Genomic DNA, 72,089 nt, shown 5'->3' with positions numbered 1-72,089 from the left:
AATAATGAGGGGGAACTAGTTTTACATGGTTAAAATCTCATTAAAGTCCAAAATATGACGAGTCTAGTTATTTTCCATCCACAAGCTCTAAACACAAGCTGTATCTCTGATTTAAACCTCTCTTCAGACTAATGTCATCTTTTTCTGACCAAAGTGCACCTGGGTGTGTGCTGTTGGAAGAGTCTATGGAAAATCAGCTCATGTAGACTAAAATGTAACAATAAATACTGAATTACACGCCGATTCTCTGGAAAACCCTCTTTATTCCTCTCAGCTGTTTTGAACATTAGTTTTGGAAATCTTCTGCTGTTTTTGTGAAAGAGGACACAGAGAAATGGGTGGGACGTCCCTGAAGAGTTTGTGTCTGGTTTCGACAAAAGGGAAAATGGTTTAGCTAAAACATCTGGGATTGTGATTATATTTTGATAAATACTGAGCAAAAGGACCACCCTAAATGATTTACATTAAACCAGGGCTAAACTAGGTCTAACCCAGGACTAAAACAAGGTCCAATCCCGAACTAAACCAGGTTTTATCCAGGACTAAAACAAGGTCTAACTCAGGACTAAAAACTATATCCGGTCTTATCCCGTCTTGCTATAGAGGTTTCTAAACAAGAACTACTTCAAAAGAGGAGATAAATGTGGATAGAGTTGAGTTAACACAAGAACTGAGTTTGAGTCTGCTTACCACCATTTGAGAAACACTGGTTTAGACGTCACAATTTGTCACACACAGTTTATCTCTGCCCAAATACAGATTTATGTACAGGACAAGTTGTCATTTGATGGGCCAGATTTGTGATCCATGAACCAGGAAGGAAAAATTTAATGAAATTTGTTTACCGAAGCATAAAGTATTGATCGGGTAATTACAAAAACGTCACCTTCAACAAGAAGTAAGACCATTGTAAAAGAAAACCATTATGGACTGGGACGGAGCACACGTAAGGACAGAGGACAATAAACATCATCGCTGGATTAAGGAGGCAAGCGAAATACGGAAACGTGCCCATAGGACAATAGACGGGGACGAGGGGGCTTTTTTACTCTCACACACCTTGGATACTGTCCTTAAGGAGTCGGGCTGTAGATGCCGCTGTCATCCTGCCTCCACTGGTAGAAAAACAGCACTAAAACCTGTTTAAATCAGCTGACCGGACATCACATGATCACTCAGGAAAATCGTTAGTGAGCTTAACAAAGAATCTATTAAAATGAAAAAAGTATGTTTCAAGATAATATAACCTTCATTTGTCACTCAATCAGGAAATAAGGGAAACATTCAATAAACAATGAGTATAAGATATTAAGATATGTTATGGGAAAGGGTGTTGAAAATACTGAAATGGAACCACTGCACTTTTCTAGATTTACACATCAGCAAAATGCAAAATATCTGCTGCCTCTGCAACTGAATATAAACACACCCACATAGACATCATACAGAGGAGGAGGGGGGATGTTCAATTATCTACAGGTCTAAACCAGGACAGAACCAGGTCTGAAACAGGTCTTAATCAGGACTAGAACCAGGACTAAATCAAGACACACCCAGACTAAATCCATTCTGTTAGGGGTGATCAAACTAAGGGTGATCCAGGAATAAAAAAAGGCGTAAATAAACCAGGTCTGAACCAGGTCTGAACTCAGGACTATTTTAAAGATGAACCAGGACTAAATTAAGACTTGACTAGACCTAAATCCATTCTATTCAAAACCAGGAATAAGCTAGACCTAAATAAAGACTAAACCAGGTCAAGAGCTGGACTGCACAGTACAGTGAGATTATAACTACACTAAAATAATATAGTGTGTACTTCAAACTATTCTAAGTATTCTGAATACTCTGACTGGACCATGTTACAAAATATTGTCACTGAAGGCTGAAAAAGTGCTTATAAACTCATCACCGTGAATATCTAGGATGCTCAGAACGCATAAGGTAAGTAAGGAATAACTTTGAACCACTGTAAACCATCTATTCTAAAATGAACTAGTTTTGTTTCTCACATTTTTTTTTAGACAGTAAAAATTGGGTACAGTGTGTTTTTTGTAACAATTTTCCAGATACTCTTTCCAACGCTGACTAAAATTAAACCACAGTAACCTATGACCAAATCAAGTCTGAAACATGACCAAATCCGGCGTAATCCAGCACTAAACCAGGTCTAGTCCAGATGTAGTCCAACAAACCCAGTCTGAAGTCACTGTGGTAAAGGCTTCATAAAGACCACAGAACCAGCTCTGCACTTTTCACTTTCACACATTTGTGGTTATATTTTATTTTTCCATACTACACTCAGAGTCCAGAACGAAGACGTGGCCTTAAATGAACTGCTAACAAATATCTACGGAAATATCTATGGAAATAACTTAACTTAAAGGTGCACTATGTAACTTTTCTGGTGACACATTTGCCATCAGTCTCCATGGAGATGTAACGATACTACTTATTGATAGTAAAAACCAAAAGTAAAATCTGTCAACTGGACAAAAAGCTGTAGAAGTGAAGACGTTTGGCTGCTCATCCAAGCTGCTTCTTCAGTTCTGGAGAAGCTTCAGTTCTCCAGCGGGTTGGATGAGCAGGGAAACGTCTTCACTCCTACAGCTTTTTGTCCAGTTGACAGATTTTACTTGTGGCTTTTACTATGGATCAGACCTGGACGACTGAGGGATTACACAGATAGTAAGCAAGTAAGAATTTCCTTCCTAGTCTAACCTGCCGTTTTTACTGTGTACGTGGCCATAAATCTGTTTGAATTTCTGAATGTTTTTGCCTTTCCTGGGAAGTTCCACAGTATGACATTAATCCACCTTGCACTTACTAAATATATTTTTTCTGGAAAATCATGTGTGTGCCTCTTTACAGATTTTACTTGTAAGTTGTAACTGGGCCTGGTTGTCTATAGATATCATTTCAATGCCATACTGTTGATCATTCTGGGTACAAGCAGGTGGCAGACCCTCCAGCAGAAGGTTTAGTCCACCTTTGAAGCTGCAAGGTTAACTGATTTTCAAACCTTTTAAAACAGGAAGTAGGTATTAAATCTATTGAACTTGTTCCTAGCTTCCACAAACATGTTAGCACACTAGTATTCACATGCATGAAGAGCTTTAGCAAAGGTCGACTGCCATCACACAACTAGCAGGGCGGGTGGGGTTAGACATGATCATGACGACAGCAGAGGTGGGTGGGGTAAAATATGGTTATTATTACAGAAGAGACGGGTGGGTATAGATATATTCAGAGGACAGCAGAAGCCATTGGAGTTAGATATGTTCATGAAGACAGCAGAGGTGATCATAAGGGCAGCACAGATGGGCGGGGTTAGAAATGGTCGTGAGGACAGCAGAGGTGAGTGAGGTTAGACATGGTCGTGAGGATAGCGGAGGCGGGTGGGGTTAGAATTGGTCGTGAGGACAGCAGAGGCGGGTGGGGTTACAGAGAGTGTCCCTGCAGTAACATTGGCTTTGGCAGCTGCAGCTTGTTCTTCTATTGTCTGCGGCGCTGGAGCCTGTAGTCATCTGTCTCACCTGTCCAGAGCGTCTGCCCCGTCCTCTGCTCTCATCCCTCACTGTCCCAACGATACCAACTGAGGAGGGCCTAGTTTGGATCAAGTTTAGACCTGGTTTAGACCTGGTTAAGACCTAGGTTTTTCCTAGTTTAGTCCTGGTTTAGACCATGTTTAGACCATGTTTATATAAGACCTGAATTACAGTGCAATTCAGATTAGCATCTATCCAGGAATTCAAAAAGCATGTTTAATCAATTACAGTTTTTACAACCATAAATTATAACCACAAAGTATAAACCAGTCCTGATTTAGTCATGGTCCAGTCTTGGTCCAGTCTTTGTCTGGTTCTAATTTAGTCCTGGTCCAGTCCTGGTCCAGTCCTGTTTTAGTGTTTAAATTGTCCTGTTAGTTGTCTTTATTTGACATGTGTTTGTTGAGAGCAGATCTGTCTTGTCTCTGCTGTTCATCCTTAACTATGAAGAGGTGACCTTGTTCTTTCAGAAAGACACCTCTCCCTCCTCCCTCTCTCTGCAGTCTCCCATCTCCTCTCTCTCTATTTCTTTCCCCCTCCCCCTTTTGCTCTTTCTCTCATCTCCAGTCTCATCCCTCTTTTCTCTGTCTATTTTGCTCCTGCATTCTACCCCCTCTCTTTTCTCCTACCCCCTCTTCCCTCTCCCCTTCTCTCCCCCTTTCTCCCATCTCCTGTGTCATTTCTTTCTTCTAACCTGCTCTCTCCCTAATTCTCCTCTATTTCTTTCTCTCGTCTACTGTCTCTCCTGTCTCACTTCCTTCCCTCTCTTTTCATGTACCCTCTCTCTTTCTCTTCTGCTTCAACCTCCTGTGTGTCTCTCTCCCTTCCCCCTCTCTCTTCTCTCTTCTGTCTTTCATTTACCATCTCATCCCCCATGCCTCCTCCCTCTCTCTTCTCTTTCTCAGTTCCACTCTCCTTCCTCCTCCCTTTTCCCTCTTCTCTTCCCTCACTGTCTATGTTTTTTACCTTAACTCCTCTCTACTCTTGCTCTTTCCACCACCACCACCACCTCTCTCTCTCCTCCTTCTTCTCTTCCTTCCCTCCTTCCCTCTCTCTCCTCCTTCCACTCTTTCCTCTCTGTCTTTGTCTCTTCCTCCATTCCTCTCTACTCTTGCTCTTTCCACCTCCCACTTCCCTTCTTCTCTTCTTCCTTCTTCTCCACACTTCTCTCTTTCCTCTTCCTCTCACCTCCCTCCTCCCACCCCTCCTTCCCCCTTTCTTTCCTCTCTGTCTCTTCCCTCCATTCCCCTCTACTCTTGCTCAATCCACCCTTACCTCTCTCCTCCTCCCCCCTCTCCCTTCCTTTCATCTCCCTCCTCTCCCTCTTCCCCTCCATCCTTCTGTCTCTTTCCTCCCTCCCCCTCTCTTTGCCCCTCCTCTCTTCCCTCCTTCCCTCTATCTTTCCTTCCTCCTCTCTCTCTTCCCTTCATTCCCCTCTACTTTTGCTCAATCCACCCTTACCTCTCTCCTCCCCCCTCCTTCAGTCTTTCTCCTCTCTCCCCCTCTCTTTGCCCCCTCTCTCATCTCCCTCTCTCATTTCTATCTGTTTCTCCTCTCCTTCTCTCCTTTCTCTCTCATTCCCTACTCCTCTCTCTCATCTCCTGACTCATCCCTCTTTTTTCTTTCTCTGTCTTTTACTACCACCTTCTTTCTCTCCTGTCCTCTCTCTCTTCTCTCCATATATCACAGATAGAAGACATTTTGATGTATTACTCCCATCACATTGGTTTATTTTGCCTTGTGTTCACAGCAATCTTTCTGAACACCTAGACATAAATATTTGCCTTTTAAAAAATTATTTCCATCACTTTTGTGTTAGACTCACTTGTGCTAGAACTTTTCTTTCATTTGTAAATTGCTTAGATAATTAAACGTCACAGTGGATATAAGGTTGGTTTTCCCGGCCTCACTGAAAAACAGTCTTAAGATGCACCAGAGCCAGAGTCTGAGCAGATCAATACTGTCTGTTCCTCCCAATGCAGAGACGCCATTACACACCACTATACAGCCCGGGTTAGACCTGGTTTAGTCCAGGTTTAGTTCCGGTGTAGAGTTCAGACATAGTTTAGTTTATCCATTGTTATAGTTGTTATAGTATGTCTGTATTAGTCCTGGTTAAGTCCTGGTTTAGATCTATTGGGTTTATTTGTGCTTTAGTCCTTTTTAGACATGGTATAGTCCTGGTTTATTCCTGGTTTGGTCCCTGCATAGTCCTGGTTCAGTCCTACTTTAGTTCTGGTTCAGCCCATGTTTATTTCTGATTTAATCCTGATTTAGTCCTGATGTAGTGCTGATTTAGTTCGGGTTTAGTCCTGATTTAGTCCTGATTTAGTGCTGATTTAGTTCTGGTTTAGTCCTGATTTAGTTCTGGTTTAGTCCTGATTTAGTCCTGGTTTGGTCCCGATTTAGTTCTGATTTAGTCCTGATTTAGTCCTGATTTAGTCCTAATTTAGTTCTGATTTAGTCCTGATTTAGTTCTGATTTAGTCCTGATTTAGTCCTAATTTAGTTCTGATTTAGTGCTGATTTAGTCCTGGTTTGGTCCTGATTTAGTTCTGATTTAGTCCCAGTTTAGCCCTGGTTTGTGATCCTTCAGTTCTAGTTGAGTTTAGTCCAGCTTTAGCCTTGGTCTCCTTCCCATCTTCCTACACCCCTGCATCAGTGTTTAGTGAATAATTGCTGAGATGGAGTCGAGCCCGATGTCCCCACCGTATCCCAGAATGCAACAGTAATTAGCGGCTTTTAATGTGGCCGCGTGGGGTCGATTAGCATTTGTGTGGATTCGGTCACATACAGCAGAGGTGTGTAATCACGTTATGAAGCTAACACGCGCTAACAGGTTAATTCTGCCACACACCATCATGACAAGTCCAAATATTATTACGAGGGACGAAATGTGGGTGTTTTTAGTCTACTTTTAGTCCACAGATTGAGCAAAAGACAAAGTTTAAATCTGTGAACTGGACAAATCGTTGTAGGAGTGAAGACGTTTCATTGCTCATCCAAGCCGCTTCTTCAGTTCTGGTCAGATTCCTGGTGGACGCTGCCTTATATCCATCTGAAGGGAGGAGCTAACTACACTGAAACTGTAAACAGCGATTGTCTCCAGTTTCAGCCTTAAGAAACTAAACTAAACAGAAACTGGAAAAACTAAACAGCCACTCCATAAGAGAATATACCAACACCGGCCTGAGAGCTCCTCAGGACCCCAGTCTGCTGTACATCTCCATATCAAAGCCACTAACCACTCCTTTGAAGAGGGTGAGGTTCAGATCTTAGCCAGAGAAAAGAAATTGTTTGAGAGCAGAGTTAAAGAAGCTATTTTTGTTAAGAAAGAGAATCCTTCCTTAAACAGTAATGGGGGCCTGAGACATAATCTCTCACAGATCTATGATTTCATCCTCTGACCCAAAGCAAACAAAAAGAACAACAAGAAGGCCATTAACAGTTGAATAGAGTCATTAACTATAGATATTTCAGATATTTCAGATAGATATAAGGCAGTGTTCACCAGCAATTTGACCAGAACTGAAGAAGCGGCTTGGATGAGCAACCTTCACTCCTACAACGATTTGTCCAATGACAAAAAACTATTTTTTTACACTATTTTTGCAAGGTTTTAACAATGCTTCTGAAATGTGCTAGAACGTGCCTGTAAATGTCTTTGTTGGGTTCAAGTATCGGACAATATGTTAATGGACTATAAAATGAACCACAAAACTGCAGAAATATCACTTTTCACACTTGTTAAACTCAAGTAGTAAAACTATCACATGAAAAATCTACTTAAGTAAAAGTATTAAAGCACCCCTTTAAAAATGTGCTTAAACATTAAAAAGTACAAGTATTTCACGCAGATTTTGAAGTTTTATAAAGATTCAAATGTATTGATTTTGATAAAGATTTGGGCTGAATTTTGTTTAACAGAAATAATTGATTTATTTTATTTATTTATTTTTATGGATGATTTTATTTGTTGTTTTTTTTGTTTTGTTTTGTTTTGTTTCAATAAAAAATACTTTCACTTTTCAGTCCAGTTGAATCTAGCAGAGTAGAAAATACAGATACTTGCGCTCAAATATAGTGAAGTAAAAAGTATATACAGTACAGCACTTTACTACATTTACTTTGTTACATTCTACCTCTGTTATCGATAATATATTTAATATTCTAATTTTGCATCATATCAAAACTGTTCATTTGAGAGAAGACTGAAACATGAACTGCTAAACTAATATAACAATCCTAAAGAATCTCAAACTATAGAATTAGCTGTTTCTTTTAAAGGGCCCATGTTACACTATTTTCTATTCTCTGTTATAATCAAAAACAGACCTGGAGTTGTGTTTTGTTTCATTCACCCATGTTTAACACACAAAACTCTGCATATTTAGGCTTCTTGAGTTCTCTTCTCAAACAGAAAACACTGTTGTGATGTCATGTGGTAATACAGGAAGAGTTCCACTGTGTTTTTAAACTCCACACACCTTCACTAGAATCATTTGGATAATTTCAGCCTTAGAACAGGCAATCTCTCCTGAACTAAAGTTAAAAGGAGCTGTGAACCTGAAAACTACCACTACATGACATCACAAGCTGGAACAGAGCATTTTGAGCTTTGGAGATGTAGACAGACTAATGCAGAATTACTCAAAACACAACTCCAGGTCTGTTTTTGAGGAGGTAACAGCATTCTAACATGGCTTAAAGTTCACACGAGTCTATTTTGGGTTATATAGGACTTTTAAACACAAGACATTGCTGTTTGAGGAGGAGCCTTTGTGATGTGATAAGTGTGACTATTCAAACTGTGATTTTGATTTTATTTCAATGTTTTTGCCAGATGCCGTTTCAAAGCGGACTAATCTCACTGTGGTAGGGCCTCATGCACTGGCTCTGTATCAGATTCTGCTGCAGTGGTGTTACTCTGCTACTAACAGCCTGTTTACATTACACCCTGTATATACTGAGGATCATAATGAACAGTACAACATCACTACAACTATTAACAACTGTGTCTCCTCCTCTCAGTAAGGAAGTTATGGGTTAGACTCCTGTGTGCTCTCTTCCTCTACCTTAACCCACCCCTTCATCTCCATCTCTCTCTTTTTTTCTGTATGCTCTTGTACAATTCCCTTCTCTTTATTTTCTTATCATCAACCTCAGTCCTCCCTCGTTCCACACTCTCGCTGCTCTGTGTCTATCCCTTCCCTCTTTTTCTTGCCTCTTTTGCTTTTCTCTCTTATTTGTCTCTCTGTCTCCCCTATCTATCTATCTATCTATCCTCTATTTTTCCCTCTCACTCCTCTGTCAGTTCCACTCTCCCTTCCTCCTTCCTTTTCCCTCCCCTCTCTCTCCCCTCCCTCTTCCTCTCTTCCTTCTCTGTCTCTTCCCTGCATTCCCCTCTTGCTCTTTCCACCTCCATCTCTCCCCCCTTCCTTCTTCCTCTCATCTCCCTCCTCTGCTCACCCTCTTCATCCCCTCTCTCTCTCAACTCGCTCTCACTTTTTCTTGCCTCCCTCTCTTTTCCTTTCTTATTTCTCTCTGTCTCTCCTATCTATCTATCTATCTATCTATCTATCTATCTATCTATCTATCCTCTATTTTTCCCTCTCACCCCTCTGTCAGTTCCACTCTCCCTTCCTCCTCCCTTTTCCCTCCCCTCTCTCTCCCCTCCCCCTTCCTCTCTTCCCTCTCTGTCTCTTCCCTGCGTTCCCCTCTCTTGCTCTTTCCACGTCCATCTCTCTCTCCTCCCTCCTCTCCTCCCCCCTCTCTCTTCCTTCTTCCTCTCATGTCTCTCCTCTGCTCACCCTCTCTTCACCCCATCCCCCCTCTCTCAACTCGCTCTCTCTTTTTCTTGCCTCCCTCTCTTTTCCTCTCTTACTTCTCTCTCCGTCTCCCCTATCTATCCTCTCTCCTCCCTCCTTCTGTCTCACCCCTCTCTGTCAGTTCCCCTCTCCCTTCCTCCTCCCTTTTCCCTCCCCACATTCTCTCCTCCCCTTTCCTCTCTTCCCTCTCTGTCTGTCTCTTCCCGCCAATCATCTTTACCCTCGCTCTTTCCACCCCCACCTCTCAGTCTCTCCTCCCTCCTCTCCTTCCCCTCACCTCCCTTCTCCCTCCTCACCTCTTCACCTCCCATCTCGCTCATCTACCTCTCTCCGCCTCTCCTCCCTGGCCTCTCTTCTCCCTCCCCCTCTCTTCATTTCCTCCCTCCCTCTCCTCTCCCTCTCTCCGTCTCTCTTCTTGCAGTAGTCACAGTGGGCACTTGTTTCCATGGCTGTGGCCTGCTCTTGTTTGTCTCATACATCAGACTCAAAAACAAGCTCCAGATACATTTGTGCTGAGGCTCTTTTCCTCAGAGGCTATAGTTTATCTCGTATCTCTGTTTCACTATTTCTACATCGCCGCACAGTTATTGCCTCGTTATTTATTATTTCACTTAGAAATGACCCTGGTTTAGTCTTGCATGTGGTTAGTTCTGGTTTAGCTCTGGTTTAGCCCTAGTTGGACGTCCTTAACGCAGACCTATTATGCAAAATCGACCTTTTTAGATCTTTTAACCATACTGTAGCTGTTACTCACCCAAAGTTGTATTTGGAGTGATTTGTGCATGTTTTAGCCATCTTTAATCCCTTATTTTTAAAACACCATGTTACAATCCATCCCCATTTTCACCACCACCTGCATATGCTCACTGCTCTGTACTTACTACATTCTCCAATTTTATTTTCTTAATCAATGATACATGCAGAATTTGGGACGTCGCGTAGTCATTTTGGTATAAATGAAAACAATTCTGCTGCTCACTGGAATAATATGCAGCTATCCATATGAGGAAAACTCCACAGCTCTTTGTTATGATGGCATTTATGGTGACACTGGGCACCGCAGTTTTCAGACGTGGAAATCAATGGACTTATTGCTTTTGTAAAGTAGTTTTAGATGAATATTGCGATTTAAAATGTGCAAATTATAACATAACGATCCACAGGTTTCATGCAAACACAAGCACAATATGTCTTCTTTAATTCCATCATAAAATTGCTCGTTTGGTTCAGTGCTTGTTTAAACCTGCTTTCGTCCTGGTTTAATTCTGATATAGACCTAGTGAAATGCTTTTAACTGTGTCATAAAATTGCATGGTCATTTGGTTAGTGGTTAGTGGTGTAGTCTAGCTCTGGTTCAGCCCTGGTTTAGTTCTGGTTCAGTCCTGGTTTAGTTCTGGTTCGGTCCTGGTTTAGTTCTGGTTCAGTCCTGCTTGGATCCTCTTAATTGTGTCATATAACATTGTTTGACCATTTGATTTAATTCTGCATGATTTAAGTTTAGTCATGATACAGTCCTGGTTTAGTCCTGGTGTAGTTCTGCTTTAATCCTTATTTACACCAAGTTGGAAGCTAGTATTCTTGATTTAAAATGGTGTCCTTAATTTCTTGGTTTAGGTAGACTTATAGTTCCTCTATTGTCCCGGTTTATTTTGGTATTAATGTAGCCTAATAATTGTATAAGCAAAAAAATAAATAATAATGTTGAAGTGAATCATTTTTGACCTGTCTGAATGTCTCAATAGCAGATATGGGGCAATTACTTGAATTTAAATGGTTTTGTACATGGCGACTGTCCATGGTGCTGAAGGGTCGTTGCGCATCACTTGACAAGGACGTGCTCTCCTCTATCGCTTCATCCCTCGTTCAAAAACAACCCTTCCCCTCTTCCTCTCCATCCCTCCACCTCTCTGTCTCCCTCTCTCCACCAGACAACCAGCAAAGCGGACAAAAAAACCCAATGACTTTAGCCGCATCTCCCTCTCGTCTGCAAATGGCCTACCCGGGAAACCCCACACTTCACTGTACATGCCTAATTGTGACTTTGGTTTGAAAACTGTTGAACAAAAACCCGTAATTCCCTACACTACGATCACAATGTCCACTTGCAGTTTGGTAGTTTGGGCACTCGTACGCAAGTTTACGCGAAAAAATAAGGAAAAAATAGCGATTAAAATGGGCAAAGGGGGAAAGATAGTTATTTTGGTGGCGCTAATGCAATGCACGAGACTTGTGAGTGAGCCAAACTGACAGAGAAAGCAGCAGACAGCGGCGTGCCATTGGATGCGCATATGTAGACAGTAAATGCGATGCTCTTACCGCGTTTACGTCCAAGTTGTCGCGTTGTAAATTCATAAAAAAAGGTAAATTGGGTAAATATATTCCGTGCGTAAATCCGAGTTGGAGGGTTTCGTGCGCTCTGGTGGCGGAGGTGGCGATGGAAGTGGCAGCGACGAGCCGATGCTGCCTCCGGTGGAAGAGGGAAAGAGAGAGAGAGAGAGAGGAGGAGGAGGAGGGGGGGAGGACGGAATGGATAGAAAGAGGTAGAGAGAGGGGTGGAAGGAAGCTGGAGAGAGAGAGAGAGAGAGAGAGAGAGAAATGCGCGCAATCGACACCAAGGCCAGTGCTCGTTCGTGGGAATGTTCTTTCACCAGGAGGAAAATCTAACCTGGATGATGTGATTAAACAAAACGAGACGAGTATTTGGCAGAGAGGTTTGCAAATAACATAGAACAACTTTATGATTTTGTTACGCAAATGTCTGAATAAATCAATGAAAAGTAGGGTTAATATTTGATAAATGAATTGGAGGGATGAACTGACTTATAATTAGGTGTGTGAGATGTTTCCCATGCAGCCTAAAGAGGTGTGGAAAACACTCTGGTTTATAATGTGTGATTTTTGATATTGGGACCTACTTCAGACAGTGGGTAAACAACAGAAGACTCACTTTCACTCACCCCTCTGATGTGAAATTTCGTAGACATAGAGACAGTTATAGAAACTGGAGAAGACATTTTGAAGTGGGGAAAAATAGGGTTGGATAAAAACAAAAATCATATATAGCTGACTCTGACAATTCACTCTTTAATTCTTACAGCGATTAGATCAGACGACAATTATGGAGATATAAGCAGTTACTTCTTTAATTGTGTAGATTTGTGGAGTATCTTGTATTAAAAGCGTCCCATCAAGTTTATCTGATGGCAAACAGGGCCATCTAGTGGACATAACCAAATGTTGCACCTAAACAGGGACCAAAACTGATTCAGCGCTTTCTTTCTGCTGTGTTTTGAATGTAGTTTCAGTGAGTCTTTACAATTCAAATACAGACCTCTCTCACAGAAGCACAGGAGCCAGTGATCCTGTATCTTTTATGTTTTATATAATGCAAAAGTGAAATTCATGACCGAAGCCGATTGACATTAACTAAAGTCTATAATTGTGACAGCCCATTTATCCAAACAAGTAACTGCAGATTACTCCAATTAAATTACAAAAATAAACAAGTAATGGATAAATACTGGCTTAGTGATCAGAAACAAGAATACACCATTTACACACTTAATGTTACCTAATTGTTTGTCAAAATGTGTAAAATTCACTTAAAGGCTTAAAATAGCACTTTCACGTATTTTACATAGCAAAACAAGAACCATAATATTCATTTTCCATTTTCTTTATTTACAAAACTATCTGTAGCACATGAACACACAGGCTACAGTTCATTCCTTTGTCTCTGAACTTTCGAGTTGTACATTTCATCAGTGTTACACATTGAGGTTCATGCTCCAACAAATGCCCTTTAAAAATAACCCAGTTCTATTATTCAAAAGGTCATTGGACAAGGCCAGAGCAAAGGACAGATCCAACCCAACATAGTGGGTCTACCGTACAAATGCTTTTGGAGATTTCCTGGATTACACATTAAAATGACAAATAATTTAGATTGTTATTTAAATAAACATTTCTAAAATGGCCGGACAGTTTATTTGATAGAGTTGAATAAATATACAGTGACATTAACAGAATGTGTCATCGTCGAACGTCTTTATCCAAGAGGTCTTTCGCTTCATTGATTTTAGCAGCAATGTATGGAGATCCACCTGTGACAAACGGACAGGTTTCATCATCTTATAAAATGTCCATCTTTTCTTCGAAAGGTTATAATGAAACACCAGGTACCAAAATAAATGGTTGAATTAAATATCTGTATAATGTCTACAATAACTGTCTATTGCATAAGAAGTGTGTGCAGGTATTATTTATTTGCATACTAATAAAGTCAAGATTCTTCTATTGTAATAATGGTTTATGCATTAGCGCTTTTCCAGACGTTCAGTTACTTTACAGTTTTTCATACACTACATACTCTGTGGTGGCAAGCTCCTATTGTAACCACAGCTGCTTTGGGTAGAATGAGGGAAGCAAGGCTGCCAATCTGCGCAACTGGCCCTTCCGACCACCACCAACACTCACACGCATGCCACATTCATTCCTGGCAATGTGAGTGAAGTGTCTTGCCTAAGGACACAGTTTTGCCACTAGCACCCCACTGTGGCACCAGCTATTCCCACCAGTCTCCCGTCCAAGTACTAACCAGGCTTTTTTGACTACCAACTTATTGTCTCTACTGTGAACTGTAAATTTCACTGAGCTATTGAATTGTTATTTTGTTTCTGTGTTAGTTTCTAGCAAGGTGCCTCCAAATACCACAAATTAACACTTATCAACATTTGTCCCAGATAAACTGTGAATTGTAACTGTCAAAAAATACATTAAAAACATCTAGTATCCTTTTATGAATCAGAATAAAACTAATGTGATCATTTATCCTGTACCTTTGTCTGGGTGGTTAAGGACCATGATTTTGCGATGTGCTTCTCGGAGTTTGGCTTTGGTGCTGGTTGGGCTGAAGAACAAAACCACATCTCATATAAGCTTATAACAGTTTTAATGTTTACAGTAGAGCTTTAATGATCTTATGTGTTTTACCTTATGCCAAGAATAAGACTGGCCTCACGTTTGGTCATTTTCTGCTCAAATCCACCTTTGTAATATGCAGAGAAAGCCTAGAGACAAAATGGACACACATTTAACAATACATTTTATGATTGTCATAGACAGGATAATACAAGAAATGGCAATACAATTGTAATTGCTTAAAAAAAAAGAATAAAAAAATTGTACAAGCAAAAAAGAATAAAGGAAAAAACAAGTTCCCAAAATGTAAACCTTTATGTTATGTTATGTCAGCTAAACAATAAGTTTAATTTTCTAAAGCTGGTCACAAAGTATAAAAGAAACAATTAATTCAAATCTTTTAAGACCGTGTAAATGAAAATTAATTATAGTTTTACTGTTGTTTGCTCAACAACTGTAATTTCTTCTAATGACACTAAAACTTGATATCATTTTGATAATTTGTACTCACGAGTGACGGCATCTTCTTGACACTCTCAGAAAACACCTGCCCTAGAGGTTTCCACAGCTGGAAAGCATATCGCCCTGTGGAGCAGAAACAACAGAATGAGATTAAGTACGCCTGGGTTTTTACATTTTTATAAATAATCACAGAAACAGAAAATAACATACCAGCAAATCCTGCGGCAGCCACACCAAGACCAACTGCGATCAGAGTGCCTCCCTGTGGAAACAAAAAATTATTTTTTTTGAGAACCCCTCACATTACTTAACACACTAGGTGAAGAATACTTTATAGTATTATTTTGTTTTGGGTTTTTTTTTTATTACAAATACCTGCACATTCTCTTTGCACATTAAGAGCAACATACATCAGATTACCTTTAAAGATACACTATGTAACTTTTTTGGTAGAGGGGTTGCTGCCCGCACGTCTCCATGGAGTTGTTATTGCTTTCCTTGCTTTCCTTGCTTTCCTTGTTCCACAGTTTGACATTAAACTTGCCTCTCTCCATGGAAACAAGCAATTGACGCCACGAGGCCAAGTTACATGTTAGATCTGTGGAGAGGTGACCCTGCCCTCAAGAAGAATACGTGCTTTCAATAAGAAAACATCTCTAACTGAATAAAATCAAGATAGATTTTTCCTATACTGTAGAACATTCCAAGCAAACCAATACCATCTCTGCTTTTCCTAGAACTCCCTCTGATTTTAATGGGAGCTGGGAGAACCAATTTAGAGATAACCAAACACTGTACATAAAATTAACACAAATGTATAATATTTAGTAAGAAAATGCGTATCAGAGTAGACAATATTAGTAAACACGGGTGTATTTAAGCATGTATCTGTGTAACTGGCCTTGAATGAGTCTGATGATGCAAGTGTCATGCTGTCAATGCTGTTACCTAACCTTGATCAGATAAACTCGGTTAAACCTACGAAGGACATTTCATGAAAACACATACTTCGAGGAAAATGCTACTCACCAGTCTTCTGTCTATTTCTGCATCACTTCTGGGGGTTATTTTAGGCGTATATTCCGCATATCGCATCATATCTCCTCCATCTGCGGTCACACCGGAGCTCGCCATGTTGCTTCCCGGTGGTTTCTGTAAAGTCAAGGTACCGGAAATTAATCGGTCCAACTTCCGGTTTCAAAATAATCATAATCAATAAATATCAACATTTTTAAAAATAAAAAAAAACGAAGAATTCACCATCTTTAGTGTTAACAGAGTTGTTATTACAAAAATGTGCATAATTTTTTATAGTTTTGAAAAAATAAATAAATACAATTTTGAGAACATTTCACCATTCAGAAAGATATGATACTATTTTGTTTTGAATTTTCAGTCGCTATCGGTCCTAATTTTTCATGACTCTGAAATATGGATGGATAGCTCCACGCAATATTCATAATAATATTTATCAGTAAATTATTATCCATTTTAAATTGACACATATCTTATTGGGCCACGGGAAAGAAATACCCTAAATTAGATTCAGTTTTTGGTTAAATTCTTCATTTTACTTTGCCGAGGTTGTTGTAGCAATTAAATTTTACAAGATTCCAAAGATGTAGCACGGATTATTTTCACCTGTAGCTATCCATTATTTATCAGCAATTATAGACTTGTCCCACTAGATGGCGAAATTGTTAAGAAAACCATTATATTTGACTTGGGCGCTTGTAAAATGGGCAGAAATTACAAAGTACACATCTGTTGTTGTGTTAGTACATAGGCTACAAACCCCCCTTCTGGTTATAGGCCTATATGATATGAGGTCTGTTTCCTAAATTGCATCGCTCATAATCCTACAGCTGCATACTGTGTCCACAAAATTGACCCTTTTGTTGCTCGGACACTTCATCTCCCGCCTCTCTATGTTTGTTTGAGTGTTTGTTTGTTTTCCATTGTCCCGCTCCATCTCCGCGTGTCTGTCCAGGTGTACACAGCCCCTCGTGGACCCTTGACGAGATTAGGGGGTCCAGTGGGGAGCGGTGAGGACGCGGTGAGGACGCGGTGAGGAGCCCATGTGAACGCAGACAGGGCGCGGTGAGGGAGCGGACGGGGCGCGGATGGGGCTCGAGTTGGAGCAGGTTTCCATTGTGTCTGATAATTGGATTTGGCCCGGAGGACGAGAGACGAGGGCGGCTGAGAGGATCCGTCATTACGCGTCAATGAGACGTGTGTATGGCCAGCATTTGAGGGAGTGCGCTATCAAATGCATTCATATCGACCTGTTGAGAGTAGAGCTATAAAGAAACGGCAAATATGTCATGGCTTAGATGAGGCTTAAGATTTAAAGCCTATGTCATAAAACAGACTATACAGGCCTATAGCCTATTTCAAGTAGTTTCAAGTAAAGGTGCACTATGAAACTTTTCTGCTTGACTATCTAGGCCTACACGAAGACAAGCACGTCACACTACAAATTACGCCCATTACTTATGGGTCAGATCTATGGAGTGACATCCCAGGTGGCCATATCCTCTTGTCAGTGTCTGATCTTGTTAGATCTCTGAAGCTAAAAGCAAAACTGGTTAGGACTTGAACCATGGGGAATATCAGGTGTATCAGGAATATCATACACATTGCCTACTAGTGTCAAATCCTCTCTTACATCACTACCCTAGGGCAGCTGTTGCTACAACAGTAGCTTACCACAGTCTTTTAGCAATTAAACACTGTGGCCTACTTGAATAAATGCCAAATTTACAGGTTCAATACCCTACTGGAACATTCCAGGCAAAAACACACATCCCCTTGTAGCAAGCAGATGGCTGACCCCTCACTAGAAAAGTTATATTGTGCACCTTTAACTTATGAAATGATGGCTTTTAACAAGTCAAATCACAGGACATTTGTAACTATACCCTGCATGATGCTGGAGGGCTCCATCTGTTGCTGTAGAGCTACTGCAGAGTGAAGACATTTGAACGATAGCTGAACTTGATTAACTGTATTCATTGCAGTTAGAGCTCTGAGATGCTCAGAGTGGTGGAGGTGCATGCAACTTTTGAAGTGCAGAGGAGCTTTTGGCACTCAAGTTGGAAACAGGAACCCAGAGGACAGTGAGTGGGTCAAGTTAGATGGTGTGAAAGAACATGCACAACTAAGACTAATATGAGGAAGGTCTTGAAGCTTAGACTGCTGCTACATCTCTTAAATTATAGGACAAACTAAATTAAATGAATACATTGTTTTCTTCTGCAATGGTGCAATTTGGTGTAAAAGCTTCATGTTGCCATCATTAAGTGCTGCTATTTCCCTAATCAGGTCTCGTGCCGGTTTTCCCGTCTGCCTCGGCTCCTCTCCCTGATAGACCCACGTAAACAGGTGCATTAGCAGAAATCAGATACTTTTGTGGTAAAATGAGCCTCTATTTTAATGTGCACCTTCAGATAATTCATTTAGAGCAAGGGATGTTTCCATAACGATAGAAGAGGTGATATCAAAGGCTGAACCAGGACTGTTCTGTTGTACTGCTGTGTCCGGTTCACGTTTGTCTATGTCACGGTACAATAAACCAATAAACACATGCACCGCAGGTTTCAGAGGTCTAGTGTTTTTTAGTGAATGAAACAAATCAGGATTAAAACCAGCATGAACCAGCAATAAACTGGTTCTCCCCATCAACCCAAAATATGCACAATAGGCAGTCCTCCATGTAGTCTGAATCAAGCCTAGCTCAAGATCTGGGGTCTTATTTATAAAACATATGCACAAAAAGGTATATGTGTGACTTTCTATGTTAAGTTTGGAAACAATAAAAGGACAACTTGATGTGATATTTTTGAATTAGATATGTATGATCTGACTCTTTTAGCTATCACAAGTAAATACAAAGCAGTGGGCGGGGATAAGGGGTAGGGGGAAACAGAAATTGCCTCAGTGCATGACAATACAGGATTTCTCGAACATACATGAACCAATTCAAATACAACATTGAGTAAGCTACCGATGAGCCAACAGAGTTTTAACATGAGTTAATAAAAGACAATTTTACATAATATGTTTCTTTAACCTTAAATCAGTGTTAAAACATAAAATAGATCAGGACTAATACAGGACCAACTCTAAACAAAGACAAAATGCCAGGGTTGACTAAAACAGGATTACAAGAATCAACAAGGGACTAAAAGGATTTATAATTAGAAATGAGCTTGGACTAAACTTAGACAAGATCAGGTCAAACTAGACCCATTCACACACATTCATAGACCAGCGTACGCAGACCTAGGGTTGAGGTAGGTTAAGTGTTTTGCTCAAGGACATGACAACATTATTACTCTGAGGGAGCTGGAATTGCTTCGCCAACCTATGGGTCAGTAGATCTGACCACTCAATCAATAATGTTTACATCAAGGGGGATTTGAACCGCCAACCCACAATTGTGTCATCACACATACAGTTTTTCAGTAAACCTAATATTAAACCAATGGAGATTTTAAGATGTTAAACACAATGTTTTTATTTAAAAATACTATAATGTGATTACTGTAATTACCATCAGTTGCAGCTCTTCAGTGCATATCATATTATCATGCATTGTCATTTACTGCATTGTATTGAATTTCATTGTTCAGTTCCTAACTCTATCCCTGTGTGTGTGTATGTGGGTGTGTGTGGGTGTGTGTGTGGGGGGGTGTGTGTGTGTGTGTGCATGTGTGTGTGTGTGCTTCTGTGGATCAGGGTGCACTTGGAGAGTTGCAAGGGGACTGTATTAGACAAGACACACACAGAACAGATGAAAGCCTAGCCTGCGCCCTGTGTTCTTAAAACGCATCATAATTTAGTCATCATCATCGAGGAGGAGCAGCTCTGATCAAAATAAAGGAGCAAAGAGGGAGAGTGGAGCGACCCCAAACCACGAGTCACCAAGGGTCACACATAATAGAGCGTGTTCACAAAGGACATTTCAAGATGTGGCTTCAATACACACTTCTGGCTTTGAGGAAATGTACTGTGAAATTTGAAAAAGAAAGCTGAGAGGAATTAAAGAGGCATATATTTATTTTGGTACCTGCAATTTCATGAATTTGAGAAATTTCTTCTTATTTGTTTGTAAATGGTGTTTATTATTATTATTATTATTATTATTATTATTATTATTATTATTATTATTATTATTATTATTATTATTATTATTATTATTATTATTATTATTATTATTATTATTATTACAACAACGGGTGTGCAGAACAGGCCTGTATAAAACACTTGTTGTACCACAGTGTAATAGTCAAAGGGGGATTCGTCTGGAATGAATTCGTCTGAAATCACAGTATTATAGTAAACATATTTATCTTGCACTGCATTAAACCTCTCTGTGGAGACAAGTAGACAGGTAAAATTTCAGGTCAGATCTGTGGAGAGGTGACTCCACTCACATCAAGATTCAAGAAGGCATGTTTTTCAAGGTTATAAATGCAAAGCTGATAGGCCAAGCCATGCTATGGAACATTCCAGGAAAGGAAATGTTTGTTTGTTTCTCTTTAAATCACAATATCTTCAAAGTCAATAATCAATTGTATGTAGGCTATTTTGGTTTGATATCTCTTATTGCCAACTTCTCCGTACTGCTGGTTTGCCAGTTGTTCTTTTTAATGTATAGAGACAAATTCAAATTCAGAACAAATTTCAAGATCTTAAAATATGGCAAATGGTCACATTTTTAGATATCGCTTGTGCATCTTCAAGGAACTCAAAGCGCTTTACATCAAGGAACCTTCACTCACACATTCACACATACATTTATATACCAGTGTACACAGACACTGGGGCCGATGTGGGTTAAGTGTGTTGCCCAAGGACACATCGACAGAACTCATCTATGGGAGCTGGAATTACACTGCCAACCTGTGGGCCAGTGGACAAACAACTGAGCTACTGTCCCCCATGGTCATATAAAAATGTGACCATGACCACTGACCATCTTAAAATATGACAAATCTGCACATAGCCTATTAGAAAGGGTTTCTATTTATGGCTAATATGCGTTACATTTTATGGCATTGCTGTTGCTGTCTAATGATTCGTAAGCGTATTAAGATATAACTTTAAAGGAATTGTGATAGCCTTTTTAGTTTAATATATTTAGCTGACAGGAGTTTTGTGGCTGTTTTTCCAGTCTATTTAGTTTATTTGTTCACGCGGAACCTTTCTCCGTGTGTCTTGTTTCCGACGGAGGAGTTCTCTGCTGAAGTACGAGCAATGACATAATGGTAAACAGAAAAAAGGTGAGTCTCTTTTATATTTTATTTGTCGATCGCAGAACCTTACCTTCACATCGGGACGGCGGATTTTTCGTCTCCATTATCCGTGTTTAGCTCAGACCAAGTGAAGGCGTTTATTTGTGTTTTGCGGTGACATTGTCCAAGGATGTGCTAAATGCAGATGCTGATGCTAGCCTCCATCACTCCAGCGGCGGAGGAGAGGCCGCCCTGCCCCGCTATCTCTCATCTGACCACACAGCTCATGGACATAACACGTAACCATCAAATTAAAGCGAAATTAACGCGTAACGACAGCTTTTTAAGTTTATCATCATGTTTTTTGATCGTTTATGTGTAACTACAGAGGATTTTGCTGTCACTAGTCTGTCTCATAAAGCTACAGTGTGCGTCCTGTAATTCATGAAACCTATTGAAGATGCATACTGTTATCGATTTAATAATGTAACAAATAAGGTAAAACAATAAGCAACAAATAGTAAGTTATTCCATATTAAAGCAAAATAGCAATTATATATATAAAAAAAGGTATATTATTTAATTTGTATACACGTCTACACTGTGCGTTCATAATTGCTATCTACTCATATTGGATATTGCAAGGGCTCAGTAAAGTCCTACAACTAGGCCTACATGGCTAAAACTTGGACTGAACCTGGGACTAAACCTTTGACAATCAAACTAAGTCTTCATCAGAACAAGTGTAAATGCAGACTCTTAAATAGTACCTGGAAACGTCTGAAATCTCTTCCCAAACAGGAGGCTGCAGCTGATATGAGCTTAATCACACAGCCCAATGCAGCTGTTTTGCAACCGACCATGTTTTGATGTAAATATATTCTGTGTGAAATGTTTACTGCTAGTGTTGTCACGATACTAAATTACAAACTTGATTTTGATAATAAGGAATAAACTAGATACTCAATGCTGATTCTGATATCCATACCATGATAATAAAACACACTCCTTATTTAGACAGTAAAATGTGATTTAAAATTTTCGGTATTACATCATATAGTACTTTATTTTATATTGCCATGTGGCCTTATATCTGTGTTATCCTTCAGTCTTCCAGGTAGGCTTCATAGTGGCCCATGGATGTATATTAGTGTGCGGTCTTATACTATCAATAGTTGCTCAAATGAGTATCTGGTTTTGATACCATCTGTAGCATTGGTTAGTATCAGATTTTCACTACCATAAGCACTTGTAAACTCATTACATTGAATAAATAGCATAGTGAGGAATAACTTTGAACCACTGTGAAACCGCTTAAAATAAACTTACTAAACAATAAAAATCTGGTACAGCACCTTTAAACTATTTTGAATTACTAACTAATTCAATATACTATAACGTAAAATAAATACAACCAGTTGCTGATTCATAGTTCACCAAAAATATTTTGTGTTTGTAATGGGCCAGTATGATTTCACCAGTGTTGTCATCCTCTTTGTCCCCACCTAAACTTATCCATATTAGTCCTGTGTGATGCATCACATTGTTCACATCCAGGAATGAGACAGTAGTGATGTAATGGCCGCTAAATAATTCATTTGTCAAGTCAAAGAGTGAGAGCTCTGCAGAAAATCAATACCAACAGACAGCCCAGAGAGGAGGAAGCAAAATGCATGGAGACTAGAGGGGGAAGAGAGGAAGAGAGGGAAGTGGATGCAGCATAATGCATGATGACAAGAGCAGAAAGACGGTAAAGACGGAGGAGAGAACGGAAGGAGACAAAAAGAGAGAGGTTGGGGCAGAGGTTGCGATAAAAGGAGATATATGGGGAGATAGGGACATTAGAGTGGGAGAAGAAGAGAGGGAGACAAAGGAGAAGATATATAGGGAGGAGAGAGGAAACAGGGGGAAAGGGAGGATAGAATGGAAGAAGGCAGAAAAAGAGAGGGCAGGATGTGAAAAAGTGAGATATGTGGGGGGTAGAGTTGGGAGAGAGGAGAGGGAAACAGGTGGAGAGAGAGGGATAAAGAGGATGAAAGAGGGATAGAGATGAGAGGGGGACAGGGGAGAAGAGTTATAGGCAGGAGAGAGAGCAGACACAGGGGAGAAAGGAGGGAGGGTTCAATAGCAGGAGATATATTGGGAGACAGACAGAGGGGGAGGTAGAGGGAGAGGAGGGAGAGAAGAGGAGAGAGAGGGAGGTGGGGGGTAGTGGAGGTAAGATAGGTAGAGCAAGAAAAGCAGATAAGGGGAGAGAGCGAGGGGTGAGAAGAGACAGACTAAATGAACGGGAACTCCACCCCAGACGGAGACAGGAGCCTGATCAGGAAGTTCTCTGTTATTTCAGTGAGTTGTTCGGGATGGAGAGGAGGAGGAAGTGCGAGAAACGAAGAAGATACGCAAATAAAAAAGCTATAGAGGAGTATAAGGCAGGTCTGTAATATACATAGCTTGTTTCAGTTGTAACTGCATGGACTTTGGTTCGTAAATTATGTTTTGATCCTCATTTAGCCCTTGTCTAGACCTGCTTTAACATGGTTTACATTGTGATAAGTCGTTTGCTAGCCCTAGTTCATTTTATACCCGTGTTCTGTCCCCTGTCTAGATTTACTCCCTATTTTGTAGGTAAGTCTAATTATGCGAATTATGCATCCCTTTTGGAGAAGCGCTATTTCATGGTAAAGTTCACAATTGGACAATTTAAGAACATTTTAGCTCATGACTCATGATTATTTTTTTGTTTACATTATTAATCTTAAAAATGTCTAGAACAGACAGACATAAGGCAACGCTGCTGTTGATCCATTATAATAATGTCATGACAGCATTATTTTACTACTTTAATAATTTACTTTTTTGATTAGGCTAACAAAAAAAATAGTTTCCCCACACTGAGTGTGTGAGGCCTAAAGGCTTGTGCTCAATACAAAATCCAATATCACAATCATAATTAAAACCACTCTTTATTTAGACAATAGAATGTAATTTTCAACATTAAATAATAGTACTTTTATAGTACCATGCGGTGTTATATCTGTGTAATCGCTCAGTCGTCCAGGTACGTTCCGGAGTTGACCATCCGTGTTTACTAGTCTATGTTGTATACTTATACTAGCTCATGCAGCTCAAAATCATTGTAAGGCTATTTAGTAAAGGTTCTTTTCTTTGTGACTATATAGTATCTATACTTGCTGAAATGAGTATCTAGTTTCAGTACTAGTTTTAGTATTAATTAGTATCTGTTTTTTGATATTTTTGACAATCTTACTCTCCTCTCACATTCTAATTCATATTGACAGTGACGTGACCTCTACTTCCGTTTTTGTTCAACTTCTGCATTGTTACTTCCTTCTAACCACTTCCTTGTTCTTATCTTTTCAGAGTTCCCTTCAATGGAAGAAACAAGCCTCATGTCGACAATGGACAGCAAAATAAATCATCGTTTTGGACTTTATCTTCATATAACTTTTACCATTTTTTGACAAATACACAACACAATTTTTTCCATACACGACACGGCTATGCATTTCTGTTTTTCATCTGAATCAGCTGCCCTGGTGGACTTATTTTGACATTAATTTGAAAAGAAAATTGCATCAGATTAAATAGTTCACAGCCAAAGCGTGGCAAGGTTCAGCCAAACCTTGAAGTAGTTTCAGCTTTGATACATTTCAGACATTGTTTAGTCCTGCTTTTCTTGTTTAGACAGACATACAGACTGGCATTACATTATTTTTCCATTATATTAGTCATTAGACTCAGCTAGATCAAGATGGACAAGCTATTAAGCCATTTAAATTACAGTTTTTGCTGACATTTTTGTGAAATTAACTTTTTCCTAATTTACATCCCATATTTGTCAGTAATGTTGGTGCAAATTTATTGTAAGTATTTTGCCATCATTTTGTGAAGTCATTGTTTTTGATGCTCAGGAAAACCTTTCAAAATGGAGGGTTTGGAGAAGTTGGATGTAGTGGGGGACATTAGCCCAGCTTTGGAGGCTACTGAAGACTTCATTCACTGTGTGGACGGTATTCATGCCCAAAATATGAGCCAAGAGGTCAACCGAACCATGTCCCGACCGGCTAAACAGCTCCAAGAAGTGTCCAGCGCTGCAATGGGAAAGCTAAAATCTAGTGGAGTTTGGGGAATTTTGTCTGGGGAGCAAGAAGTTGGACCTTTAGGATTAGCTTGGGCTGATAACTTCACTGTTTTAGGATTAGGAGGTATGGGGTTAAGACATGGCAAAAGAAGTAGAGCCAGATCTACAAATGATTTAGCTGCACATGGCAAAGAAAGTACGAACAATAGCATAAACTCTGCAACAAATTCGGTTTTTAAAAAGGGACATAATCGCTCCAGGTCGGATGTGAACTACAGACCTTCGGCATTCACAGACAATGGGCTCCCAGCAGTTGATGGAAACGCGCTCAAGAATATGATCCTCAATCAGCAACAAGAAGGTAAGCCCCTGTGCAATTTAATTTAAAGAGGCATTGTGCAATTTTTCTGGTGGAGGTTTTGTTATCTGCTTGTCTCCATGGAGGCGTTGTGGCTGTGTCTGGAATGTTCCGCAGTATGGCACGGCACCGATCTCGCATTCCTTTACAGCTACTCTATTGCTAAAAACGCCTTAAAAAAGTACATTCTTACGTGACCTAACATTTCAAGCAAAGTAATAACATCTCCAAGGAAACATGCAGAAAAGTTACACAGTGGACCTTTAACAAGCTGAAATTAAGCTGTAATTATGATGACATGACAATTGTCCAAAACAGAAAAGTATTAAAATATTTCATATAATCTATTTCCACAAAGACAGTCAGGCCACAATTCAAATCTTTTGCAATAATTACACCCATTATGAAATAGACAGCCATACTGTGAAACAATCCTGGCAAAGTATTAGCATCACCATGGAGACAAGCCACCAGAAAAGTCACACAATGCGACTTTAATCAAAACATTATTGGATTATTTGACTAGAAACATCTTGCTTCCTACTTTTTTGTGTGTTTTTGAAGCTCCAGCAGTTCTATATGTTTAATAAATACTGTGGATCAATCTAGACAAATCACAAGCCAACACAAATGTTACATGGTGCAACTTTAATCAAAACATTGTTAGACTGTTTGACTAGAATTTTCCCATTTCCACTTTTGAGTGTCCTTCAGCCTCAAGCTATTTTAATTTTAGTTTTAATTTTACACATGTGACTAATGTTCCCCTCTTCTATCTACTGCCCATCACATACAGTGGAAAAACCATCTGTTTAAGGAGCCGACATTATAGAGTGATCCACTCCACTCTGACAATCCTCTATGGCTAATAATGATAGATGATAACTTATGATCTCTCTCTACCTCTCCCTCTTTCCCTTTCTACCTCTCCTTCTTTCTCTTTCTCTATCTTTATCTCTTCCTCACTTTTCCATTCCTGTCTTTTTTTCTCTGACTCTCTCTCTCTCTGTCCCTCTTGGAAATTTCTCTCACTCTTTCTTTTCTCATACTCCCCCTTCTGTTCTCTGTTTCTCTCCATCACTCTCTTTCTTTCTCTTCTTTCTCCACCTTCTCTCTCTCCCCCTTTACTCACCCCCTTTATCTCTCTTCTTCCTCATACTCCCTGTTTTCCCTCACCCATTTTCTCTCTCCTCCTACCTCTCTCTTTCTTCCTCTCTTACTCTCTCCCTCGCTCTCTCATCTCCCCCCTCCTCCCCCCTCTCCCTCCCTCCTCCCCCCTCTCCCTCCCTCCCTCTCTTTCTCATAGGTACTCTGTTTGTTTGTATGTTTTGTCCATTTTGCACCTCATTTTTAAGCAGATTCAGAGGAGCCTTTGGGCGTAATATCCCATAATCCCGTCTGCAAATGGACCTTAAATGAGGCGAGAGGAGAGGAGACTCAATTACCGCAGCCTCCTGATACCGCACGGGGCTGTTTAGCGTTAGTATTAGCATATGTGAGAAAAGGAATCCGTCCATTTGGTTAGCCTGTGTGCGCTCTGAAAGGGGAGACGTAGGAAGTATAATAAGAGGTGATTCTGATGAGATTTTCCTTTATGGACTGAAAAATGGACTTTGTATCAGGAACAGCTGGAGTGAAGAGAAATGATTATGATTTGGTTTATAATAGATGTCTTATTTATATGGCTTTGGATTGGGTGAATTAACTTAAAGTGCGTGTTACAAGTAATTTCGTCATTTACATAATTATAGTCGTGCAGTGTTTTCCATTAGTAGACGAGACTATCATGGCCCCCTGTAGTCTAATTTTTGCTCCCATAGTCTAAAACAGACAGCTAATGAATACTAAAGCTAGTATCGAAACTAGACACTCATTCAAGAAGGTATCGATAAAAAGTCACATTCACAGGGCAGAAATGAATGTTTCCTGAACAGCTTTAGAATGACCTTGAGCTGTATCAGAACAAGTATAAGGCGACATAGACCTGCATACACCCATGGACCACGATGGAACAAACCAGGACGATTGGGGGATTACACAAATATAAGGCCACATGGGAATAGAAAAGAAAGTACTATTATTCTGATTAATCGTTGCAGCCCTACTCTAGATATTGAAGGTGCACTATGTAAGGCAGGCATGACCAAACTGTGGTCCGGGGGCCAAATACGGCTCTCAGACCAATTTTTCTTGGCCCTCAAGCTTGAATTGGTCCTTATTACCTTGAACAGTACTTTTTACAGTATATTTCTGAAAATCTACTTTAACAAGCCCATATCAAATATTTCATGTCTTCCATTGAGGATGTAAGCATGAATAAAGGTCTAGTGGTTCAGTTTAACTTGTAATAAACACACAGATTTGAAGTATTCTCTATGTTGGTGACCAGTCTGTGGCCCTCAATTGGCCCTCAGCTTTGTTTGTGTTTTTACATGTGGCCCTTAATGAGAAAAGTTTGGACACCCTTGGTGTAAGGTCACTAATGGAGGGTGTGCCACCTGCTTGTCTCCATGGAGATTGTATTGCTTTGCTTGAAATGTCTCGAACAAATGGTGCTACCAGGCCAAATTACAGGTCAGATCTGTGGAATGCATGTTTTTCGAGTGATTTGTGAACAATAAAAATAAAATAAATGCTTGATAAATAGGTTCCAGACAGTTTACATGTTCAAGAAGACAATGGACAGAAAAGCTTCGCAGTGTATCTTTAAGTATACCGAGGAAAATAGGGGAGCTATGTAGTCATAGTGTTCAAACAAACCTTCATGTTTTTCCTTTAGTCAGGTGGTCAGCCCTAACAAAATACATTGGCTTGATATATCACTCTATCTTTATTTTAGACTTTATTTTAGATTTTTTTGGGTTCTTGTCTAAACGTGTCTCACAATATCGTCATCTCTTGTGACCACCTTGCACCTTTTTATCACTAAACAAACTTTGCATTGTATATTTAAAGATGGACCGACTGCAGCTACAAAAACAGACAAACTCCCTCTCTCCGCCTCTTATCTCCTCCTCTCTCTGCTTTCACTTTTCAGGAAACTGCAATGTTTTCCATGACGTTATGCCCTCCGTAATCAATGGGTGCCACAAGGGCGATTTAGGAAAAGTATTTCATTTAGATTTTGCTGACAATCACTGCCATTAGATTTATGTTTTAATAATAAGATTCTGTTCAAAGTTCATATTTTAAACACGTCTAGAAGAATTGACAAAAAGACTGAAATGTAAACTGACAAACTAATATAAAAATCACATTTCAGAACATGTTTGAACATATCTAAACTACAGTGTTAACAATTTTTATGCAGAATAAGACAGGAGAGCAACTTGGCTTGTTCAAGGTCTAGGTGTTTTGCATTCTGTGCTGCCCTAATGAAGTTGGATTTTAATTTAATCCCTTGTGCCAAATCCTAACAGGTGCACGCCACTGCTAATTGAACAGAGCAGGTTGCCAACTATAATTCAGTATAACATAATATCGACTCTCCCAAGTGTAACGCTAAATTTAAATCTTATTTAAACCTATTTGCATATTCATTTAGCGCTTTGTTAACATGCAAAATCGTACACGTAGAGTGACAATACTGCTTGGGTAAGATTGATGAGGGCCTATGCTCGGCTATTAGAATAAGCTCTAATCGTGCTTTTCAGTCAACTGGGTCTGTTTTGGTGGTGGGTTGCAATTGGATGAATTTGCTAAAACAAGTGAAGGTTAGATGCCTCGTATAATTGGGGGTTTTCAGCGTTATGGTGACAGGCTTGACAAAGTTAACTAGATTATAAATGGGTATGTGGGGTATTGCATTCTGCGTAAGTGCATTGCTTTAAGTGGTGTTATTCAGTCAGTCTCAGGGATAAACAGGTGAGGTCATCCTTCATCATTTGTGCTGGTGAAAGTTAATCTTGGCTACCTTATACAGTTTTAATGGTTTGTTTTCAGGCTGCCGGGCTGAATCTTGTAGTTTTTCTGACAATTATTGTTAATTACAATAATTGTCAGATATATTTGCGATATATGTTTGAATATAAGGCTTCTGTTCAGTGTGCACATTGTAAACAACTAACATTTGTGAGAACACTAAAATATGAACTTCTAAACTAATACAAGAATCCCATGAATGACATGACGACATTCTGTTCTTTGCAGAGGACATCATACTATCTAAATAAATGCAGCCTTTAAGATTTAACCATTGCACCAACTAAAAGAGACATTTCTATTTAATTGTCCTAGTTTTGTCCTGTTTAATCTTAAACCTGGTACAGTTTCTCTTTTTTCTTTTTTTTTTTTTATGTCCCTCATGTTCAGAATTTATTTCCCAAAAGTATTTTTGTCCCCTATTGTTTTAGTTTTTGAGTAATGCTGAATATTTATCCTGTCTCCCTCTTCAGTAGCAGGCGATGACTTTTTGTGTGTAATTTTGATTTCAGGATTAAAATTTATGTCACTCTGCTTAGTAACTTTGACAAAAGCAGTCATTGTTTTTAGATTGTTACTAGGGCTGTATTCAGCCAAAGATATTCTTAGTCAACTAAAGACAGGGCCTGTGCATCAATGAGTCGACTAAAGGGGGCTCGACATTGCTCTCAAAATTATAACTACTATAATTGCTATGTGTACAGAGCAGTACTATTATACAGCGTCTTCTTTAGTGGCAGATTAATCTGCCCAGTCAATCTGAAAACGCCAACTCACTCACTCCTTGCCTTCTGATTTTTGTGGTTGTACATTGAAGTCCTTATAATGCGAATAAAATAATTACTCAACTTAATTTGGTTGACCATTGACCGATTGATTGACTAAAAATTACTTCAGCCCTACTTGTTACAAAATACTACTTTCTTTTCTTCTCCAGCAGATGCAAGTCCAGCACCCTCTGCTGGTCTCAACAACTTCCATGACCGTTAAGGCCTTGACATAGAGTAGTTTCATTACACATGCAAGTTTACTATCATTAATACAAATTTTACTACAGGATATGCAATGATTAATGAAAGCAAAAGTACAAAAAGTGAATAATGTATATAACAGAACTTTTTTATGATAAAAAATTGTGCACTGTAAAAATATTCTCTCTCTCTCTGTTTTTCTGCAGCAGAGAAGAGCCTGAGCAGTGGCAGTGTGGTGAAGCAGGGCGCGCTGGAGCACAGAGAGAGCACTAGGGGGCGCTGGATCTCCTGTCACGTTGAGCTAACTCCCTGTGAACTACGCTTCTACACTTTAGACAGCAGTGCCAACCGACAACTGGGCACCGCCTACTCCCTGTCCCACTGCCAAAGCACTGCTACACCTGCACTGGGACAGCCTGCCGACCCACGCACACTCCAAGCCGTATTCTTCAACAGCACCGTTCTGCATTTACGCGCTGCTTGCCAGTGGGAAGCTCTAGAGTGGAGGAGGGCCATTTGGGAGACAGTGCAAGCTGCGAAACCAAGGCAACCGGAAAAAACTAAAGTTGACAAATTTCCCCCGGTTTCGCCATCGTCTTCGCCCTCTCCGTGTGGTTTGGATACAAGGCCCGATCTGGACAGCGACTCTCACTCCCCGGACGCTTCCCTCTCCTCCCAGTCATCCTCTTTGGCACTGAACAGGCCGACGACTCTGCCGCTGTTCACGCAGAGGTGCCCTGATGTGCTGAAGGCAGGGCTGTTGTATCAGTTGGTGGATCAGAGTAATTGGAGGGCGTATACATTTGTGTTGACGCGGACAATGCTCCAGGTGTTTCCTACAGAGGGGAGGGGTCCAGTGTCCAAACCCGTGCATCAGTACACGCTGGCTGCATGTACATCCATTCAACATGGTAAAGCACTTTCATATGCACAATTTAAAGGTCCTATATTACACAAAATTGACTCTTTAACTCTTTAAGCCATGTTAGAATATAGTGTCCTCCTCAAAAACATACCCAGAGCTAACTTTACCTTTTAGTTCAGTAGAGATGAGCAATTCCAAGGGTGAAATCATTCAAATGATTCTAGTGAAGCTGGATAGAATTTAAAAACGGTGAAGGATGTCCTGTATCACCACATGACATCACAAGGTGGAACAGAGTGTTTTCCATTTGAGAAAACACTGTGTACGTGTGAATGAAGCAAAAGATAACTCCAGATATTTTTTTGATAATAACAGCATTATAACATAGATCAGAAAATAGCGTAATATAGTCTATTAAAGATGGGGTGTAGTGAACAAAAAATAAACTCAAAATAACTCAAAACGTAATGTTAATTTTCAATTTATAAAAACTAGCCAGCCTTTGCTTTGATCACTGTTTTGCAGTCTTAGTGCTGACCATTTCAGGAGAGTTTGCAGCACAGTGAACTAAGCAAAGGGTGGCTATTTGAGGAATCTGAGGATAAATAATAAAAAAATATTTAGATGAGTTACTATTTGTTTGTATTGTTTGTATTGATGTTGTCTGTATGCATATAATAAGTAGAAAGCACTACAGGGTGCGTGTAAAAAAGATGCAGTAATTTTACAAACACAAACACAGACACACCCATCCTGTCCCGCTATTGGTCAGCTTCTGTCATGCTGAGGGAGTGGTAGGTGGAATTACCCAATCACAGTGACATGTGCACTCACAATCATTCTGGGTTTGGGTTCAGTTCCCTGCCTGATTTAATTTATTTTAGTTAAAATAGCAGAAGAAAATTCAATTCAGTCAACAAGGCAAAAATTTTAGGGTGAATTTTAGAGCCACTCATCCACGCGGCTTCTTTAGTTCTGTTAAAAATCATCTTCTAAAGTACAATAAAGTATGCTAGGAAAAAAAAAAAAAAAATTATATTATATTGCCATGCTCAGTGAGGGAAATATTCTATAAAAAAAACACCTTTAGGCAAGGCAAGTTTATTTGTATAGCAGAATTCATACACAAGGTAATTCAAAGTGAGTTACAGAATAAGAAAGACATTAAAATCACACAAATCAAAACATAAATAATCACAAATAATCATAATAAAATTACCATTAAAAGTGAAGAGTGCAGAATAAAAACCTTTCAGTCATATGCACAGATAAACAGAACTGTTTTGAGCCTGGATTTAAACATTGTCAAAGTAGAGGCCTGTCTCACATCTTCAGGAAGACTTCCAGGTTTTAGCTGCATAAAACTTAAACGCTGACTCCCCATGTTTAGTCCTGACCAGCAGGAGGCTTCTGAAGTCCTCAGAGTGTGAGATGGTTCATATGGCACTAGCATAGATGTACTTTGGACCTAGGCCATGGAGAGACTTATACACAAGCAGAGCTGCTTTAAAGTCTATTCTTTGAGCTACAGGAAGCCAGTGCAGAGACCTGAGCACAGGACTTACAGTGAGGCAAATAAGTATTTGAACACCCTATAATTTTGCAAGTTCTCCCACTTAGAAATCATGGAGGGGTCTGAAATTTTCATCTTAGGTGCATGTCCACTGTGAGAGACATAATCTTAAAAAAAATCTGGAAATCACATTGTATGATTTTTTAAAATAATTTATTTGTATATTACTGCTGCAAATATGTATTTGAACACCTGAGAAAATCTATGTTAATGTTTGGTACAGTAGCCTTTGTTTGCAATTACAGAGGTCAAACGTTTCCTGTAGTTTTCCACCAGGTTTGCACACACTGCAGGAGGAATTTTGGCCCACTCCTCCACACAGATCTTTTCTAGATCAGTCATGTTTCTGGGCTGTCACTGAGAAACATGGAGTTTGAGCTCCCCCCAAAGATTTTCTATTGGGTTAAGGTCTGGAGACCTGCTACGCCACTCCAGAACCTTGATATGCTTCTTACAGAGTCACTCCTTATTCTGGCTGTGTGCTTCAGGTCATTATCATGTTAGAAGACCCAGTCACGACCCATCTTCAATGCTCTAACTGAGGGAAGGAGGTTGTTCCCCCCCACAATACATGGCCCCGGTCATCCTCTCCTTAATACAGTGCAGTCGTCCTGTCCCATGTGCAGAAAAACACCCCCAAAGCATGATGTTTCCACCCCATGCTTCACAGTAGGGATGGTGTTCTTTGGATGGTACTCATCATTCTTCTTCCTCCAAACACAGCGAGTGGAATTAAGACCAAAAAGTTCTATTTTGGTCTCATGTGACCACATGACTTTCTCCCATGACGCCTCTGGATCATCCAAATGGTCATTGGCAAACTCAAGACGGGCCTGGACATGTGCTGGTTTAAGCAGGGGAACCTTCCGTGCCATGCGTGATTTTAAACCATGACGTCTTAGTGTAATACTAACAGTAACCTTGGAAACGGTGATCCCAGCTCTTTTCAGGTCATTGACCAGCTCCTCCCGTATAGTTCTGGGTTGATTCCTCACCTTTCTTAGGATCATTGAGACCCCACGAGGTGAGATCTTGCATGGAGCCCCAGTCCGAGGGAGATTGACAGTCATGTTTAGCTTCTTCCATTTTCTAATAATTTCTGCAACAGTAGATCTTTTTTCACCAGGCTGCTTGGCAATTGTCCCATAGCCCTTTCCAGCCTTGTGGAGGTCTACAATGTTGTCTCTTGTGCATTTTGACGGTTCTTTGGTCTTGAGCTAACGACCTCAAACAGGTGTTTCTAATTTAGGATAATAAGTGGAGTGGACTAACACGTCTTTGAGGGTCAGAATTCTAGCTGATAGAAAGGTGTTCAAATACTTATTTGCAGCAGTAACATACAAATAAATTATTTAAAAAAATCATACAATGTGATTTCCAGATTTTTTTTTTAGATTATGTCTCTCACAGTGGACATACACTTAAGATGAAAATTTCAGACCCCTGCATAATTTCTAAGTGAGAGAACTTGCAAAATCACAGGGTGTTCAAATACTTATTTGCCTCACTGTATGTGCTCGTGCTTCCTGGTTCTAGTCAGGACCCAAGCAGCAGTGTTCTGGATGTACTGCAGCTGTCTTAAGGCTCGTTTGGAGAGGCCAGTGAGCAGGCCGTTACAGTAGTCTAATCTACTGGAGACAAATGCATGGATAAGTCTCTCTAAGCCTGGCTTTGACAGTATACCTTTGATTTTTGCAATGTTTTTAGATGGTAAAAAGCTGCAGATGTTATTGATTTCATGTGGTTGTTAAAGTTCAAGTCTGAGACCATTATTACCCATAGATTTCTAGCCTGATTTGAAGGTTTTAGAGAGAGACACTGGAGGTGACTTTAAACAAAAAGACACATGTTTTTGTTGTTCTATCTGCTGTGGTTAAAAAAAATGTAAGTCATTTTAGATCAATATTGCAATTTAATATACTAAAATAAACATCCACAGATTTGATACATTGTAACTATATATCAAACAAAAGCATAATATCTCTTCTTTAAATAAATGTTTTGTTTATCTCTCTCCAAAGGTCCAGACTTGTGGACAGAGCGTGCTGACTGCTTCCAGGCTGTCTTCTCTAAAGAGGTGGTTCGTCTCCGAGCAGATGGTCGGACCAAAGCAGAGGAGTGGGTCAGAGCCCTTCATGGGGCAGTAGAGGAGCAGCGTCCCACCCAAAGAACAGCAGGAGGAGGGGCAGAGGAAGAGGAGGCTGAGGTGGTAGAGGCAGCTCCGGGCCTGCAGGGGGTGCTGCTGAGGTCCAGGCCCAGCAGAGACAGGAAGCAGAAGGAGGCACAGCGGGCTAAGCGACAGTCAGTCACCACGAGTTTTCTGAGTCTACTCACCTGTCTGTCTGTGGAGAAGGGCCTCACTGCGCAGAGCTTCAAATGTGCAGGTAAAACACTCACACTGGTCTTATGACTCACGATACTAAAATGTCAAACTTGATTTCGATACTAAGAAATAAACTTGATACTCAATACGATTCCAATACCACGATAATAATAACAAAAACTCTTTCTTTAAACAATAGAATGTGATTTTCAACATGAAATGGTTGTACCTTCTTTTATATTACCATGGGGCCTTATATCTGTGTGATCCCTCCCCTCTCTCACTCCCATCCCCAGTCTCTCTCCTCTCCCTCTTTCTCCCTTTTTCTCCCTCTCTCTTTCTCTCCCCCCTTTCATTCTTCACCTCTTTTGCTTTCTCCTCCTTCTCACTCCCATCCCCGCTCTCTCACCTCTCCCTCTTTCTCCCTTTTTCTCCCTCTCTCTTTCTGTCTCAATTTTCATTCTTCCTCTCTCTGCCCTCACTCACTCCCATCCCCACTCTCTCTCCTCTCCCTCTTTCTCCCTCTCTCTTTCTGTCTCCGCTTTCATTCTTCCTCTCTTCCTCTCTCTCTCCCCTCTCTCACTCTCATCCCCACTCTCCCTCCTCTCCCTCTTTCTCCCTCCTCCCTCTCTCTTTCTGTCTCCCCTTTCATCCTTCCTCTCTTTCTCTCCTCTCTCTCACTCTGATCCCCACTCTCTCTCTTCTCCCTCTTTCTCCCTCCTCCTCTCTCTTTCTGTCTCCCTTTTCATTCTTTCTCTCTCCTCTCTCACTCCCATCCCCACTCTCTCTCCTCTCCCTCTTTCTCCCTCTCGCTTTTTGTCTCTGCTTTCATTTCCTCGCTTTCTCTCTCTCATTCCCATCCCCACTCTCTCTCTCTCCCCCCTCACACACTCTCCTCTTGCTCTATCTCCTCCCCCTCCCTTATTTCTCCCTCTTTTTAACCCCTCTGTCTTTCTCTGTCACCCCTGGATCTCTCTCTCCCCTCTCTCACCTCATCCTCTCTTTCTCTTCTCTCCCTTGCTCTTTCTCAAACCCTCTGTATTTCATTCTTCTTCAACCGCACCTTAACTCTCCCTCCTCTTAACCCCCTACTATTTCTCCCTTTCTTTCTTTCTTTCTTTCTTTCTTTTCTCTCCCTCCTATCCTTTGAACACTCCCCTCTCACCTCGTTTTCATGTGTAACCACTGTTTTTTATGAGCAGCGGGTTCATGGGGCCAACCTGTTTTAATTGTTCAGTCTGGGTGTGAAGAGAGAAGGGGGACAAAATCTCTCTCTCCCTCTCTCTTTTCTCTCTCTTTCCCTCCTCTGTCACCCCTTCATCTCCTCCTCTCCTTTATGCTTTCTCTCTCCCTTTCTCTCTTTATTGGGCCCTTGTCTCTCTCTCAACCCCCTTTTATTTATTCGTCTCTCTGTCTCTCTCATTACCCCTTACCTCCTCCTCTCTCTCTCTCTTTCTCTCTCTCTCTACATCTCCTCTGTCACCTCCATCCTCTGTTTCTCTCCCCCTTGTAGCTTTCTCTCTTGCTTTCTCTCTTTTCCCCACTTTTCCCTCTTTCTCTACCTCTCCCCTCTCTCTCTCCTCTTAACCCCTCTCTCCCTCTCTCTTTCTCTCTCTCTCCCCCTCTCACCTCTTTTTCATGTGCAGAGGGCGTAGGGGCCGACCTGTGTTAATTGTTCCGTGTCTGTCGCTCTCTCTCTTCACACAAAGTGGCTGAATGGTGATGAATAATAGAAACATTTATTTGGATTGGGACACTGGTCAGGCCGGGATTTGGGTTTAATGGTTTTTAGAAGAGTGGTACAGCTGGATACTCGAGCCACTAGAGTATGTAAAAAACAAAAACACTTTCCATGGGTTCAGAATGATGAAATACTAGATCTGTTTCTATAGCAATTAGCAATTTAAAACAAAATATCATATGTTTTTAATGGTATAAAGTCCGTAAATGTTACAAATAACTGAGTGAGTAGGTTGCTTTCACATGCTAGAATTCGATTATGTCATAATTTCAGACAAAGGGCGGGGGCTTATGTGACTCGAGGGGGATTCACTGTTTTTGCCGTGTTAATCTTACTTAGTTCTCAGTTTTGTTTTGTTTTTTTTAATCTGTAATATGCGTAGGATTTGTTTTAGATGAAATAAATGTCCAGATGTCGTAGATTATAACTATATAGCAGACACAAATCATAAACAAAGCAATTCAAAGTGCACTACAGAGCACGGAACAGTGCATTAAAATTACAATACAAATAAAAAACTCAATAATCATGATAAAAAAATAAAACTTTATCAGACAAGTGTGCAGCTAGAACGCTTTCAGTCGCTGTTTTGAACCGGGATTTACTTTAGTAGTTGTCCATCCATTAGGTGAGGGCAATATATAATCAATATTAAAACAAACTTAACAAAATTTTCTTTTATTTAAATATTAAAAAGGCAGATTTGAATTTTTATTAGCCCTAATGTAGCCTTGTTTAATTTTTAAACCAGTAAATTAAGGTTTGCATCATATCATACTATCTTAGCAGCCATTTGCTTGTTTTAAAACTAATTTCTCACCAACCACTGACTTGATCTTGCGATAAAACCACTATATTTCCAGTTATGACAACTTAAAAATGTTGAGTCGACGCTCTCCACAAAACAAAGCCAGCGTGCAGTTAACCTCTGTTTCCTGTTTAAGGATGCACGGTACTCACATAAGATCGAACATACTGTATTTCTAAAGTATTATCCATCCAACAGGAGCCAGACACAATGCATTAAATAAGTAGAGGTTACAATGTGGCACAAAGGCACAGAGAAAGGAAATAAATGCTGAAAAAGCGACATTCTTTGTTTATGCTAGCGTTAATCTCGTCTCACAGCACCACAAACTTGTCATAATACAGATATGATTTAGATTCTATTTAAGAAAACATGAGTTCTGCTTGGGTGACGTCAGTTGCTCACGTAGCAGAGACCTGCCCCTGGACCTGGAGCCGTTCATGGGGCATGGAAACACAACTCTGCTTGGGGCTCCCTTGTAAACAAATAGGTTTGGTAGTTTCAGAGTAAATAGCTCCTCCCTTCAGATAGATAAAAGGCAGTGTCCACCAGCAATCTGACCAGAACTGAAGAAGTTGAAGTATATTGAATTTTTCTTTCATACCTGGATGACTGAAGGATTACACAGACAGTATCACTCACCTCTACTCTATACCCATTCTAATTTAGCATATCTTCAGTACCAAAATTAAACTGAAACTAAATATTAACGTCCATCCCTGTTTTTTATAAAGAAGCATCACATTAGAATATAGCTCCCTTCTGTTTTGATTCACTTTGAGGTCTGCCGCCAAAGAACTGTCCTCCTTCTTTTAACATAAGACAAAAGTGATTTTCTTTGATATTTTGTTCTGATCACCCTATAGCCTCTCTCCAACAAACAAGAACATATTATAGAATTTTATTTAGTTCATATTATTTAGTTCAAAGTTTGTCATGTAGATGTTTTGGTTTTTTTTTGTCTTTGGTCCTCCTCTTTTTACCTAAACCTGATTAAACATAAGTGAACCGTTTCTACTTTTTTATAAACCTTTCTTTGAACTTGTTTTAACTGTTGCATATTCATGGTTAGCAGTGATCACATATTTAACATCAGAATGTGAAATTTATTCTTCTAATTATGAAAGCGACATGGTTGTGCTTTATTGTGTCTTTTGATGGAGGGTCACTGCTCGTTTGAAGATAGCAGGGCTCCAGGCGGCTCTTACCCCACGGATGAGCTTCGAGAGCAGGGAGAGGAGAGGGTTGAGTGGGTTGGTCGTGGAGCAGAGGTGGAGATGGTAGAGCTCTGGGTGGCTCTTACCCATGGGCAGTATAAAAAGAAGTGGACTAAGGGAGTGTGACCTCGCCCATATTGTTTGGCTCCAGATGAAGTTCATCGAGGTTAGCAGTTATAGCAACGAATTTGAAGCTGAGTTTCAAATTTGGAATTCCTACCATGAGTATCATAGCAACCAAAGAGCCAATCCAGAGCAGGGCTGTTGAAGGTAGCGCCTCTTCCCATCCACACCTCCAGTTTAGCAGGGAGTGAGTGCTTAGCAATGCTGTCAATTAAGCCTGTTGCTAATGCTAGCAGGAGTGACCTTGGAAAAGAAAGCACCTGATATGTCTGTTATTAATGTTCGTGTCATGATTTACAGATATAATAGCGAAATAAAAATACCAGGATCATGAAGGAGTGGGTTAATACAAACATTTTGACACCAAAATGACAAGCCTGACAGCAGCAGTTACAGAGAAAGGGGCAACAGTTTTTCCATGTAAAGTGAATTGGAGCCAGAGTCGATGGTACCGTTACCGTGCCCATGCTCACTTCCTGTTTGGAACGTGAAGGCTAGCAGGTTAGCTATGTCCATTCATATACAGTCTATGCTCTTACCCCACAGACGGAGCTTCGAGAGCAGGGAGAGGAGAGGGGTGAGTGGGGTCGGTCCTGGAGCAGAGGTGGATATGTTAGGGCTCTGGGTGGCTCTTAACCCACAGATGGAGCTTTGAGAATGGAGAGAGGAGAGGGGTGAGAGGGGTCGGTCCTGGAGCAGAGGTGCAGTAAGTTCTCAGGCCCTAGTTTGACCAATGGTGAAGGTGAAGGTGAAGTAGTGATCACAATAATGTAATGCAGTCCTACCACATCCCATTTGAAACCATGTATAATCACCTGATACAATTTTAGTAGAACATGTAATGATTTATTTTTGTTGTGCTCTGTATCTCTAAATGCTCTAAATGTTATGGCACCGGTTAGGAGGCAATCCCATTCGACTTTTGCTGCTAAAATATGATATAAAATAGATTGATTTGTGTTAAATGTTCAATGTTCATGTGATCAACAAGTCACAATGCACCAATTCTCTGGAAACCTTTACAACAGCTCTGTAGTCCCGATAGAACTTATTTGCTGTCAAGATCGGCAGCCGCATGCAAAATAATACATATGACTTCTGAAATAAGGTGAATACTTGCATTGCGCTTTACAGGTCTGACTTTGTTATTCAACATGCCACACTGTAGTCATTATTACTAGGTATGACTATTTGCGAATCAGTTAATCTAGCAAATATAAAATAAAAATTAGACTAAATGTTACTACGTGTTTCATGTTTTGTTTTGAAAAGAAAAGAGATAGTTTTCTGTGACCGCAAACAATCTCGGTTTTCTTCTGGAGACTTGTCAGATTTTTGTCTTGGAAAAGTGTTGGTCCTCATAAATGTACAAATATACTGTAGCGTTGTGGCGTAAGGAAACACGCTGAATTTCTTCTGGTTGTTTATTTTCTGAACACAAGGGCTACCGTAGGCCATAACCCACGTCAAAACAAGTGCAAAACAACAGCAGTTTAAAGCTCCTCCTAGAGCCAGTCTCCAAAACCAGAACTGACGAATAGAATTTTCAAATTACCTTGTTGATACAGCAACCAAGTGTCACATACAAAAGCAGTTACATCAACAACAACAACAAATAAACATTTAGAAGATCATAAACATAAGTGTAAGATAACTGGAAGTTTTTTTTTCCCCAAGAAATTTACATATTAAATTGATTCACACAAAAAATACTTACAAAAAATGTGTAGTGTGCATGATTTGTCATTGAAAAAAAAAAGAAAAGATACTTGATTTTACAACACGAGTACAGAATCAGTGTGAGTGTTTAGTTGTGAGCGTTCCTGTATCAGCCTCACACTCTCCTGTAGAGCACATGGAGAGGTCTGAACATCAAAGCTTTGACCTCCTCTTTATTTTATTTTTAATTCACAAACCTCCTCCTCAGTGTCCTCACAGGGTTCAAACACATCTCCCCCCCTCGCTCTCTCTATATTCTCTCCAATTCCTTGTTCTCTTTCTCTCTATCTCTATCACTACCTATATTTTTCTCTTCTCTCTTTTTCTATCACTTTCCTCCCTCTCTCTCCCCCTCTCGCTTCTTTCCATCCTCTGCCCCCATCTCCCCTCTCTCTCCCTCCTTCTCTCTCTCTATATATATCTCCTATGTATCCACCCACCCCCTTCCCTCTCCTTCCCCTTTTCAGACCTTTCCCTCTCCGTTTGAGGTCTTCATTCATGTGTCTCTCTTTGGTTGGTCCCATCACATCAGACGGTTGGACACTGTGGACAATTGTGATGGATGTGAATAGCGCTTAATAGAACTGTATCCAAGGAGAGCCTCATTATGATTTCATTTAAAGGTGAACTAGGTAACATTAAAATACCGTGATCAGCCTCTTCTTGTCATAGTACGGTATAAATAAATGTCCAAGGCGCACTGGTTTACATAGAGGTGCCGTGTTTATAAAGGGCCTATTTTCTCATCTTTGTTATATTATTTCCTCATCAAAAACATACACAGAGTTGTATTTTGTTTCATTCACACTTGTTTAACGCACAAATCCTTTATATTTTTATAAAGGCTGATTTTGAATGTTTTCCTCAATGTATGTACCGTATTTTCCAGAGTATAAGTCGCACCGGAGTATAATTCGCACCGGAGTATAAATTGTACTGGAGTATAATTCGCACCGGAGTATAATTCGCACTGGAGTATAAATCGCACCGGGGTATAAGTCGCCCCAGCCAAAAACTGCATAATAATGAAGAAAAAACACATATTTCACATATAAATCGCATCTGAGTATAAGTCGCACCCCCGGTCAAACTATGAAAAATAAATGCAATTTATAATCTGGAAAATACAGTGATTTAAATTTTTTTTTATCACAAACCTTTAAGAGAGCTAGAGAGAGAGCAAGTATCAGCCAGATATATTTGCCAACCTATATCAGTCTAGCTCTAGTTTGTAGTTTGAGCTAACAAAAATATAATAAAAACAGCTAGAAAAAAAACTATTTATTCAATTGTTTCTGTTGAACAAATTTCAGCACAAATCTTTATCAAAATCATTATATTTGAAGCTTCATTAGATCTAAAAATCTGTGTGAAATACTTTTACTTGGTACTCTTTTTTTGCACATTTTTAAACATTTTTTTTGGTGCTTTTTCATGTGGTTCTTTTACTTGAGTCTCCTTTTCCCATTGAGTATACTTTTACCTGTACTTTTACTTAAAATTGAGTACTTCTTCCCCCACTTACCCTAGTTTTAGCCACACCTCGCAGTCAGAAACTTGGAGTTACTAAACATCTTTTTGTGAATCGCTGAGATCGACCTTGTTATGACTAAAAAGTAAAATTCAAGTATGATTTAGATTTATTTCTTAAGAAAGTATTGGTTTTGTGAGTTTGGGTGACATTAGTTGCTTAGACCAGTGACCCTAGATTTGTCCGGTGCACGGCAACAGATTCAGCAATTAAAAATAAGCGTGCCAGAGCAGTCAGAACGTGCCTTCAGTTGATCCCTCTCTCTTGCGGTCTCCTGTTGTCGTGTCTCTCTTGGGTCAGTGTCAGTTCACCTCCATGTTGTTCGGAGCGGAGTTTTAATGTCTTTTTCATGACAAACTTGTGCTTTTCGAGGCTAGTTTATGGGTCACGTTACAAGTCGTGGTCTGGGCCTCTTTAACCACCAGAGAGGGCAGAACTTTGGGGCGTGTGCTGGTTTGGTCTGCCTGATTTGAAGTTGAGTGTCCCTCCGTGGCCCCTCTACATCTATCCTTTCTCTCTTTCTCTTTCTATTCCCTCCTCTCTCACTGTTATTGCTCTATGTCTTCCCTGTCTTTCTCTTCTGTCCTACTCTATCTTCCCTCTCTTCATATTTCTTTCTCCTTATTACTCTATGTCTCTCCCTCTATCGCTCTCATTCTCTCCTTATTTTACCCTCTCTGTCCTCCTGCCCTCCTCCCCTCCTTCCCTCTTTCTCTTTGACCCCCCTCTCTCTCCCTCTCTCTTTTGTTAGTCTATGCCGTCTCTGCGGTCTGGTCTCTTTACCATTTCCGAGGGCATAATTTCCGGGCGTGTTCTGGTTCGGTTTCGCCTGATTTGAAGCTAAAGTTGAAGCTTGTCATTTGGCTTCTGTCCTGTTTGTCTCTGTCTAAAGCAGAGGTACACTTATCCACATTGGCAGCCTGTATAGTGGTTCAGAATGTTCCATGAAGCGACTTTAAGTGCCCTCTTCTTTTATCCCTGGTAGAGACGGAGGTTTATATGAGGGCATGCATTTCTCAAAAGTCAATAGAGGTACTGCTGGAAATTAGTTTGGCATAATATTTAAAAACAAAAGGTGTGAATATGTCTGATATCATTTTTTAATATTGTCATACTGTCATCTAATTATACCACAACAGATGGTATTATTGCCTGTCAAGCTTTTCCGTAAATAACACATCCACTTGTATAAAATAGCACCTGTCTCCTCCTGCCCACTGCCACCTCTCTCTGCTTTTTGCCTTTCTTACGATTTTAAACAACAAATCGTGAGTAAATGTGAGTAAATCATGAGTAAATCAGCCATGACAGCAAACACACATGTACTCATTAATCAAATACAGCGTGGGCCGGTGACTGGACTCCCCTGACTCCATGACCGCATTAGAACAGAAACTCAGGTGCGTACACGTGTCTCTGCGCGTGGATGTGCAATTTGTTTGAGCAGAGGTAAACATTCCACTTGTCTGTGTATTTGGACAGTTTATGACTTTGGTTCACTCACCTGTTTGTCATGTCCAAGCGACTCCTCTTCTGCCCTTCATGAGCGTAAAGAAAATAACATCCAAACAGTACATCCTAAGCGAGTTTGTATCCGTGACGCACAAGTTCATAAAGTCAGAATATTACAAAAAAATATACATCTTTTGATCTCATCCTCGCTACAGATAACTCAGACGCCTCCTTTAGTCTGGTAGTTTCCTTTCTATTCTTCTGGCTCATCTCTCCATCTTACCCTCTTTCTTTCATCCCACATTTTTTGTGTATTTTTGCAGACTCTCCTTTCCAATTGTCCCTCTCCTCTGCCCTCCTCCACCTGACAGCCATCTCATATTTCTCTTTATCCGGGATGTTTAAGATTAGTAGATAAGGTAGATTGGTGGATAAGGACCACCTGTCTGGAGCCCAAACGCTTCACCGTGCTGCCGTTGTTTGGGTGTTCATCGCAGTTTAAAGGGAGAGCAGACAATAGGACATAGATTTGAATGGAGCGGATGTTTTGAGTGAACAGACAGCATCTATTTGAAGTCCATATTGTGGCTACAGCACGCACAGATACCATATGTTTCGTTTTCAATGAAGAGAGGAAAATAACGTAGTTCTACTTAGGCTTTGTGGCCAGACTAGCTGTTGTATGGATGCTACTTAAAGGTACATTATGCAACATTTATGGCAGGAGGTCCACCACCTGCTTGGCTCCGTGAAGATGTTATAATTTGGGTTGGAAGGTTTCACAGTATGGTATAAATACTCAGAAATACCGTCAAAAAACGTGCCTTCTTGTAGTCAGCTGGGTGTGCCTCTCCACAGATCGGATCACCTGCTTGTCTCCGTGGAGATGGTTAAGTTTAAAGCTATACTGATATTGTCACTTCACCTTTTTGTTTCACGTGAACAGGCCCAGTAATTACAGAGATATTAACCAGGTCGACAAATCTGAAATCTGATAGTTAAACAGCAAATTCCACCATAGAGTTGTGACCTGTCCTCCAGCTCAGTTTTAAATTGGACGAAAATGGCTTGGTGGTTGGAGGACTTGTTGTTGTTGTTGTGTCTTTGGGCCAAAAACTTGCCAAGTATGAATGTGGTGTATGTGTGTGTGTGAGCCTTTTGTTAGCTATTGTGCGACAAGTGTGATCCATAAAAATAGTCTTTCTGCATGCCTTTATCGTAACTTTGCATCACTCCACCTTTGGAGAATCGGCTTTTTCCGTGGAACATGCAGCCTGACGCCATAAAGTCATGTGTCATAATCAAAGGTTTTAACATTGAACTGAAGCTTGAGTTCTAAAACAGGATCCCTCTACCTATGCCATGAACTGTATTCAGAGCGATCCAAAATGCAGGGACAATTTACACACAAGGAAGACATGTTTTTGCAACTTTAGACATTCATTTACCAAAATAAAAATACACAACAGCAACTTTATGTGTCAAGTCATAACTACTGTGTAATGTAGACACGTTTTGGATCTTAATATTATGATTGCTAGGTAACAGTTATGAAATTGCTATACCTATATCATATCTGCTGTCCATGTCTAAACAGGAAGTAAAATTAAACTTCACAAAAATTACAAGACTAGAAAAAAAAACAAAAAAACGCTATATTTATTTATATTTATTAAAAAAAAAATGCCTAATGATGTTATGTTTTTTGAGAAATAAGTAGTCTAACCTGTCATATGCACTAAAATACTGAAGTAAATATGTCCTTTTATCTTTATTGTCCCACACAAACAAAGCACGTGTCTTGTTATTGGGGTCAAAGTTCATCTTAAACTCAGATTTTATTGTCTTTAAATACCAGAGGAATCACAGAGGCAGATAGTGACACATTGTAAACTGCTGCTTATCTTCAGACTCTACACCTGCTTCAGTTGAGCAACACGTTTGGAGTCATTCACAAATAACAAAGATCATAATAAAAGTGAATGAGTTACTCCACTTCACAGCTTGTATTTGTTTATATGACACTATATTGTAAAGCGGCATAGCAAAAATATGGATTCTCTATTGTCTTCTATCTAACTGAGAGGTTATCTTGAAAAATATTGTTTAAGTAGACTTTAGCTATCAGATGCAAGGTGGTTTTCCCTTACAACTCCAAGTAATTTTCAGTGGTAACCATAAGTGTCTCAAACAGCATCAGTCATTTGTATAAAACTGTTAAAGCCACAGTATTTAACTTTGTGCTCAGAAATAGACTAAAATAAAAGTATGCATTTTCATTAATGATGTTTTTATTGCACTGAAAAACATAGGAAAACATGCATCCTTACAGTGAGCGGGCTTGCATCTCCACAAACCTGACTTTTATTTGGCATTTCCATGGCAGTGTTGTTCCTTTGGCTGTAATATTACACAGTATGGCATAACATTGATTTATCACCGTGAAGAAGGTTCCAAAGTATGATTTTAACTTTCTGTTTCCATGAAATCATCCATTTGACTTTTCACCTCCAGAAAGATACATACCATCACTTACCATTCTTACACCATGAGATAAAATGCACTTCCACTTGCATTTGGGAAAATAATTGCAATTTTGGCTATTTCATTTTGATTATAATTCATCTCAAAATATTAAGTTTATTTTGAATAATTTTGACAAGTTAAGATTTAGTTTAGTTTGTAGGACTATATATTCAGATTAGTTTAAATATGTTTGCGTTTCAAGCTGAATTCACTGTCATTATCTGTTTTTTAGTATTTTTCAACCATAAACGTTTTTCATTTGGGAAAGAAATACTGAAACCGGTCAAAAGTACTGAAACTATAATATTCAGTTCTCATTTCAAGTAATTTGAACTACAGGTATTATAATGCTCAGTAGATGTAAATATTATCATCAATCACTTGGTCTCTGTGAGTTAATGACTAATCCATGTGTGTTGTTTTGTGTGTTTTGTGTCATGTAGGATGCCAGCGCCCTGTGGGTCTCTCTCGGGGAAAGGCTAAAGTCTGTCTGTACAGCGGCTGGTACTACTGCTCCAGCTGCCACCAGGACCACACCTTCCTCATCCCAGCAAGACTGCTACACAACTGGGACACCACCCGGCACAAGGTGGGCCTCCACAGATCCACAGGTCCAGAGAGGAGAGCTAATATAGGAAGGTTATTATGTTAAAGAAGATCTGTTGTGCTTGTGTCTGCTGTGTAGTTTTGATCTATGACACCCGCAGATCATTATGTTGTAATTTGCACATTTTAAATTGAAATATTCATCCAAAATTACATGATAAAAAATAGAAAACTGCAGTGCCAAACTGCCCAAAAAATAGCTGCACATCATGTTAAAGAGACCCTTTTTTTTCATTTGTATACCAAAATGCCAAATCCTACATGTATCACAGATTAAAAATTAGAGAACGAAGTAAGTACAAACCAATGGGTGTATGCCTGTGGCGGTGAAAGTGGGAGTTGATCGGCAATATGGCATGTTGGAAAAAAGCAATTAAAGATTGCTCAGACATGCACAAACCACTCCAAATACAACTTCAAGGGGGTAAATGAGAAGAGGAAAACAACTGTAATATGGTTAAAAGCTCTGAAAAGTCAATTTTGCTGAATACATCTGCTTTAAAGGAACAACAGTGAAATCTCCTCTTGACCATTTAACAACGCTGGCTCACGATCTGGAGCTGGTTGCAATAAACATATCCAAAATAAAAGAAAAATGTTTCTGGATTTGTTGTAGTAGTTGTAGGTTTAGTTGCAGTAGTAGTAGCAGTATTAATATTAAACCTCTGCAGAACAGGCAGAGGAGTTCCTGGAGTAGTAGTAGTAGTAGCAGCAGTAGTAGCAGTAGTAGCAGTAGTAGCAGCAAAATTAAATGGTGTATTTTACTCTGCAGGTTTCTAAACAAGCGAAGGAGTTCCTGGAGTTTGTATATGAGGAGCCCCTTCTGGACGTGCAGAGGTTGAACCCTTGTCTGTACGAGCACTCTGAGGCCCTGAGTTCAGTGCTGAGGCTCCGGCAGCAGCTGCAGTCTCTCAGGGCCTATTTGTTCAACTGCAGAGCGGCGGTGGCAGAGGACCTCAGGAGGAGGTACAGACCAGGACCTAAACCACCATTCACACATAGACCCCATCGATCTCGCACTCTTTAGCTGAGCTGAGGGAGTGAATGTAATTGAGGAAACCAAGCTTGTGTATTGACTATTAACAACCATTATTCAGTCACTCCACACTCAGTAGTGGTAAGTTAATATTGTAGCCACAGCTGACCTGGGGCAGACTGACTGAATCGAAGTGAAGTGTCTTGCCTAAGGACACAACCGTTTTCCCACTCCAAGCTTTCCATCACCCCAACTTTTAAGTGCACACAGCTGCTCTGATGTTTTGATGATACAGCTCTTTAGATTTTGATAAACTGCATTTTTTTTCTCTTTCTCATGTTATTTGAAAGCGGGAGGCATCCAGGGAACATTACATGATTTAAACACCTGCAGTCAAAATAATTCTAGTAAACAGAGTAGAATAAATAGTTCCCATGTTGACTCTGACACAGATTTTTGAACTCAAAGCTGGTTCTTATGTTTACATGTGTGCCCATAGTTCTGATCCAGAGGCGTTTCCTGGTCCATTATCCCAAAGTGAGCGCGTTCTCGTGGGAGAGCTGTGTTTACATCCAGAGTCTATCTGAAAGACCCACAGCTGATAGATGCTCCCTCTGCCCAGTGCAGGTCACCAGTTTATCTTCCCATACCATCCAAAACGTGAGCAAAAATACCCCCCAAGCTTGTACAATATTTAAACATTAAAGGTTAAATGTAGCTTTTCTGGTGTAACTTTTCTCCATCGTGATATTTATTTACCTAGAGTGTCCTCAGATCTGTGGAGAGGCGAGCCCACTCACAGTAAGAGTGCATGTTTTTAAAGGTATTTTTGAGCAATAAAAACACATGTAATTGATAAATGCAAGATAAGATAAATATATTGTGTGCCTGTACTGCCTCAACTGATTTAGTCAAGTGATAAAATCAATCAGGATCAATTAAATCAGGGTTAAACTGAGACGTAGTTAATACAGTTCTACATTTAAATTCAGACTTGTTTGTGTCTGAACCCGGGTAAAGGATTCCCCCACACGCCTTTGAGTGGACCTCTGCCTGTCCTGTTTATGTTGGTCCCATTAACGCTCAGAGGACGCGGCCTTACGCTCTAAACATTCAAGATTAATGAAGATCGTGGCACTAAAAACCTCCTCTCTCCATCCGTCACTTCGAACACACACACTCATGCTGGGTTTCCGTGCTTCTTGGGGGCATTACATTGACTTGCATTCATTTCCTGGAGACTGATCCGAACCTAAACCAGAGTCAATACTTGCCTAACCTTAACTTTAACCTAAACGTCTGTTAACTGATATCTAAATTTTAAAGGCGCAGATGTTTTTTAGGCTTAAGAGGAAAGTAGGGCAGCGGCACAGGTGTACAGCACTCACCCATCAACACAAAGGTCGCCAGTTCAGTTCCTGCTCTGATCAGTCTATACTATTGTTATATCTAAAACAAGAATGGCATTGGGAGATTTTTTTCCTTAACTTACATTGAGTAAAGCCACTTAGAAATTGGAAGAATTAAAGGCACTGCACCTGATTTTTACTGTCTTAAAAATATAAAAAACTAAACAATTTAATTTTAATTGTTCTTTTTCCGAACCAGAGTGGAGTTTTGCCATCACACAACTGCCAATGACGAGCATTATGCCTGTTATGACAAATACGCGTTCAATAAATGATAGATGGAACAATACTTTTTAGGGGTTAATCCCGCTTCAGGGTTATTGTGTCAGTGGCTTAATGGCATTGAGTATTATTGTTTATTGTCTATATTTTCTTGAGAAATGTATCGTACTTCAAAATTTGTTATAGTGATAGGCCTAACTAGCAAGCTAACAGTGCATTTCCTGGTTTGTAGACAATTAAAAACATGTTATAACTCAATGCAAACAGCTCAGTGATCTAATTTGACCCTAAGAGCTGCTTTACAATACATCTTCTATATCTATCATGTTAGGAGGTAAATACTTGCTTGGATTTAGCGTTTTTTCCTACTACAAACTGAAACAACATAACTTCATGATTCCCCAGTGCACAGAAAACCAAAACACTTATGCCTGAAGTGTTTAATAATAGTTTTTACATTACACTTTGTACAGGGAGGACAATCATGTAGTCCTCTCTATCAAAGCAGAGTGCACACTCCTGACACTAAGTACATAAGTGTGAATACTGGAACATAACTGCAGTGATAAGACTTATAAGGATTGGGGCCAGGATTGAACCAGAACTGAAGTATTGAGTGAATTCCATAGTATTGAAATTGAGTTTGAAATTTAAGCATTGTGACAAAACTAACCAGGACTAAACCAGGACTGAACCATTACTAAGGAGGATTTCACATTTGTTCGGGTTTGGTCCTGGTTTGAGTCCAGTTTAGTCCTGATGACGATTTTTGGTTGGTCCTGTTGTAGACCCCGTTTAGTTCCACATTTGTTGCGGTGTGTGTGTGTGTGTGTGTGTGTGTGTGTGCAAGTGTGAATACAGCCCAACTACATTTGAACAAAACTGGACTGGAGGACTAAACCAGGACTGATTCCAGATCAAGGGTTTAAACAAGAACTTACATTAAACTAATTGTGTACTCGGACGCTGAAGGCAAGAAGGGTGAAGTGTGTTGCTCAGTGACACATGTACCATGGCAGTATGCACCGACAGAATGTAAAATTGACCAAATAACGAGAAAATATGATTGTGTCATTATGCACAGACTTGGCCTCTGACTTCTTCACCTTCTTGTCTCCTTAGAGATAGATAAACATAATACTACAGTGTAAAAGTTTCCAGAAAAAACAAACAAACTAAAAACTAACAAAAAAAAACTCCAAAAAAAACAATACATCTGAAGTAAACATCTAAAACCCAATGATAGATTACATTGCTGTTATTAACAAAGTATACAACATATGTCTACACTTGTGACGCTAAATACATATGTTTGACCACTGTTACATGAGAGATATGAACCTATAAAGCCCTAGTTAAGATAAGATACTTGTGTGTAGAGTTGTTGACTACCAAGACTCGAAAAACACAAGTCTATGTAAAGAACTTCCTACATCATATTAGTCAATAGCACCCTCCCTGTTAAACTGTGACTAATACACCACTGGATTCAAATGCAAGGCGTGTCTGCAGAAAGGAAAATAATACACTTTACTAAGAGGGTTTTCACTTTACTCTGGGTTTTCAAGCTAGTAATGTTATGTTCATAATTCAGAGAGTCCAGGAGTCTAACCCACAACTTTCTTACTGAGAGAAGGAGACAGGATAACCACTCTGCCACAGTAACACAGGGAGGACACGCACACTCTACTCAAAGAGATCCAGAGTTTAACCCGCAACCTCCTTACTTGCTCGTGTACAGTAGACCCATATTTTCCCAGGCTACTTCACATTGAGATGAGTGTCTTTGGTGCGTTGCCAGGTCCTGTAGTATTTTATCAGCTTGTCCTCTCACTCTGAGGTGCCCGCACAGATCTCAAACATGAGTAGCACTCATCACAGCTCAAGCATGGATTTAAACTAAAAATTCTAGTACCGCCAAGTCCCTCTGAACAAGGACTAGACCAGGACTGAACCAAGGACTAAACCAAGGACTAAACCAGGACCAGTATGAAAGATTTATTTTGAACTGTAGACTAAAATATTATGCAGGAAAAAAAATCCCTTGTGAATCAATAAAGTTTGTCTAAGCCTAATTAGACGATAAGACTACAGACTGAACCCAAGTCTGAACCCAGGACTAAACCAGGACTAAACCAGGACTAAACCAGGACTAAACCAGGACTAAACCAGGAATAAACCAGGACTAAACCAGGAATAAACCAGGGCTAAACCAGGATTGAACCAAGTACTGAACCACAACTAAACCACAACTGAAAATATGTATCTAGGAATGAAGCAAGCATGAAATGGGATAGAACAAGTGATAATTCATGGACTGAACCATGACTAAGCCAGAATTAAACCAGGACTGAACTAGGACTGAACCAGGACCATTCCAGGACTAGGAGACATGAACACTCAACACTGTGGTATTATTCTCCATTCAGTTCTGCCCATGCACTCATCGTTGGGAGTAAACCTTTGAAAACATAGGTCAGATAACAAGGACTGAGCTGGAGGGATCCTTGATACAGTTGTAAATATCTGTATAAATAATTTCATAATACATGGAAAATCACTGGCTCTGCTTCATAAAGTTATTAATAGCTCCATTTCAGAAGAGCTTAAGTTAAAGATTACTCACAGAACTACTCAAATACACTACACAAGTCCAGACCTGCTGTCACAAAGCCAAGTCACGATTCAATACCATTTATTAAACAGGTCGACTGCTTTGAAGAAACATCTTACAAAAGTGTGTCATTTAATCCTTCAGCTAGGTACTCTTAATCCAGATCCTAGTTCAGATCTGAAGATGGGTCCCTCCTGACAGGTTTAACCCAAAAGGCACTGGTTGAAGGATAGGTCAAGTGAGGATTGCTACTACTACTACTACTACTACTACTACTGCTAGGTCAGCTAGGTACTCAAGATCCTTGTTCAGAAGTTTCCCATTGTGTTATTGGCTGTGTCCTGAGGTACTGGTTCAAAGATGGGTCAAATGGAAAGAACGAACCCTGATATAGAGATAATAAAGTCTTACAAATACATAAATATAACTGAGTACTAAGCCTGAATGTGAAGCCAAGTTCTCCATATGACTGATACTAACTACTACTACGTCTGCTAATAATACTAAAAATACTGAAAATAAATTGTAGTATCCCTAGAGTTCACTGGAGAAGTTTATGGAGTACGGGACCCAGCACCCGGAGACATAAACCCTCAAGACATTGTGATAGTCTTATCCATTCCCGTCTAGTGCAGTTCAGCCTGGCTATGCTTCCACTGTAGGGAGTATTATACCTCTGAGGACGTAGGCCAAGATAACAAGGACTGAGCTGGCAATAACCTTCTGAACATATTTGTGTCTTTTCCAGGATCTCTCCCCGTGAATACCTTCTTCAGCACATTCACCTGTACTCACTCGCCGATCTGCAACAGGTAACTGCAACTTCTACTCTACGTCTCTACTCTTTTATAATTTGTTGCCGTTTTACTAATTCCTGATTGAAATATCCATTAATGCACACCTAAGTTGAGAAGAATATATTAGTCGTTTAGTTGATTAATTGGTAAATGATGTCATTGTATTTGGATTGTAGGGATTGTATGGGACAACAACAGGATGGAAAAGTTAGTGAGGGGGTTAGTTGAAGATTTGGTATTTTTTTGGCATTAATATGTAAAAAGACTAGTACATTTCTGTTAAAGTATGTGTTTATTTGAACTCCAGTGCAGGTGTAGTCTTGTGTGGGTCGGATACATTGAGATACATAATAGTATTTTTAGTCAACTAATCTATTGGCAGGACATGTCTTTAGTCGACCAAGTCTGTACCAGCCCTAGAATATATTGAGTTTATTTACCGCCAATACGTGTCAACATTTGTAATTTTTTTAGGGCATAAATATTTCCAAAAAAGTAACAGGGTACAATATACACGCAACAGAAACGTTACATAATGCCTCTTTAAGTAATGCCAGTGACTGATCCTGGCTGTGCTCTCTAGCCCCATTGTCCCATAGCAGAGGGGGTAGAGCAGAGAGGAGCCCCCAAACCCTCTGAAAAGTCCATTGTTTTGGGTTTTTTTGTCCTCCTCTGTCCCCTCCCCTCTGCTCCATCGCTCCACTCTGCAGCGCACTAATTGGACACATGGAGAGGCGACAGGCAGGACAACAAAGCCAGACATCGTCACTGCCCCATTCACTGACCGGACTCCTGTAAGGCTTTAAACAGGACCTGTCCAGTGTCTCTTTAGCACTAGAAGAGTGAGGAGAGAGGGGATAGGGGCAAAAATGTACTCAAGGAAAAGTACTGTTACTATAAAATTGTGTTACCTAAGTACAAGTTAATAAGTATCTCATGAAATTACTTCAGTATTTGATGAAAAACCTGTCAGGTGTTTGGGTCATGATTGAAGTTTGTTTGAAATACAGTTGGTCAAATATATACTGTCCTCTCTCGCTCTCGCTCTCTCTTTCTTCTTACTTTCTTTCTTACTTCCTCTCCTACCCCTGTCCCTTTCACTCTCTTTGCTTTCCCTCTCTCCTCCCATCTTTTTGTCCTCTCACAGTTTTTCTCTCTAGTTTCTTGTTCTCTTCTTTCCCTCCTCACTCTACTCTCTCTTTTCTCTCCTCTCTCTCTTCTCTTACCCAGTCCCTTCTATCATATCTCTTCTCTTATCCCCCTCTCTCTCTCCCCTTCTCTCTTATCTTCCTCTCCACATCCCCTTTCCTTCTCTCTCTCTTCACCCCCTCTCACTCCCCTATCCTTCGCCCTCTTTTTCTCTCACCCCCTCCACCTCCCCCTCACTTTCTACTCTCCTTTCTCCCTCCTCATCCTACTCTTTACTCCCCCCTCCTCTATCTGCCCTCTCTCCCTCTCCCCCTTCTCTTTCTCCTCTTGTCCCTAATTGGTTTTCCATATTAACGGACCTCCTCTTTGCCTCAGACCTGAATAAAATGGCTCCCTTAATCAGTCCTTTCTTTTTGTGTCGTTCTGGGGTCAGCAGGGGCTAAACTCATGCACACTTTAACCACATGTGTTTGGATAGAGACACACAGACTAGTTTTTCTTTTACAAAACAAAATTATAGTTTGAATGGACAAATGCGTCAAACATATTTTCTACAATCACGCGGAAAATGCACCTGTTGCTAGTTTTGTATTAGAATTTTAGAATTTTTTTAGCATCAATACTTGCTCAAATGAGTATCTAGTTTTGATCTGATTTTCAATTGACAACCGTATTAAGTAGTTATATATAGTAATCATCCTTACCCAACTACTTGTTTATTAAGAAATACGTCTTTGTTCACGCTTTATTAGTCAAATTGAAGTATTATAAAGTGGTACTGTGCTGTTAAATTGCAGGTGTTTTTATTGTTCAAAAATACCTTGAGAAAACATACGTTGTTACTACAGTGGGCTCACCTCTTCACAGATTTGACCTGTACCTTGGCCTCGTGTCATCATCAGCTTGTTTCCATGGAGATACATTTAATGCCATTCTAGCCAGCGTTGATTCTAGTTTTGTCCTGGGCCAAACAGGACAAAACTGGAATTAATCTAGTGCACCTACACTGGTTTAGTTCTAGAGAATTTTGGGTTTGTCCTGGTTCGGTCCTGATTTAGTCCTGGTCTAGTCCTGATTTAGTCCTGGTGTAGTCCTGCTTTTGTCCATATTACGTAATTGTTACCCTCCTCGCTTCTCTGTCCTCGGTCCATCTGGCTTTAGTCCTGGTTTGGTCCTGGGTTTGTGTGAGACTTGGGATCAAGACTTGGGGCAGGATTTGGACCTCTTAAAGACCAGTTTTAGCGGATTAGACCTTGTAGACACAAAACCTGAAAAGGAGGGGGCGGAGCTAAAGCGTGTGTCAACAAATCGCTTAAACAAGTCAAAACCAGGACTAATCCAATTTATTCTGTGTAACTTCTGTAAACACAAAGCTTTGGGAAAAATCTCAATTAACGTTTGAAGTACAAATTCTATTTACCCTCCCTTTAACTATGACTTCACTCCTTTCATTTGTGGCTTGATATGAATATCTGCAAAAGACAATTAGACAAATATTTGATGTACCCATATTGAACCACCCTTACTGAATAGCACATCTTATTTATTAGTATAGTTAACATTTGCATTACTATACTATTGTTTTGTGTCATTTTGAATGAACAATTTAATAGGCCATTTCATTCACTATCCCATTCATTCTCTACGGAGAACTGGCCAAATAAATTGAAAATAATTTGATATTCAAACATCACGCAGCAAACAGCGAGTTACTCATGGATAATCTTAGACTGTAAGACGTTGACACACGATGTAACTGCTTCACCGGAGAAAACTTCTGTGTGTAGGTGTTTCTGTCCCTAAGTGAATGCAAACCAAAATAAAATGTAATTGTCAGTGTTAAAATAGTGCCACGATCTGAACTGTTCCACATACAGAAATGAAAAACATCGACTTGGCGCTAGTTCTATTTTTTAGATTAGTTTTGTAATAGCTTCTAAGCAAAAATGCCTCCTTTATAGACAGACAGATCGTTCGCTTAAGTATTGACATTGTATAGAAAGGTCTGAACATGCTGCCTGTGGTTATCCATGTATAACTTGTCCACTGCCTGATATTTATTTAATATTAATGTAGTTCAGTGAATGAATAAGACATTAAGTGAAGATCTGTAGTACTTTTGAGACAAGTTAGAAGTTGAAAAAGGGCCTGTAGTCATGTGTAATGCATTGCTCTGTTTTTTGTAGAACAGAACCATATATCGCAAAAATATTGACACCACAATATTGGCTGACACAATAATCAATATCGTAAGAAGCCTTTGGAAGAAAATTTGCAAAAAGGCAGATTGTATCCATGATTTTCCACATGAGGTCCTACTTGGACTAATACTTTGAATTCAAATCCCTCTCATGTAAAAATCTCTCCTCTCTCGCAGGTGATAGACGGTAAACTGGCCCCATTTCTGTCCAAAGTGATCAAGTTCGCCAGCTCTCATGTCTTCAGCTGCAGTTTGTGTCGAGAAAAAGGATTCATCTGTGAACTGTGTCAGAACGGACAGGTGCTGTACCCTTTCATGGAGAACGCCACCAAGAGGTAATATACGATGCAATAATGAAATAAGCTATTTGTTGGTACAGACTGTAGTGGTCTATGTCTGTAAGAGGTGTTTTAGACCTGGTTTAGACCTGGTTTAGACCTGGTTTAGACCTGGTTTAGACCTGGTTTAGACCTGGTTTAGACCTGGTTTAGACCTGGTTTAGACCTGGTTTAGACCTGGTTTAGACCTGGTTTAGACCTGGTTTAGTGAAACAGTTGGTTTGGTATTGGTTAAGTACTGGTTTTCCTGCAGGTCAGTCCAGTTTTACTGCAGGGGGGGAGATGCACCAATCTGATATGGTATTGATATTTGCGCCAATCCAGAAAAACTCTGGTATCAGATTAGCCATAGTATGTGAGAGTTTGATTTGAATTGTGTGAGCAGTGATTGGTTGAGGGGCACAGGTAGTAGGCTGTAATTGGCTGACAATGAAAGAAGAAAGAACAAGGAAATGTGTATGTGGTTGAATTTCTGCATAGACCTTAATGTCTGTGTATCTATATCTGTAACATCCAGGTGTTTCTGTGTACTGTTCCCATCCCTTCTCTGTGTTCTCTCTCACTCTCTTCTGCTGACAGAGACTTTGTGGGGTTCCTTTGGTCCTGTCTCTGCTCCGTCTGGACTCTGTCAGAGATAGGGCTTGATAGTGTTTCATGGAAGTGTCGCCTCTAGAGGCTCAAAGTGTTCAGAGGCAGAAACGCGGTGGCCATGTTGGAGGGTGTAACATTCTCAGACACAGAGTGAAGTGTGGACAGATAGAGCTGTTACTGTACAAACAGGGATGATATAGGGAGAACGGTGCTATTGATGTGTCATAAAAAGAACTAATCTTATGTAAAATGGTAGTGGTTTCAATTGTCTCATTTAACATGTACTCACATGTACAGGTAATTTAAATGAAATGTGCTGTGACTGCCAATGGCTCTTTTAAAACTGTGTTTCCAGACTTGGTTTCAACACAAATCATTTTCTTTTTTCAGTCCACAAATATTAATTTAGGGTGTTTAGACAGAGGAGAGCACAAGATTAATCTTCTTTGAGTTAAGGTGGTACTTGCTTTAAAAGGTTTAAGGCAGCCCATGGCTCAAGTCAATTGTAACTGATCACATCTCTCTCTCTTTCCCTCCCCTTCTCTTCCTCTCTTTCCTTCTATCCCTTTCTCCTCTCATCCTCTCCTTTGCTCCCATTCCCTCTCTCTCACTCTCTCCCTCTTTCTCCCCTTCTTTTTCTCTACTTCTCTCCTCCAGATGTGACAGCTGTGGCGCGGTGTTTCACACCGAGTGTCGTCTCAAAGCTCAGCCGTGTCCTCGCTGCGTTCGCCGAGAGCTGCACCACAAACGCCCCTCCTCCTTTTGGTCACCTGACGACGACCCGGGCTGCCACCACCTGCCCTTCCAAGACACGTGAAATATACCCCCGAAAAAGCCCTAAAAACTAACCCCCAAATACACAGAAAGGGCCTCAGCCCGCAGTCCTGGAGCAGAGTGGAGCCATGTCAGCCTTATTTGGGTTGCCAGGTTTGGATTTGAGGGTTGCCAGGTTGGACGTTTACCTGGAAAAAACACAAGACTAAGCCCTATGATTTAAAAAGCAGGGAGAACTCATCCACTCAAATATTTGTACTAAAACAAGTCCGAGTTATTGTAATAGCTTAAAAATGTTTGTAATCCAGGATAATCAAGTTAAATGTGTAAATGGTCAGGCTGTGTCCACAATAATCAGTTTCATTATTTTTTGTATGGAATAATACAAATAAATACTGGTGGACAGGGAGCTGTGGGTGGATGTCACTGACAACATGTTAAACACAAATGAGGCAAATCCCTCCTGCAGAGGACACTTCTGTGTTTAAATGTCTTTGTGTGTTGTTGCTAATGCTAATTTTGGAGCCTAATAAATATTTAAATAATGCCACAGACTAAAATAATGTACACCTAAAAATAATCAGGTCATCTTTACAACAAATTTAACTTTGTTATTATATTAGTTTAATTTTTTAGTAGATGTTAGCATTAGCATTAACATCGACACACAAAGAGGTACTTTTCTGGACACAGAAGTGTCCTCCTGTGAAGTTTTCCCTGTATTTGTAAAGTGTGTTGTTTAACGTGTTGTCAGTGACAACCAGCCACAGCTCCCTGTCCTCTGCCTGATCTGTCAGGATTTATTGGTTTTAGTTACATTCGCACCGTTTTAAGCACACAAGTTACAGCACATATAGCACATTTATTAGAACAATCTTACTATTTACCAATAAAACATATTCTTTGTGTAAGAGTTAAATTAAGCTAAAATATTGGAACTATTAATGTGGACTCGACCTCAATGTTTCCCCTTGTCTTCCATTTCCTGAGCCTCACCCAGAGCTAAATCTTTTTAAAAAAGCCTTTCTTTACTGTCTCATAAGCAGCTATAGCTTGAGGTTTGGGGTCTAATAACTTAACTCATTATTCTGAAGTTCTTAAGGCAACAAATGACTTGAACCCATCCTATAGCTGTTTCACAATGGGACTTTATATTATTAAAATTGTTGAGTGCCCATAACATCTAGTTTAACATTGTATTTCTTGTTTATCAGTGTTCCCAAATACAGTGTGGTTACATGAGCCTGGGGACTGTGAGTTCCTCTGACTCTTCTCTCATTGGTTTAAAATATCAGGCAATAATTATACAGTAATATAGTGTAACTTATTCTTCGAGTGTTCCCTTCTCTCTCATTTTCCTGTGTCGGTCATCTGTTCTTAAAGCCATACTATGTAACTTTTTTTTTATGGAAGGTCCACCGCCTGCTTGTGCTCATGGAAATGTTTGTGCTTTGCCTGGAATGTTCCACAGTATAGCATTAAGCTGGTCTTGCGATTGCGGGTGTTTTGATGGCAGAAAATTACCTTGAAAACTGCGTGTTCTTGCTGTGAGTGGGGTCATCTCTCCACAGATCTAACCTGTGACTTGGCTTGGTGGTACCTCTCCACAAGAAAAGTTACATAGTGTACCTTTAAATGAATAAACCCAAACTGGACAGTTAGCTTTAGCTTTAGCATTTAGCCTCTATGCAATCTTGATCTAGGCCTTTTTGATCAGTGCTTTCGTTTGTAAAGGTCTAAACTGCATTTTCACTTTTGTAGCAGCTGTGTTCCCAACTAAAATCATAGTTATTTGTTTTTTGTGTTTTAAGTTGACTCAGTTACTTTATTTTTCCTTCAAAACAGAACAGAAATACTTCATATTTTTGTCCAAGAGGAAGTGTCTGGAGCCTATTTGTATTAAGCCTGAATGATTTGGGTAAAATATCGAATTGCAATTTATTCTGACAAGCATTGAGGTTAGATTTGTGATTTATGTTTTAATTATAGGATTCTGTTCAAAGTTTACATTTTAAACACATCCAGAAGAATTGACAAAAAGACTGAAATATGAACACATTTAAGATACAGGATTAGCCGTTTTTATGCAGATTAAGACTGGATTTTTTGTGGTTTGTGGAGGAAATTATGATATTTAAAAAACTGCATCCTGTGCGATTTGCTAATTGTGTCAGATTGCATGTCTGATTAATCTTGTTACTCTGTTTTGTATTGTTTTTTGTTTAGTCATGCATTTTTGATTTCTGAAGGGGAACCATAGACTTTACACAGTCTGTAATGGGAACACAGCTGTTATATATTGTCTTTGGTTAAAAAATATGGTTTAATTTTCCTAATTGTAAAAAAAACTATGTTGTGATGGAAAGATTTTTTTTTTTTTTTGTGAGAAGCTGCTGAAGCATGTTGGACTATTAATCCCAGTTTACTGTAATCTATATTAGGATTATGACAATGGACAAAAATGAAATTATGAAATGGAAAATGTGTTATTTACATTACCGTTTACAGAAATTTGAATTGTTTGAATTTTTATTTAATTTAATTTAAGTTGCTTCTTGAGATTATTTATATTTTGTTTTGTGAAAATGTAGTTAACATGTCAAAGGAAAATGTTCCTGATAGAGACATTTTATAGCACAAAATTAGCTGATAATTTGACTATAACTACTACATTGAAATCTCCTGTGTGTATCACTACCTTTTTGTTATGTTCAGATGTTTCACTGCTGTTTTTGAATGACAAATATTTGATTTAAATTGCACTTTTTGTTTAACTTATTCCTCATTTTCCTGTTTTCATTGTCACCAAACCCAAAGTTCAGGCAGCCTGGGAATTTCTCTGGATTTAAGATTCATTTCTCCATAAAACACTGATGCCAATAAAGACCTCTTAAGAACAAACATGAGTATATCCATCCATCCATCCATCCATTTTCTTCCGCTTATCCGGGGCCGGGTCGCGGGGGCAGCAGTCTAAGCAGGGACTCCCAGACTTCCCTCACCCCGGACACATCCTCCAGCTCCTCCGGTGGGACCCCAAGGCGTTCCCAGGCCAGCCGAGAGACATAGTCCCTCCAGCGTGTCCTGGGTCTTCCCCGGGGCCTCCTCCCAGTGGGACATGCCCAGAACACCTCCCTAGGGAGGCGTCCAGGAGGCATCCTGAGCAGATGCCCGAGCCACCTCAGCTGGTTCCTCTCAACGTGTAGGAGCAGCGGCTCTACTCCAAGCTCCTCCCGTGTGACTGAGCTCCTCACCCTATCCCTAAGGGTGCGCCCGGCCACTCTGCGGAGGAAGCCCATTTCAGCCGCTTGTATCCGCGATCTTGTCCTTTCGGTCATTACCCAGAGCTCATGACCATAGGTGAGGGTAGGAACGTAGATTGACCGGTAAATCGAGAGCTTCGCCTTCCGGCTCAGCTCCTTCTTTACCACAACGGACCGATACAGCGACCGCATCACTGCAGACGCTGCACCGATCCGCCTGTCAATCTCACGCTCCATCCTTCCCTCACTCGTGAACAAGACCCCGAGATACTTGAACTCCTCCACTTGGGGCAGAGACTCACCACCCACCTGGAGAGAGCAAACCACCTTTTTCCGGTCGAGAACCATGGCCTCAGATTTGGAGGAGCTGATTCTCATCCCAGCCGCTTCACACTCGGCTGCAAACCGCCCCAGTGCCTGCTGCAGGTCCTGGCTCGATGAAGCCATCAGGACAACATCATCTGCAAACAGCAGAGATGAAATCCTGTGGTTCCCGAACCAGACCCCCTCCGGCCCCTGGCTGCGCCTAGAAATTCTGTCCATAAATATAATGAACAGAACCGGTGACAAAGGGCAGCCCTGGCGGAGTCCAACATGCACCGGGAACAGGTCTGAATTACTGCCGGCAATGCGAACACAGCTCCTGCTCCGGTCATACAGGGACCGGACGGCCCTTTGCAAAGAGCCCCGGACCCCATACTCCCAGAGCACCCCCCAAAGGACACCACGAGGGACACGGTCGAATGCCTTCTCCAGATCCACAAAACACATGTGGACTTGTTGGGCATACTCCCATGAACCCTCGAGGACCCGATGGAGAGTATAGAGCTGGTCCAGTGTTCCACGACCAGGACGAAAACCACACTGCTCCTCCTGAATCCGAGGTTCGACTATCGGTCGGATTCTCCTCTCCAGTACCCTGGAATAGACCTTACCGGGAAGGCTGAGGAGTGTGATTCCCCTGTAATTGGAACACACCCTCCGGTCCCCCTTCTTATACAGAGGGACCACCACCCCGGTCTGCCATTCCACAGGTACTGTCCCCGACCGCCACGTGATGTTGCAGAGACGTGTCAGCCAAGACATGAGTATATTCTGTGGGAAATGTATTTATAGTTTATTCATTTCAGGGAGTGAAATTTGAACAGGTTGATGGTTCAAAATCCCAGGTTCTTCTGCAGGTGCACTGGGACAAGACCCTATTACAATGTTGTGACCTCAATGATCAGGATTATCACTTAACCAAATAATCTTCTCATAAGATAAGGTTGTAAATTCACTCTCTGCCTTTGACCCATCCTTCAGTGTCTTTGGGTTAAACAAGACCAGTGACACCAGGGCTCAGTCTATAAGCAGACTACTCAGCTGCTTAGGGCCCCAAGGCAACCAGAGGGCCCCCAAGACCCCATACATTTATATTGAAAATAATATATCAGGTTTTATTGGACAGCAGCCTACATAACCCTCTAAAACAATTAAATTTGTTTTATATGTATAGTAGCAAAATATCCGCTGTTGCTACATTTGTTTTTGAGCCGGGCAGAGGTGAGGGCAGCTATGTGTTTACACCAGCGCAAGGACCCTTTATAATGTAAATACAAGCCCGCTGTCACCAACTGGAAGACATTAAAATCCACCAGAAATTAAGAAAAAATGTCTAGAACTAAAACAATCTTGACCCCCTATATGTTTGTGTTCTGTTCTTGTGACTGGTAGTTGTGACATTCTGGATGTTTTTAGTCTGATGTTGTTCATATAAATACAAATACAATTGGTCAAGATGATGAGAGCAGAGTCATGGTGTGTCAAACGTGAATCGCCAATAGCTGAGTCTGGAGGTATTCGCTGTCGGGGGCCCCAGAGACAATTTCATCTTAGCCCCCCCCCCCCCCCCCCCCCCCAAAGCTAGGACCGGCCCTGAGTGAGGCCCATCTCCAGATCAATTGACCCAGTCTTGGTCAGGATTTCCTTAGCTGGAAGATTTGACCTATGGTGCTTGTTTTTGGTTGATAGGGAAACTGGAGGAAGCCTAAAGGAAACTCACCCAGACACAGAAAGAACATGCAAACTCCACACAGAAATGCAGTAACAAAAATGTGCCCGCCCCTGTCCCTTCCTCTTTTTCCATTCAAACCCTCCCTCATTTGAACGCATTTCTTTAGACCGTTACTCCTCTGTCCCTCTCCTAAACGTCATTTTTTGTTTTTGTCCGTGCATTTCTCCCGCAGTGGCGTAAATGAGTTTTGACGCTCCGCGGGCCATTGGACACGCACAAAGCCCGACGCGCTCGCTACAGTCCGGCCTTTGTGAAAACTGCTCTGCGCCATGATCAACTCTGACAATTAGGAACGCTACGGACTCAGCACTAATTTGTCCAGGACGAGGAGAGGAGAGGAGAGGAGAGGGGAGGAAGACACAACCTTCTGCTCAAGTTATCTCCCTCTGAGTCTATGCGCTGAGCCAGGCCACCTTATAGTACAGTCAGTGTTGTCACGATACTAAAACTTCAAGCGGGATTTCAATACTAAGGAACAGACTTGATACTCAACCGATTACGATACCACAGCGATAATTAAAAACACTCTTTCTGGCATGCCCAAACTGTGGTCCGAGGGCCAAATTCAGCCCTCAGTCCAATTTTTCTTGGCCCTCAAGTTCCAGGTGAATTGGCCCATATTACCTTAAACAGTACTTTTTACTGCACATTTCTGAAAATCTACTTTAACAAGCCCATATCCAATACTTAATGTGTCCCACTGAGGATGTAAGCATGAATAAAGGTCTAGTGGTTCAGTCTAACTTGTAATAATAACGCAGATTTGACGTATTCACTGTACTGGCTCAATCGGCCCTCAGCTTTGTCTGTGTTTTTATATGTGGCCCATAATGAGAAAGGTTTGGACACCCCTGCTTTAGACAATACAATGTGATTTACTACTTTAATTTATATTATTATGTGGTCTAGCCTATGTTTAATAGTCGTCCATGGATGTATGGTGGCCTATATGTTCTCATAGTCTACTTATTCTGATACAGCTCAAAATCACTCTAAAGCTACTCAGGAAAGCTCAAATAATTAGGCCCTATTTAGTTTTGATAGCTTACTAGTTTTAGTATTGATCAGTATCAGATTTCCGATACTTCTGACACCCTATTTCAACCCAGAGCTAAATCAGGACTGTCCCACTGTTTACTCCCATTATCACTGTTAACCTGAATTTAAATCCGGGCAGACCAAACACACACAGAGACTACTCCAGGACCACGCCCCGAACTTTGGACTTACCCTCTGGACCTATGTTTACGCCGTTACCGTGGAAACCAGGGTCAATAACCAATTTGGTTTTGTTTACTTTCTCTTAGAGGTGCCCAAATGTAAACACATGACATGTTTTAGAGATAAATTACTCAAGATTAAGTCAAGAGAAATCATATGGGTAATATAAGCACGATCAGGAATCTAACCCACAACCTCCTTACTGAGAGGGGGAGACATATGATAGTATTGTCAAACAGACACATTTGCTTAACAATAATAGCTTGGTGATGTGTTTAGATGCAGTAGGAGTTGCAATGGCTAAAATGTATTTCCATGACTTAAAGGTGCACCGTGTAACTTTTCGTCTATAATGTTCGACAGTATGGACCCACAGTATCTTGCATTTCTTCAATTACTGGTGTTTTCATTGCTCAAAAATACTGTGAGCATGTCGCCTCTCCATGGATTTGACCTGTAATTTGACCTTGGCCTGGTGAGTTTTCCTTGTTGTCTCCATGGAGATAGGCTAGATATCTAATGCCATGAAGTGTAATATTCCAGGTAAAGCAAATAACATCTCCATGGAGGTAAGTAGGGGTCAAATCCTCTAGAAAAAGTTGTATCTACACGTTTAAACCAGAAAATAGTTTAATTAAATTGTCTTCTATTTCTTTATCAATATCCGCTTTTCTAAATAATAGCTGGTAGTCTACGCCACCTCTGCCCTAACTCTCCTCCCCCTTGTTTGCCCGAGCCTGCCTTTTCCCGTCGGCCCTTGAACTCAGCAGCGCTTGATGAGACTCCGCTGTTCCCTCCTTTGCGTCATTTACGTCCCTGAGCTCGAGCTGTGCGCACCTGGACACGCGCTCCGTCCGCTCCGGGTCCCTCCGACAACCGCTGCCTTGATTGAGTCATTTTTACCTACATCAACACGAAAATCAGTTTTAAGCGCAGGCTAAGTAGGATACATGTGCGCTAGACTTGGATTTAAAACTTCCAGCAACATTCCCGAAGTTGTTTTTTTTGACATTTTGGGACGGTTTTTTTGCACAATTTCACAAGTCTTACCGCGCGGAATCGTTTTAATTTCCGTTGAATTCTGTTTAACTTGGATTTTAAGACTTGCACAACATTTTAAAGTGGAATCTCGACCATTTTTGGACAGTTTTGGAGCAGTTTTACTTCAAATTCGGACTTGGCGATGCGCGTTTTGGATTTTTACGCACGGAATGGATTGTTTAAATTGTTACGTTCTCATTAGATTTGCAGGAAAGTGAAACACCAAGGAGATGCACACTCTTTCCACAATGATTGCCCGGGACGAGGTGAATGATTGACAGCCAGGATTGTGGATTTAACTCTGGTTTAAATTTCAAACCGGGATTTGTTGTAATTCTGGCTGTGCTTCATGAAGCAGAAACAGACGAGGCTGGACTGAACTGCGACAGGTCCTCTGTAAAATATCTCTGCAAAAAGTGAGTTTTGTTTTGAAATTGATTAAATGTGAGTTAGGGTATTGATAAAAAGCAGCCAATCGTGAGGTTAAGCTTCCTGGTTTAGGCCCCATGCAACATTTTGAGGATTTTCCCCCATAAAAATGTATAATATTTAGTTTTGAATGGTTAATTCTCCTTCCCTCATGTTTCATCAATGTGGATCCATGGATAAGCTATATGTTTGCAAGAATCTCAAAATATGATGTGTAAAGTTATTGTAGGAGCAGGTTTGAGTGAAAGTGCCTTTTGCCTGTAATTGGATGATTGAATAGCTTATTTCCTTGTTGTTATCAGTGCTATAAATTGAATGTTTTACAACCAAGGTACATGGGCACTTAGAGTTTGAATGATTTTAGAGTGTAAACAAAATGTCCAAAGTGAATACTGGCCTATTTTAAATGTAGTACTTAGTAGGTTTTTAGGTTTAGTTAGGGAAGGGGCAAATATGAAATCCCTTAACCCGTACCCTCAATTTCATCAAAACAAGTCAGTAGTCTATGATAGAAATAACTGCCAATGACACTGATTTGTCTAAAGAATCACCTGTACACAAGCAAGGCATGGCAAGTTTATTTGTATAGCACAATTTGTACACAAGGTAATTCAAAGTGCTTTACAGGATAAGAAAGGCATTAAAATCACAATACAACAATTCAGAACATAAATAATCACAAATGATCATCATAAAATTGACATTAAAGGAGAAAAGTGCAAAATAAAACCCTTTCAGTTGTATGCACAGCTAAACAGAACTGTTTTGAGCCTGGATTTAAACATTGTCAAAGTACAGGCCTGTCTTGGGAACCACTGCTATAAATCACAACATGCTTGCTGATGCCAAACTAAAATAATAGAATGTAAACATAGATGTAAGTCGTATAAAATAAATGACACTACCGCTATACTTACATCCACAATCTTGGTTTGAACCTGTGACCTTTTGACTGTAGGGCAAGCTCACTAACTACTTACTACGTTGACATAGGCTACAGTTTCACATTGTTGAGCCAATATAGAAAATGATATGCAGTTTGAAAGACTTAAGTGAAAGTATCAATTGGGCAGGACACTTAATAGAATTTCAATCAGGATCGTCATTGCTAATTATTCCTGATCTGCTTGGGTCTTTTTAATGGAGAGGTCCTCATCTTCTGTCAGTCAAAACATGTGCTTTTCTTCAGAACATTTGGTTGTTTGATAGAGAAAACCATTTTAATTTGTGTTTGATAAGACAAAATAATCCGTGATCAGTCAATATGAAAAAGAAAATCACACTCATATTGTCAAATTCCAGTAAGATGGATGCATTCCCGCCCAGTGAGCTGCAGTGAAGTGGTCCCTCTGCTCCTCTGTGTACTGTCACCTCAGCTAAAGCTAACACGCTGTTTTCATACAGAGCTGAGAAATGACTTTAGCATCAGAAGAATGTGTAGAGTCTTTGCAAATCTACCTCCAGATCATTTAGACTCTGTAAGATAGATGATTGTTACTATAATGAAGAAAATAAACCTGTGAATAGTGACAGTTCGCAATGAATCTCATCCATGGGACTAAAAGAGGACTGGGTATGGTAGAATAATTTCACAATTTTGGAGTCAAACCTGGTATTTGGGTTGTCAATATTATTTGGTTAATCGGTAATTGTTAGGGGTGAAAGTTGTATTGAAAATGTGATGATATCGCCATTGTTCTTCTGGAGATGGTCTCATTTTGCATATCTAGCCTATAAATAAAACTATTAGAAATGACAGAAAAGAGTGAATTAAAAATAAAATTAGCTGTAATGTCCTTTGTACTCTCCAAAACAGTCGCGAGAATCAAAACATAATTGTGACAACTTAAATAGTCACATTTTTATGCAGCCCTTTAACATCAAGGAACCACTCACCCCCACACACTTATACACTAGTGTATAAGTGTGTGGCAAGATGCTTAACCCACCATACAAGGTGGGTTAAGTATCTTGCCCAAGGACACAACAACAGTGTTCATTTGTGAGAGCTGAAATTGCACTGCTGACCTGTACGTTAATGGATCAGGCTGCTCTGCCGATAATGTTCATGTTGAGAGCGGGATTTGAACCGCTAACCTTCTGATCAGTGGACAAGAACTTTACTGGCCGAACTACTGTCGCCCATGTAATGTTTTTTGATTTGATAAAAGTAGTCGCATATTAGTGGAATGGTTATTAGTTTTTTTCAGTCCAATACCCTCTAGTACTAAAGGATTTTACTTGTTTTGTTATGGGTCAATAATCGTGAATATTCTCCATTTACTATGCACTGAACGTTGTCCTTGAGGAGCACCTGTTTCACATGATTTACTATGAAACTCTCTGAAGCTCTTTTAACAATATGACATTTCAATGCTGCTGTGTCCTACTGCTGTGTTAAAGGTGCTTTGTGTAACTTTTCTGTACGCTGCCACGTGCTTGTCTCCACGGAGATTAGGCCTGTCATGATAACAAATTTTGAAGTATGATATATATCTGAAGAAAATAGAAATGACAAATGATAATATTGAATGCCATTATACCACTGAGATGATCACACCAAAGCAGGATTTACCCCCCCCCCCCCAAAAAAAAAACAAAAACATGAACATGAGCTACAATAAATAAGCGAAACAATTAATGAGTCTTAAAAGCTATTTATTAAATCCTCTTCAACACTAATCTTATCATAGAAAAATCACAAAACCCTCCCCACTAGTACAAAGAAAACATACCCAAGATAAATATTGACCCCCAAAAATGATTGTTCCATCTGTCATGTATTGAAGTTGATATAGCAATTATCTTGACAGGCCTAGTGGAGATGTTGGAGTGGAGTTGTTTGTTGTTCTTTGCCTGGAGACAAGCAGGTTTCACTATCAGGCCAAGTTATAAGACAGATCTGTGAAGAGGCGAGTGGCCCGGTCAGCCTGTTTTTCATTGAGGTTGTTATTTGATGGGTTAAAGAAATTAAGTAGAAGACCTTGAGTTCCCTTTTCCAGTGTCATGATATAACTGTAACAACTATAGTGTTAACAGAAATGTTGATCTGGGTTGAACTGTTCAGGCAGGGGTTTCCAAACTTTTTCAGGCTGAGACCCCCAAATCGACCCCCAAATCGACCCCCAAATCGACCCCCAAATCGACCCCCAAATCGACCCCAAAATCAACTGTCCAACTGATTCGGGACCCTGCTGTAAAATAAAACTGACAGGTTTATTAATTTGAAGTGTCAAAATATAATGAATCCCATTTTATTAGTCAGCAAGACGATTTCTCAGAACTTGAGAATCTGTCTTGAGCAGCTCTGGCTGAATCGTTTGCATGTGATAGTTGGTGAGGAAACTGGCCAATCACAGGGTAACAATGTGGCTTGTGCAAAAGCCAGTGCCGATCAACCCAAAACAAACATGGCGACACCGACAGTTTTACTTCAGCCTATTTTAGCAGAAATACAGACTGTTTTGTTTGTTAAGAACATACAGAGGGAAGCGCTTTGTGCATTTTTGGACAGGTAAGACGCCTGTGCTTTTCTCTCAACTGGATTTAGCTAAATGTAAATTTTTTGGCTTGTTCCGCTGTTGTGACGTTTCAACCAATCAACATAAAGTATTTGTTTGAACACTTGGTTCCAAACTCTGAATAGAGTTCTGCACATCAATCTGGGATAGCTTTCACTGACAGAGGGTGATATTGTGTTTAACACAAAAATATATTTAAATAATTGATTCAATGCAGATTAATTATTTTAAAATCATATCTTGAAATCATAATCATCATAATTATGTTATGCATTGCAGTGACAAATCCTGCCAACTGATGGCGCTCTTCTGAAGCTCTTCTGAACCATAAACTGTATAAAGAAGTGAACTAAGAGTGTGACATCACCCATGGCGTTCGGCTCCAGTCAAATGAAGCTCATCAGGGTTAGCATCTATAGGGGCAAACTTTGAGCAGAGTTCCATATTTGGAACTCTTGACTGCAAGTATCATAGCAACCAAAGAGCCAATCTCGAGCTAACCTGCCTTCCCGCCCACACCGCTGGGTTTAGCAGGGAGTAGGTAAATACCAACACTATCAGTCAAACCTGTTGTTAACGCAAGTGGGAGCAAAGTCATGGAAAGAAGGCACCTGCTTTGTTTGTTATTAATGTTCATATCTTCATTTACTGACATTGATTGGGTTAATCCGAACATTTTAAGACCAAAATGATGAGGCTCACTGCAGCAGTTACAGAGAGAGGGGTGACAATTTTTCAATGTAAAGTGAATTGGAGCCAAAGTCCATTGACCCGGAACCGCGCCCAGGAGCACGTCCTATTTGGAACATTAATTATGTCCATTTATATATACAGTTAGGAAACAGGTAGGAAAATGGCTTCAAAACCCATGTGATTCAGCTACTGACCTCTTGTGGCTGGTGGCAGAATAAATGAAGAACTAATTACACATTTTCATTGAATTGTCCAAGTAGGGAAACTTCTGCATTTGACCCATTCTTCAATACCCTTTGGGGTCAGGAGCAGTGGGTGAACACAGTGCAACACCCAGGACAGACTCTTAGTCAGGGATACCTAACTGAAGAACTGAAGGATTATCTTGACTGTATATGTGACCACCTTTCACTGCGTATTCCGCTGGAGTGGGGGTATTGAAGTGGACTAACTCTTCCCTTGTCTCTTTGATTTCAGTGAGCTTCTCCATGGCGTCCCTGTTGCTCCTCATCTTCCTCCTCCTCTCTTCTCCCCTCTCCAACATGGCCGCCTCCAAAGATCTGGTCTGTGAACCCATTACTGTGCCAATGTGCCGTGGCATCGGGTACAACCTCACCTACATGCCCAACCAGTTCAACCATGACACACAGGTACAGAAGATAACACATGAATAGTTATCGATTATTGGCTGTATTTGTGTGGGCAAATATAAAAGAACCTTTGTATATCCATCGGTTTCAGAATGATAAGTTGGGACTGTCGACATAGCGATTAACACTTAAAAACTAAATATTATATCATTTGAATGGGAAAAAGTCTGCATATGAGTCTAATGAGTCATTTTTTTGTCGATTATAAAGCGTTTCATTACACCTAAACTCAAAAGACTCTTATGGGATGGAAGCATGTATGTTCTCTGCAGTCCACCTTTGCGTCACCATCTACAAAAGCTGTTCTAAAGCTCTCCATGCACCCTAAAAAGTACTTGGAAGATTATACCTCATTTTTGGTTCATAAGCTACTTTTTTTGTTACCTGTTCCAGCGTTAATCTTTATCTCGATTGACAAAACAGAACTACAATGTTCATAAATTCCATCAAAAAGTATATTTTTTTAGATTAAACCTGTTATGTTTATAGTTGTATGTTGCGACATTGCTTTTCTATAGTGCTCTCCCAGGATCCACTTGGCATCAAAATGTGTTATTAACCCTATAGTGTGGTATGCTATCGTCGCTGATAGAACGTGGTTGCGGACTTACTATTACTGTAACTCCGCAACCAATTGTGCAATCATGTAAATTCAAACGGCATCTCAAAGAAGAGGCATGGGGCTCTTTAAATATTTGACTGTCATTACGGTAACGTGCTGACGCTGTCCCTCGAAGATGACCAATCATAGCGCAGGTGTCGTGGGGATTTTCCCAGTCACTTATTCAATGCGTCAAAGAAAAAATACAGATGGAGGTAGTTGTGTGAAAAAAATGCAGCACATTCTGATAGCAAAAGACAAAGTTAAATCTGTCAACTGGACAATGAGTGAAGACTTGTCCAGAGTGAAGACTTGTCCAGAGTGAAGACTTGTCCAGAGTGAAGACTTGTCCAGAGTGAAGACTTGTCCAGAGTGAAGACTTGTCCAGAGTGAAGACTTGTCCAGAGTGAAGACTTGTCCAGAGTGAAGACTTGTCCAGCTGACAGATTTAACTTCGTGTTTTGCTATGAATCAGACCGGGACAACTGAGGGTTTACACAGACAGTACATTCTGATACTTCCTTTAACATGATTTTATGGCTTAAAAAAAAGAATAAAAGTCTAGGCGAGCTATACTGGTTTATAATGTGCTCAGTCCTTAAAGGGTTAAAAGAAAAAGTATTCTTTCAGTACCATTAGTAGCCAAACCTTTTAATTCGAGACTGTATTAGAACCTTTAACCTGCACCCAGCCCTATGCAGCACAGCTTATA

The 72,089-nt window shown here is 40.2% G+C and overlaps 3 protein-coding genes across 5 annotated transcripts in view; 2 read left to right on the top strand and 1 right to left on the bottom strand.

Annotated features, from left to right (window-relative positions):
* Positions 1-13,058: 13,058 nt before the first annotated feature.
* Positions 13,059-15,907, bottom strand: dnajc15 (DnaJ (Hsp40) homolog, subfamily C, member 15). Its single transcript, XM_033987104.2, has 6 exons — positions 15,787-15,907; positions 14,968-15,019; positions 14,807-14,880; positions 14,368-14,444; positions 14,214-14,284; positions 13,059-13,478 (listed from the first exon to the last, which is right to left on the bottom strand). The coding sequence occupies exons 1-6, from the start codon at positions 15,889-15,891 to the stop codon at positions 13,408-13,410; spliced, it is 450 nt and encodes a 149-aa protein (XP_033842995.1). The 5' UTR covers positions 15,892-15,907; the 3' UTR covers positions 13,059-13,407.
* Positions 15,908-24,544: 8,637 nt separating this feature from the next.
* Positions 24,545-58,105, top strand: plekhm3 (pleckstrin homology domain containing, family M, member 3). 3 transcript variants are annotated; one of them, XM_055230340.1, is made up of 9 exons: positions 24,545-24,627; positions 24,929-25,459; positions 30,555-31,259; positions 34,808-35,170; positions 46,670-46,815; positions 47,605-47,798; positions 52,802-52,865; positions 56,377-56,534; positions 57,786-58,105. In XM_055230340.1, exons 2-9 carry the CDS (start codon positions 24,943-24,945, stop codon positions 57,943-57,945), a joined length of 2,307 nt encoding a protein of 768 aa, XP_055086315.1. In that variant the 5' UTR covers positions 24,545-24,627; positions 24,929-24,942; the 3' UTR covers positions 57,946-58,105. The 3 variants fall into 3 exon arrangements, with proteins under 3 accessions (XP_055086315.1, XP_033843469.1, XP_033843468.1); XM_033987578.2 differs by lacking the exon at positions 24,545-24,627 and having other exon boundaries at positions 24,885-25,459; positions 30,558-31,259; XM_033987577.2 differs by lacking the exon at positions 24,545-24,627 and having other exon boundaries at positions 24,885-25,459.
* A 7,164-nt stretch (positions 58,106-65,269) lies between these two features.
* fzd5 (frizzled class receptor 5) overlaps positions 65,270-72,089 on the top strand; it is an 8,867-nt gene continuing 2,047 nt past the window's right edge. Inside the window, exons 1-2 of the mRNA XM_033987496.2 lie at positions 65,270-65,899; positions 70,604-70,776. Of these exons, the coding sequence (XP_033843387.1) occupies position 65,899; positions 70,604-70,776 (174 nt within the window). The 5' untranslated portion in view covers positions 65,270-65,898. The remainder of the gene's footprint in view (positions 65,900-70,603; positions 70,777-72,089) is intronic.

The sequence above is a fragment of the Periophthalmus magnuspinnatus genome, chromosome 21, assembly GCF_009829125.3.
Source record: "Periophthalmus magnuspinnatus isolate fPerMag1 chromosome 21, fPerMag1.2.pri, whole genome shotgun sequence".
NCBI classification, from domain to species: Eukaryota; Metazoa; Chordata; class Actinopteri; order Gobiiformes; family Gobiidae; genus Periophthalmus; species Periophthalmus magnuspinnatus.
Note: the sequence above shows the minus strand (reverse complement) of the source record. Positions and strands in the feature narration are given on the sequence as shown.

What these genes read in the sequence shown, in the direction of transcription:
- dnajc15 (XM_033987104.2), bottom strand. Translation starts at nt 15,891, where the DNA reads ATGGCGAGCTCCGGTGTGACCGCAGATGGAGGAGATATGATGCGATAT. An exon ending in CAGAAATAGACAGAAGACTG is followed by an intron (nt 15,020 to 15,786) that starts GTGAGTAGCATT and finishes TTGTTTCCACAG; the next exon opens with GGAGGCACTCTGATCGCAGT. An exon ending in GGCTGCCGCAGGATTTGCTG is followed by an intron (nt 14,881 to 14,967) that starts GTATGTTATTTT and finishes TCTGCTCCACAG; the next exon opens with GGCGATATGCTTTCCAGCTG.
- plekhm3 (XM_055230340.1), top strand. Translation starts at nt 24,943, where the DNA reads ATGGAGGGTTTGGAGAAGTTGGATGTAGTGGGGGACATTAGCCCAGCT. An exon ending in CACTCGCCGATCTGCAACAG is followed by an intron (nt 52,866 to 56,376) that starts GTAACTGCAACT and finishes CCTCTCTCGCAG; the next exon opens with GTGATAGACGGTAAACTGGC. An exon ending in ATGGAGAACGCCACCAAGAG is followed by an intron (nt 56,535 to 57,785) that starts GTAATATACGAT and finishes TCTCTCCTCCAG; the next exon opens with ATGTGACAGCTGTGGCGCGG.